General features: G+C 32.2%; 8 protein-coding genes and 1 pseudogene across 19 annotated transcripts; 3 read left to right on the top strand and 6 right to left on the bottom strand.

Moving 5' to 3' along the window:
* Positions 1-1,768: 1,768 nt before the first annotated feature.
* On the bottom strand, positions 1,769-10,833 carry LOC114399005 (annotated as a pseudogene).
* A 2,592-nt stretch (positions 10,834-13,425) lies between these two features.
* On the top strand, positions 13,426-15,545 carry LOC114398297. Its single transcript, XM_028360480.1, has 2 exons — positions 13,426-14,109; positions 15,197-15,545. Exons 1-2 carry the CDS (start codon positions 13,527-13,529, stop codon positions 15,394-15,396), a joined length of 783 nt encoding a protein of 260 aa, XP_028216281.1. The 5' UTR covers positions 13,426-13,526; the 3' UTR covers positions 15,397-15,545.
* A 3,391-nt stretch (positions 15,546-18,936) lies between these two features.
* On the bottom strand, positions 18,937-27,346 carry LOC114399363. The gene is made up of 9 exons (XM_028361551.1): positions 27,164-27,346; positions 26,862-27,052; positions 25,358-25,726; positions 25,022-25,281; positions 22,756-22,897; positions 22,227-22,598; positions 21,986-22,117; positions 21,778-21,906; positions 18,937-21,667 (listed from the first exon to the last, which is right to left on the bottom strand). Exons 2-9 carry the CDS (start codon positions 26,985-26,987, stop codon positions 19,373-19,375), a joined length of 3,825 nt encoding a protein of 1,274 aa, XP_028217352.1. The 5' UTR covers positions 26,988-27,052; positions 27,164-27,346; the 3' UTR covers positions 18,937-19,372.
* A 6,971-nt stretch (positions 27,347-34,317) lies between these two features.
* Positions 34,318-37,685, bottom strand: LOC114398108 (probable protein kinase At2g41970). 2 transcript variants are annotated; one of them, XM_028360252.1, is made up of 7 exons: positions 37,115-37,685; positions 36,457-36,710; positions 36,237-36,363; positions 35,883-36,156; positions 34,948-35,080; positions 34,745-34,831; positions 34,318-34,647 (listed from the first exon to the last, which is right to left on the bottom strand). In XM_028360252.1, the coding sequence occupies exons 1-7, from the start codon at positions 37,209-37,211 to the stop codon at positions 34,522-34,524; spliced, it is 1,098 nt and encodes a 365-aa protein (XP_028216053.1). In that variant the 5' UTR covers positions 37,212-37,685; the 3' UTR covers positions 34,318-34,521. The 2 variants fall into 2 exon arrangements, with proteins under 2 accessions (XP_028216053.1, XP_028216055.1); XM_028360254.1 differs by lacking the exon at positions 37,115-37,685 and having other exon boundaries at positions 36,237-36,346; positions 36,457-36,530.
* Positions 37,686-40,079: 2,394 nt separating this feature from the next.
* Positions 40,080-44,626, bottom strand: LOC114397937 (E3 ubiquitin-protein ligase SINAT2-like). 7 transcript variants are annotated; one of them, XM_028360013.1, is made up of 4 exons: positions 44,494-44,626; positions 42,489-42,784; positions 41,122-41,508; positions 40,080-40,654 (listed from the first exon to the last, which is right to left on the bottom strand). In XM_028360013.1, the coding sequence occupies exons 2-4, from the start codon at positions 42,708-42,710 to the stop codon at positions 40,334-40,336; spliced, it is 930 nt and encodes a 309-aa protein (XP_028215814.1). In that variant the 5' UTR covers positions 42,711-42,784; positions 44,494-44,626; the 3' UTR covers positions 40,080-40,333. The 7 variants fall into 7 exon arrangements, with proteins under 7 accessions (XP_028215814.1, XP_028215816.1, XP_028215812.1 ...); XM_028360015.1 differs by having other exon boundaries at positions 44,490-44,617; XM_028360011.1 differs by having other exon boundaries at positions 44,407-44,592.
* A 2,629-nt stretch (positions 44,627-47,255) lies between these two features.
* On the top strand, positions 47,256-51,799 carry LOC114400620 (gamma-tubulin complex component 3-like). 4 transcript variants are annotated; one of them, XM_028363157.1, is made up of 5 exons: positions 47,256-49,579; positions 49,671-50,140; positions 50,261-50,310; positions 50,517-50,591; positions 51,264-51,799. In XM_028363157.1, exons 1-2 carry the CDS (start codon positions 47,352-47,354, stop codon positions 49,969-49,971), a joined length of 2,529 nt encoding a protein of 842 aa, XP_028218958.1. In that variant the 5' UTR covers positions 47,256-47,351; the 3' UTR covers positions 49,972-50,140; positions 50,261-50,310; positions 50,517-50,591; positions 51,264-51,799. The 4 variants fall into 4 exon arrangements, with proteins under 4 accessions (XP_028218958.1, XP_028218956.1, XP_028218955.1 ...); XM_028363155.1 differs by having other exon boundaries at positions 50,222-50,310; XM_028363154.1 differs by lacking the exon at positions 51,264-51,799 and having other exon boundaries at positions 50,222-50,623.
* A 2,473-nt stretch (positions 51,800-54,272) lies between these two features.
* On the bottom strand, positions 54,273-57,774 carry LOC114399087 (DNA-3-methyladenine glycosylase). Of its 2 annotated transcripts, none has more exons than XM_028361192.1 (6): positions 57,357-57,774; positions 57,214-57,285; positions 56,937-57,060; positions 56,108-56,178; positions 54,711-54,797; positions 54,273-54,619 (listed from the first exon to the last, which is right to left on the bottom strand). In XM_028361192.1, the coding sequence occupies exons 1-6, from the start codon at positions 57,696-57,698 to the stop codon at positions 54,602-54,604; spliced, it is 714 nt and encodes a 237-aa protein (XP_028216993.1). In that variant the 5' UTR covers positions 57,699-57,774; the 3' UTR covers positions 54,273-54,601. The 2 variants fall into 2 exon arrangements, with proteins under 2 accessions (XP_028216993.1, XP_028216992.1); XM_028361191.1 differs by having other exon boundaries at positions 54,711-54,768; positions 57,357-57,772.
* Positions 57,775-59,844: 2,070 nt separating this feature from the next.
* On the top strand, positions 59,845-61,344 carry LOC114400141 (activator of 90 kDa heat shock protein ATPase homolog). The gene is made up of 3 exons (XM_028362439.1): positions 59,845-60,845; positions 60,955-61,034; positions 61,125-61,344. The coding sequence occupies exons 1-3, from the start codon at positions 59,937-59,939 to the stop codon at positions 61,216-61,218; spliced, it is 1,083 nt and encodes a 360-aa protein (XP_028218240.1). The 5' UTR covers positions 59,845-59,936; the 3' UTR covers positions 61,219-61,344.
* A 3,134-nt stretch (positions 61,345-64,478) lies between these two features.
* LOC114400142 (thioredoxin-like 3-1, chloroplastic) lies at positions 64,479-67,349 on the bottom strand. The gene is made up of 5 exons (XM_028362440.1): positions 66,777-67,349; positions 65,361-65,435; positions 65,041-65,107; positions 64,915-64,932; positions 64,479-64,789 (listed from the first exon to the last, which is right to left on the bottom strand). Exons 1-5 carry the CDS (start codon positions 67,082-67,084, stop codon positions 64,691-64,693), a joined length of 567 nt encoding a protein of 188 aa, XP_028218241.1. The 5' UTR covers positions 67,085-67,349; the 3' UTR covers positions 64,479-64,690.
* Between the last annotated feature and the right edge of the window lie 2,770 nt (positions 67,350-70,119).

Below are 70,119 nucleotides of genomic sequence, written 5' to 3'. Positions count from 1 at the left end.
GGTTTGTTATTTGATGTGCACCAAACATATGACTAAAACTTATTCTATTCTTACTATATGTTCTTATCCTATTCTAATCCTATTTTTTATTCTAGCATGTCATATTCTGACTACTAACCAGTCTTAAATGTGGGCAAATTTTCTAATGGAGAATTTGAATATTAATTTGTCACGTTGCAAAATACTATAATCTTTTATTAGACTCAACCTCATTGGTTATTTTAACATTAACTATGAAATGAAAAATTTAATAGATAATTATAAAAAATAGCAAACATACCAATGATAATAAACCAATTACTTAATTTCTTGAAGTTTTAAAATATTAATATAAAATAATTTAACATATATGAAAAATGCAATGAATAATAAAATAAAATCAATCACAAAATAATTAGTTCTGAATTAATTATTTTATTACACTTTATAATTTTGAATTTCATTGCTTAGCATTAAATATTATTTAAATATTATGATTAAACTCTTATTTTAGTTCTTAAATTTTTAAGTCATTGTCATATATCGGTTTCTTTTTTCTTATTTGACCTAACTTTTTTATTTTATTTTGGGCCTTCAATCCTTTTTGGTCAATCTCTGTTTTGGGCCGGGGATTGGCTTTCAAGACTTCCCTTGAATATAAATTGTAATATCATACTTCCGGTTTCGATTATAATAATAAAAAAAATTCACACTTATTAAAAAATTAATTAATTTTATTAAATTGTATCATTTTTAATTGAAAAATAAATATTTTGCTAAATTATCCTTTATTTAAACTTAATATCAAATATAAAAAATATTTTTGGTCTTAAATAAATAATATTTTAGAAAGAATCTCATTAAATAAGACATAAATAATTTAGATCTTTTTATAATTGAGACAAAAAAAAATAAGAATTTATTATTTATATTTGAAATCGAAGAAAGTATTAGAATTTATAGTCAGACTCTCCTGAAATTTGGATGATTATCCACTTTTGAGTTAGTTTTGGAAGTTAAGCTCAATTTATTTCTAATATAATTAATATAAGAGTTTATTTAATATTATAAAAAATTCTAGCTCAGTTTATTAAACTTTGTGCATGAATTATTGTAAATCTTTGATACATGAATTTGATTTCTACAAATGAAAACATAAAAAGCTTATCCAATATTACAAACTTCATACTTTTGAGTCTTAAGAATAAAAGAGACATTTTAGAATGAGAAAAAAAGCTATGTATTAACCTTGTAAAATAGTTTTATATCGTCATTTAATCAAAATCTATTGTTTATGGTGAGTTTGTTGATTTTTATAAATTTATCTTAAAGGTTATATCAATAATGATTTATGATTAGACGACGATATAAAATTATTTTATACTATTAATGTATCCGTACAAAACTCATTTAGGATATATATGATAGTTAAAAACTTTTTATTAGAGTGCATCCTCTACTCTTAAGCTAAATTTTGGAGTGAATAAGTGGTCCAATCTTTACAATATATTCAAATGTGCCTAAAGCGCCAAATATTATTAGTATTTGACCTTTTTGAAATACAATTTACCTATTGGTTATTGGTTTGATCATACAATGAAATAAATTTGCATGATGAAATCCATCGAGTAAATAAATCTTCCAACGTTGCACTTTTTTAACATGTAGAGGATCACTGAAAAGAGTAATTGAATCCCGAGGATTATCGAGCTACTAGAACAAGCAAGACAAAGATAATTTGAAGTTCACACAGAAGAGGCCTACATTGATTTATTAGATAATAACTAAGCCCATATTTATAATATCACATTGGAAGCTTAATGTTATATCTGGCTGCTGGGAAGAGTGCTAAGAACAGAGTGCTCTGGCTTATGCTCGCATTCAGTGTCAAGATGAACAAAGGCTCTCTCAACTTCAGGGAGTTCTTCGATCCTTATCTGCAAAGATTCTCCAATTGCATGTGCTTCTTTCAGTGGAAGATCCTCCGGTAGTTCTATGTCCACCTGTTTGTCCAACATGGATATGAACATCAAATTAGTTTATATCAAATTCCCTTTGTTAATATCAAATATGTTTTATGTTAATACATATCACATGGAGATTGATCGAATCATATAATCCTACATCATATAAAAAGTTTCTTTTTTATTAAATAGATTTAAATATATTTTTAATTTCTTGATATATACTCATTTTTTATATTCGGTTCCTAATAAATTTTTCCTTTACATCAGATCTCTAATATTTAAAAAATTTTATTTGAGATTTCTGTCTTTAATCTGAATCTGTTATCTGCTTAAATGTCTGTTAACTGATCACACAGACATGTCATGTATAATCTTTATTTACTGAGTGGAATTGTACGTAAAATTTTTTTATAAAAAAAATGACATCGTGTGATTCCTCCAACTCCATTCTTCAGACTAAGTGGAAATGATAATTTCTGGAATTGACGACACAAAATCAACTTACCTCAACAAAGTATAAAACTCCACAAGTGTAGGCACGGACTGTGTCAATACGTGTGATTTGAGGATGGTATCTTAAAACAAGGTACGTCAATTTCTGCAATACTTCAGGTGGAGCTGATTGTCCAACCAAGGAAACTAAACAAAGAGGTAACCATCATTTAAATAGAGTACGTAATTGAATAAAGCATAAGACACAAAATAAGAAGAGAGAAAGAGAGAACCAACATTTTCAAGCACAGTTTTAGACCAATTTGAAATTGTATAGAGTGCAAGCAAAATAGCGCCAATAGGGTCAATCCACCAACTAAATTTATCACCAAGGACAGCAGCAACCAAACCAACTATGTTGGTTATGACATCAAAATAGTGATCCTAGTAATCATCATAACAAGAAGCAATCAGACTCCAAAACCTAACATTGTTCAGTGGTGATCCATGCAATACATTGATTTTATAAGTTGTAAAAACAGAAAATGTTATATATACGTCTGCATAGGCACGGCTATTTTATTTCCTGAACTTCTACAATACAACCAGGGCAAAAGCTTTACGCCAGTGGCAATCAGCATGATTATATACAACCAAAACAATTGATCTGAAGTCATCTTCAAGGTTGGTTTTCCTTTAATCAATTGTTGAACGGCCTCAACCAGCACTTGAAAACCTTAATAAAAGTTGTAAAAAAAAATGTCATTTTAGTATTTATAGCATATAATTTAGACTAGTTTAAGAAACGCTATATAGAGATAAGTTACAATGGATTAATAAATAACCTAATCCTGAACCACACCAACGTAATTAACATACCCAATGTAGCCATGATAGCGGCAAAGATGGTAATGCCGACCGGTTGCATTCTCAATTTTCCAATGGGATACTTATATATATATATTTGTGCGCTTCATTGAGAGGTGTGTAAACCAAAGTACCTCACCAGCCATAAGATCTAGCAGAGAATCCAGTGTTGATGCAGCAATAGCTATGGAACCACTCTTAACTGTTGCAAATACCAGTAAGGTGTGATTCTTGGTCAAAGTAGAGCAAACTACAAAGAAAGGGAACACTAAATGCTCACTACTTCATGAACTTGAAAGAAAATATATGCAAATAAATGTTAATAACACAATCTTGAACCGAGAGGGTTTCAACAAACAAGGATGTGGAAATTAGGCACCCAAGAGCTAGGGCTTGGAGAAACACGGTTTGGAACAATTTCTTTGGATTCATCTCCAGTTTCTTGAAGATGGCTAAGGAGTTCTCCCTTTCAATTATTGTTAATTTCTTGAAGATGTGGTGTAATTGACTTCTTTTCTCCATTTTAATCTTTTATCCATGCCTTTGAAATCTTTACTTAAAGTTTTGTGTGCAGTATCTAATCATATGATTGGAAAATGGAAAATGGATCGTGAGTTGTGCTTATTAATTTATTGCCATATTAATTCTATTATTATCTAGGAATAGAACTCAAGGTACATAATTTTTTTAAGTGTTTTTTTTTCTTATTTTCTTGTGTTTTGATTTAAAGAATTAATCAAATTGCGTGGGTTTAAAGGTAAATAGGGTTCGTGCACCAAGGGACTAGGTTTAAGCTAACTAAGTAGAGATCGATCAATTAAACCATGAATGATTTTACTTGAAATAGGTAGAAGTTGATGTCATGTGAACATTTAGTGATGTTTAACTCCAACCATTGTTGCCTATATATTTAAGAAACTTATCGAAATTAAAAATTAATCTCTTTATAATTTTGTTTCTAATTTCATTACTTGAAAATTTAAATTCTCACTTGTTTTCAATTGTTTTCCATAAAAAATATAATAATATAAAGTCTCCTTCAATCCAATAATTGTGTCCAAATAGTTTGCTTTTGCAAACCAATATGTGTTAATACAATTTCTCATGACAACACACTATATATGCTTATACAAATCAGTGGACTTGCTGAAGGCATATCAACAATCATTATAGAAGGCAGCACTGAAGCCATGGAGTTTTTGGATGAAATGCTGTCAAGAGGGCGCGTTTCAAATTGATACGTACACTTACAATGTCAATTTCAAGGTTATGCGCAATTTGTTGGAAATTTTTCCATAATTAATGGAGCCGCTACATTCAAATAATCTTGTTAATGCACAAGAATGGCAATAATGTGATGAGTTGTGAGGAGGTAGCTGCCACATTCAAGTAAGCATGTTAATAAATCGAAGTTTCAAAGATGTAAGGAGTGACAACTTATCAAGAATTGTCACCCATTACTCACTCTTAAAAGAAGTTGCATCCCTCGTTACAATGGGTCTTGTGTGGAGTAAAATGATCCATCCCATCCGAGATAACAAAGTGGTTAGTGGAAGTTACTGTAATCCTCTTCAAGAGAGAGAAATCGAGAGAGAGTTATGTTTTATTGGACGATTGGTAAAATAATTGAGAAATATTTCTGGGAGATGATTGAGAGATCCTTTTCTATCAAGAGAAAAAGTTTGTAATCTTACGTTTTTTTTTTTTTTTTTTACGTTTAATACTGGAACATGCATGAACCCTAAGATGATTCACAAGAGTTAAACAACTATCAAATAGTTAATTCCCAGGTGAAGATGTTAACCTTATTAGTAATAGGAAACCTCAAAGTTTTAAGGAAGCTATTGACATGGACGATAAGGAGAAATAAAAGCAAACCATAGAAAAGGAAACTCGATCCTTAAAGAAGAAATAAAAATAAGATTTGGTGAAATTACTAAAAAGAAATAAAACTTCTGAGGGAGAATATTGGATTTTCAAAAATCCAATCCATATCCATTCCAAATCCAATTAAATGGATTAGATTTAAAATTCATATCCGCTTAATTGGATAAAAGTGATTTGGATTTTTATGATTTTAAAACTGGTTTATAGTTCAAAATCATTTTGGTTTTAAATCTAGTTTTAAACCATAAATTTAATTTCAACCTACTTCAACTAGAGTTGTTTTTAGTTGATTTCGGTCATGACTATTTTTTGTCGACTTCTACTAGGGTGGTTGGGTTTTTTCATGCAGTGTTGGTTGATAGTTTTTTCTATCGATATTGACAGACTATTTTCAACCAAGGTCGAGTAGGATTATTTTTTGGTTGACATAGGCTAGGATTTTTTTAATCAAAATCGGTTGTAGCTATTTCTCAATCGACATCGACCGAGACTATTTTTTGGCTAATGTCGGCTAGATATTTTTAGGTTGACGTTAGCCAGTGATTTTTTTTTTTTACCGACATCGAATGGTCATATTTTTTTTCTGATATCGACCAGGGTTATTTTTGGCTGACATTGGCTAGGATATTTTTCAATCAATGTCAATCGGTAATATTTTTTTATCGACATTAACTAAAGCTATTTTTCGAGCAACATCAATTAGGGCTAGTTTTTTGTCGATGTCAGCTAGAGTCATTAACGCTAGTAAAGAAATTGCATCAACCAAAGTCAACTAAAAAAATCATAGTCGATGTCGGCCAAAAAATAACCACAATCAATGTCAGCCAAAAAACATCATTGATCAACGTCAACCAAAAATACCTATACCTAACATTAGTTAAAATGGTCTTGGCTGAAAAATAATCTTGACTGATGTCAATCACAAAATACCTTAATCGACGTCAACCGAAAAATAGCCTCGATCGAAAAATCATCAATCAACATCAGCTGAAAAAACTCTAGTTGACATCAATTGAAAAACAACCTTGGTTGAGGTCGACCAAAAAACATCATCAATCGATGCTGGTCAAAAAAACTCTGAACGACATTGGCCAAAAAATAACCTTGACTAATGTCCGCTTAAAAAAAATCCTAGCTGATATCTTTGGAAAAATAGTCTTAATTGAGGTCAACTGAGAAACATTATCAACCAATGTTGTCAAGAAAACTTTGGCTAACGTCTATAAAAAAATAACCTTAATTAACATCGATCAAAAAATAATCTCAGCAGATATAAACTAAAAAAAATGCTTTCAGCCGGTCTCAACCAAGGTTGTTTTGGAGGAATGCTATAAAATTTAAAAATCCAATAAAATATTCAAATAATTGGATTGGGTTTAACATAAAAAAAAAAAAGCTGAATTTGAATGTAAAACCAATGCATTAAAATGAATTTAAAATGGTTTGGATATAAATAATTATGGATTGATTTTATGTAATCGGATTTTTTGAACACCATTACTGGGGGAGATTATTAGATAGGCAAGTGTGGGTGAAGAACCAACTAAAATGAGTATTGAAACATTGAAGTTGGTGGTACATCTATGTATTAAAAGTCTTCTGAGGATGTGAAAATCAAACAGTGTCTCGTTGATGGTAGTGAATATCAATTAGTAATGTTACCATCAAATAATCTTGGTGGATGAAAAATGAAGTTAGAGAAATTATACCTACAGTGAATCACCATATAATATAACGCTAAGATTATATTAATTAAGAAAGTTAAATATTGGTGTATTGATATAATTATGCCCAATAATTATGTCGGGAGATGAGAAATTTTGTTAGAGATTCTTTTATAATCAATGAAACAAACATATTCCATTTAGATACAAGATGTGATGAAAATGGGGAAAGTTAATTTGGTACCACACATTCATGTTCTTGGATCATATGATCTGTGATGGTTGCTTAATTGCTTGATATTATCAACTACAGCACAATTGAAATTAGTTCATTGACACGACTTACGTCTAGTTATTATTGTTATTATTACCATAGAACATATGTTATATATTAGCGAGAATATACATGTGATGCTGTAGCGTAAAATATACATGTAACTCCCTTCAGCTGTATAACAGATGGAGATAACAAAGACTACTCTTATTTTATTTTATTTTACTTTCTTCTTTTCTTTACGTTCTTTATTTACTTCCCTTAGTTGCGAATCAGGCTCTTCAACCAAAAAAATCAGTCTCCTCATAACACAAATTGGCAAACAAAAGTTCCAAATGACTAATGAACAAGGGAATGTAATTATAGCTGTATTAAAAATGAAAGAAACATACGGTACCTTAAAAGCGAGTAAAAAAACGTTTGCCCAATTGGATATTTTCATTGCCCTTTCAGACTGCACTTGTTCCGCATCCACTGACCCATCCTCAATGACATTTGAAGATTCAGTTGAATCAACCTCCTCAAAAGACCTTAGGGTGGCAAACTGCCTTTCGTAATACTCTTTCTCCCCTAGCACACGAAGAAAGAAAATGAAAATTGAGCATGATGACAAAAAACTCTTATATTTTTATACCAGATAGGTGTTCGAATACCCTAGCAAAACACCTATTTGGTCTTCTGAAAGGCAAAAGTGACCTTAATCAAAGGTATCAAATTAAAGATTAGACACCCTAAATCATACTTAGAGATTGATTGCCTAAGCGGTAATCTGATGGTAAAAGTCTTAAGTTCAACGTCCAAAAATGCTTGTATATATAGAATTAAGATCGTGAAGGACTAAATGTTAGGACCACTATTCAATTTTCATTTACTATCCTATTGATTGCTTAAAACTGAGACCTTACTTAACATCTTTTGTAAGTATATTTTTCGAAAAAACATCATATCAAACACTGGAGTAAGACGCATAGGAACAAGGAGCACGACTAAAGGAATATAGTGTCCGGCCATCGTTGGGCACTGGAGTAATAATTTTATCCTTTTATATTGTAAGTGAAAAATATATTAAAAAAAATCTTCTTGTATAAAAGAGAGTTATTCTAAATATATATTTTTTTATCAAAAACATTCATTATTATATCTTATTTCTTATGACTATTTTATATCATCACATATATATGCCTCTCTTTTTTTATACTTTCTATACAACTAAATAAGAGAAAAGAAAAGTTTAAACTTTTGATTCTTTTCTTTTAACTTTTCTTACCAAACAACTCAAAAAATCATCTCTCTTGATAATATTTTTTTTTCTTTTTGTTCACTTCCTCAACCAATCATCTCTCTTTATAATATTTTTTTCTTTTTGTTCACCTTTTTCCTCAGCCAATCATCTCCCTTTTCCCCATAAATGTAGCTTAGTTGGTAACACATTGAATTTGTGGGGAAGAATTTGAATTTGATCCCACAAAATACACTTTTAAGAAAAAATAGAGAGCTTTGAGTGTGATTAAGTCTCATAAAAAATTAGTCTTATAATCAGTCGAAATGACTAAAATTTATAAAAATATCTCAAAATTTCATCGGATGCCAAAGATTATGGTGATTGAATCTCATGACTTATGATCAGTTGATGTTGTGGCTTGTTACCATCGACAATTTTTTTTTAATTGGCAAAAGATATTTATATTCCAACCCATTTGCATATAGTTTCCTATAATAAAACGTACCCCTGCCAATACTTGAAACAAAAAGAGTTGCATTAACCAGAACATGTGTGGTCAAGTTGAGATCTTGGGCATGGATAAAAGCAAAAGTGCAGTGGTGTTTTTCAAGCTCTTTTAATAATTGGATGCAACCAAGATTGGCATTGCATCAAGCCTAATAATTATGTATGCTGGCTTATGAAGGAAGAGTTAGGTATGTTTGCTCTACTGGAATCAGACTTCAAATGAATCATTATTGGTAATATGGCAGGCAGTGCTGGCTTGTGAAGGAAATATTGTGAATCTACAGGAGGGGAATGAAGTTATCATATTGGAATGAAGTCATCAAGTTTGGCATTGATATAGATTTGTTACTGTGTATGTTGGTTATTTTTGAATGCACCAACGACAACTGTTATGCTGATTCTATTCTCAGATGTGAAATCATATTGTTATCGAACCAAAAAGAGCTCGGGCATGCAAACTGAGTTTTGGTAGAGAATGTTATTGACTATACTGTAGCTGCAATATACGCTATGGAGCTGGGCAGTGTGCGAGGGAGTATCTTTGGGTTGAAGATTCTCACATGGTTCATACACGTTGAGATCTTCTTCCTTTTCATGCTCTGCAATAGAAGCCATCAGAGTTTGCTTTTGGTGGGAGAATAATAAGAACATATAAGAATATCCATCCGGAAACAAGGTAGTGTAAATAGTTTCCAGAATTTATTTTCTGAAATGAGGGTATTTTGAGAAAACAAATTTAAAAGGAGAGTGCATTAGAAAAAAGGGGGAGCGATAATAACAAGTGCAAATTAAAAGAAATAATCTCTCTTTTCCCTTTTTTTTCTTTTCTCTTGTATTTTTTATTCCACTTCGTCTTCCTCATACCAACATAGCTTTTAAAGTGTATATATTCTAAAAAAATGAGATAAATATTTTCTGTTTGCATATCAGAGTGAAAAAAAAAATACTCAAACTTATATAGACATGAATAATAATTTGAATATATGTCTTGAGACCTAAAAGGTATTTATATACACCCTTTACGATGAAACTTGGAATAAAGAGAAAGTTATTAAAAATAACATATGTAATAAGTAATAAGATGAGAAAGCAAAATGGAGATAAAGAGCTCTTTAGATAAATATAAAAACTAGAGTGTGAAAATAAAATCAGAATTATGATATTTTTAGTAACATTATTTATAAATAATGGGTAATTACATATTTAATTTTTTTTTCATTCATTTTAGTTAAATAAATATACATAATTTTAAAAAATTTACTTGAAAAATTAATAAAATAAAAATATTATTCTAAAAATTAATTGTGAAGAAATAAAAAAATAGTAAACACATAATAATTAATTGAATTAAAATTTTATAGTGTTTTTAATTTAAATTATAAAACTTAATAAACAAATTAAGTTATCTAAATTTAGATCCAAAATAATAAATATATAACATAAGAAAATTACCGGCAAAGCAACTATTTTTTTTTAAAAAAAAATGAAAATCAAAGGCCAAACATATCCTCTAGAAACTATTATTTCCCAGTAGCTCTAAATAGAATTCTTTTCATTTTAGAAGACTCAAATCTAAAAAATATTGGAGAAGAATTACACTCTTATTAACACTTTTGAATATTAATATTAAAGTTGGATTTGTCTTCTGTAAATTGTGTAAATTACTTAGAGGATAAAATAAGAACCCAATTGTTGATGAAAACATCAATTATTGATATTTGAATACACACATAATTTTATGGAAGAATATAACCACAGTTAAACTATATATGTGTAGACTTGGAGAAAGAAATAATAAAGTATATATAGTGACTTCTAAATTGTATGTTAAATTTAAAACTCGACAATACCTTTTGTTAAGCCAGTTGCCTTTGAGTAGTCAATGTGAAAAGAGAGCTCAGGATCGAGACCACACCGAACCTTATCAGGCAATTTGGAGAAAAAATCGCATTTGAGACGAGTGACTTCACTGAGCTCACCATTATTATTGCTTGACAAAAACGGTGCCTTTAAATGATCCAAACCACCTTCCATATTCACTGTCCAAGTGCAACCCAGAAACTCAAGTAAGAAAATAAAAAGATGAAAATTCCACCAAATTCCAATGCCAAAAAACAACAACCCACCACCTAACAAAACGAAAGAAGATGTTGACCCTCAACTCAACGGCTGAACTAATTAATGCTTTTATACATGCAGGAAACATGCCTTTCAGTATTATTCTTATTCCCTAAAACTTCAATCATATGTATAATGTGTACAACGTTTTCTTCTGTCACGTATACATCTTATACTTCTAGGAAACATAAAACTGGAATCTTTGGATATGTTTGAGTTTGACAAGGAATATTGGAGGCTTCAACCCTTGATGGGTTTTTGCCATTTGCACTGATATGGTTAAGCCACAGCTTAACTATGTCAAAGTATGCAATGGACGTTACCTATTTGGACTCACGGGAAGATAATGCAAGCACAGCAGCAGCAATATTCAGACGTGACTTGAGTTTGGACAAATTGGGCATTGGGAAAAGGGATATTCCTTGTGTGGATCATGATTCCACCAGAGTTAAAAAATAATTAAATAAACCGTTCACATTTAATTTCACACCCCTTTGTACTGTAACTTCAATTTTAATTTTTTTAAATTTCATAAACGTATAACAACAACAACAAAACGTGTATAATTTTTTTATGGATATTTAATAAATAGTAAACCTTCAAAGTATCAGCTTGATGACTTTATCTATGATAACACTGTGCTTCATGAAAATACCAACTTGGACTCATTCATCAGCATAAGTGCATACTATACTAGTGGCGACTCCAATAAAATGTAGGCCATTCCCATGAGTGACATGACACTGCGTGTTCAGTAATGAATTTGAGGAGAAAGAAATTAATGTAATTTTTATGTTCAAACTCTGCTAGCTCTGAAGTTTGAACATTAAGTGAAGGGTGAAGATTTGACGAAAGCGATAAGAGAGCCTATGAATAGTTGGCAAATAAATCATCCAATTACAGAAGCTTTATCACTAGTTGAAATTGTGAAGAAGGAATAACATATGCTGCTATCATTTTAGTGTCAGCAGAAGAGAAGAGAAGTAAGGTTTGTACACGGACATGGTTTTCCAAAAAGGTTTCTTTATATTTAGGCATGAAAAATCTAGGAAGACAAACTTTTATTTTTCCTACATGTTTCCTCTAAATCATGTTGAGGTAACGTCAAACACCCCAAGTAAGGATTCCAAATTTATTCACTGCGTTGGTGTTGTGAGAGATTAATTTCTAATGTGTGAATCATACTCTTTATTTATGTAATTTTTAATAAATTTTAACAAGAGAAATGCTAATTAAAGACACAACTGATCTCATGTATTTTTTTAGATATATTCTCTTTAATTGGTTAAAATTTATTTAAAATTTTAAAAGTTTGTGAGTCACATACACATCTTATTTAATAATTATGTTTCCTAATTATATAGTTTTTAATAATTTTTTACTAATAAAAAAATGTGTACAAAAAATGTGTATTTGCAAGCACTCCTATTTAAACAAATAGTTAAAAAAAGTGTGTTGTTAGTAATTTCTTTTAAACATTAAATATATGATACAATATTCGATATTGTATGTAATTATTTTCATCTCTTATTTATTTTTTATTTTCATATACATCTCAAAAATATTTTTCAAATTTTCTGTACTAATAATGCATAAGGAGTGTCAATATATATTTCAAAAATAAAGGGAACTAATGTAGAAGTACATAAAAAATAGATTTTTTTGTAATTTTACAAAATTTTAGGAGTAGTTAATGCAATTTACTTTAAGTTACATGTGGAGTTTTTTATTTTCTTATAAATATCTTGTTTAGAAAATGTAAAAGAAAAATATTCAACTTAATTTAATTATATAACATAATTATTTAAATTAAAGAGTTGAATGGTTATATAGTATGAGTGTAAAGCTTCTTAGGTGTGACATAAAATAGTCAGGATAAGATTTGATTGGTTGGTAATACAAATTTAATTATATTTTTTTATTTCTCTCATTATTTCACTTCTCATATATGATCCAAACAAACAAATAATAAAGATTTAAGACAAGCTTGAAAGATGATCTGTTTTAAGAAATTTGGAAGGTGATTATTAAGAAGGAAAAATATTTTATTCAGATTAATTTTATTTTCACTGAGAAAGAAAAAAGGGTTATGTGTGTAAAAAGTTTTACACGATTAAGATATCATTATTATAATCATAAGTGAGTTTGTTAATTTTTAAAAAATAATTATTTTATGATAATTTAAATGATGATTTATAATTGAAAGAGAAAGTAAATTTATTTTACACATATGTATGAACATCAAACTCATAAATTACATAGTGATTTACTAATAAAAATTAGTAAATACATTATACACAAGTTAGGTTATGTTTGATTATGTTTGATTTGTTGGTGAAAGAGTATCAAAGTCAATTTAAAAATAAATAAATTTAATATAATGTTTAATTTTTACTTAAAAGTATGTTTGAGGCTAGAATTTAGCCTAAAAATTATTAGAATACTTTTGCCCAAAAGTTTAAGAGAAATAACTATTTAAATGCTTTTGCAAACTTGGTTTTACAGATTGCAAGTCAAAGGTGCACTTACTAGTTCAATAGTCCACTCCTGTTGTCTATTGCATTGAGTTGAAATCACTCTTCAACTTACAAAACTCTGTTCTTTCCTCCATGAATTCAATTTCTTTAGGTACCTTCGTCTTCACTCCCCCTCCAGCATGCAAGTTCCGCCCCCTTCTTCAAACCAAACACCAACCCATCTTCCACAGCCTCTGCAGCAGTGGTCTCACTCTCTCCCGAATTTCTCTGACCCAAAAACCCACTTTTCTACGAGCCACGGACTCAAACACCGACGCCCCCATTTCCCTCCCCGAGGGCGCGTCCTTCGTTTCCATCCCAGAAATCATCGAGAAGGACTGGTCCGTGCTCGATTGCGCCGAACACCGAAACATTGACCGCATTATAGCTTCCGGCAACGTCGGACAGAATTCGAGGGTTTTGGTCTCAACTGGGTCCGAAGACTTTGTTGATACCTTAGTGGGTTTAACTCCCTCTGTGTTTGTTGTTCATGACTCGCTTCTCACGCTGGCTTGTATCAAAGAAAAATATGACAGGGTCAAGTGTTGGCAAGGGGAGATTATTTATGTTCCGGAAAAGTGGGCTCCTTTTGATGCTGTGTTTCTTTATTTTCTACCTGCGTTGGCCTTCAAACTTGACCAAATTTTGGGCTCTTTGGCTGGGAAATGTGCAACGGGTGAGTTTTCTCTTCACTTTCAAGAACTTTGTAATTGCTAATTAGTTATTATTTCATGTGTTATTGTCTGGTTTATTGCGTGTTGTATGGTAGGAAACCCAACAAAGATGCTTCGGTTGTTTACGGTTTGAGAGATAGTACTCTACTCCTTGCCACATCACTTTAAAAACACTCTTATTATTTGGTGAAATTTATTAAAAATCACAAATTTGTGTGGGTTTTAAATCCCAATTTGGATGGGTTTCTCAATAAGCATCTATATGGGAAGAGAATAACTAGGTAAAAGAAATTAAGCTTAGTTAAAATTAGCTTATACAAATATTAATATCAGCTTCTAGAGAAGTTAAATGAGAGAACTTCTATAAATTAACTTATATATAAGCTAATTTTAACTTATGGAAGAAGCGTAATTCATTTTACCTTCTTATTTTCTTCTCCTGTATAAAAAGTTATGGAGAAGGAGTGTATTAGAACTCTGTAGTTAGGCCCTGTTTAGATAAACTCCTTATTTAATGAGACTACACTCATAGTCAATTTTTAAGTTTTCAGTGAATTTTAACTAATAATAGAAATTGTAGTAGAAGCAGTGTGTTAGATAGTGTTCGCCAGCACTCCTATAGTTTTATATTGTATATGTGAACTTCATTCATTATGAGCAGTCATTCTATTTAGTCCTGAGACACTAACAAGACACATGTTGTGTCTCAAGTTTGCCTTTCATGAAGCATTGAGTAATTTTTTCTTGTAACTGTTTTCATGAAGATTTGAGTAATTTTGCATCTCAGCAGTAAAGACAAGAAATTGCTTCAAAAGAAACACTCCTGAAACGCTGGACTTTTTACACCTATCTTACTCAGCTATTGATTTGTATATGGCTATGTTTTAATTACATGATAATTTATAAGTGTGTCATTTTTTTTATTTTACAAGTTGTGTATACTTGACTGTATTGCACAGTAAACTTGATGGATTTTCTTAGTGCTCCATGTTATTTTTCTTGTTCTTTGCTCAATATTCTTGCCTTGTGAAGTTTAGGCCAGTGCTCCCAAGTTGTTTTCTTGCATTTAATTTTGGATTTGACCTGTAGGTGGAAGGGTGATTATCAGTCATCCCAAAGGGAGAGAAGTATTAGAACAGCAACGAAAACAGTACCCAGATGTTGTAGTTTCTGACCTACCTGATAAAACATATTTACAAAGTGTTGCAGCTGCCCATTCTTTTGATGTGGCTGAATTTGTGGATGAACCTGGCCTTTATTTAGCCATTTTGATCTGCTCAAGGGCTTAAAAACTAGAGTGTATACATTTGAATACACAATTTGATTGAACTTTTTATATGGTGTTTTCTTTTTTTGACTGTTAGCTTGAATTTTGGGATGGAAAATTATAGAATAATTTGATTGATATGTGAGCCTTCCCCTCACTTGGCTTCTGGAATGTTTTTTGTGTCAAAATCAAATTCCTCCATCTCTTAAAATGCCTCACTTCCAATATTTCATTAGTTTCACAAGCTCAACCAAGACCACCTTTCTCCATTCAATCCAAATCAAACCAAAGTTTCATTGTCAAGTGTCACAATCACCAATGACAAAGACCAAACATCAGAAGTTGCTGGCTCTACTATCAACATTCACCAAGATGTGGTGGCTTGCTAGACCTTGGGTAGGGTTGCAATACTAATGAGGTCAACTAGTTCTAGTGGTTGAAGGCTAGATGATGCAGAGACTGGTTTTGTGTTATAGTTTTTTCTAGTAATCTAGTTTGACAGTAGATCAAGTCTTGTGGTTTGATTTGGGGCTCTGAAGATGGTGGGTGTCTAATGAGCTTTCTTGTATTAGAGAATGATGGTTCTAATTTTATGGTTGGGATGGTGCTAAGGTTCTCAATTCTATTTCTAGCTTGATAAGTGGTTCACAGTGAAGCCAAATGAGATGGTGTTGCTTTGCCTATTTCTGGGAAATATGCTTCAGAGGTGAGGTGTGAATGCTGCATCTAGGTGTGGTCAATTACAGATACCCTTGAAGATGCAATTCAGTGCCGCAGCCAATGCCACTTATGCTTGCTTCCGTTGTGAATAAAAACATGAATGCGAGTTTATATTTTTTCTTCTTTTGGTATAGCTGTGAACAAAATGTGTTTAAGACCTTTTCTGTGAGGAACTCTTTGGATGACAATCTATCTGGCTTGGGGAGGACCGTGGTTTCCAGTTTTTTTTCTAGTTTTTGTGTGACTCTTGGAGTATAGTTTTAGGATGAATTGTGTTTTAGTTGAGGTTTTGATGGAAGGAAATGTAGTGGTGAGTTTGTTTGATTATGAACTTTTTTATGGGTTTATTTGCAAGTGAGCCTGAGGCTTGTGGAGATTATAAGTTAAATTGACGAGGTGGTTAGGCTTAGAGAGATGGAAACTTGAAATTGATGAGATCATTAAGCTAGAGATGTGATGGAGAACTTGAAATTGATGAGGTCATTAGGCGTAGGCTTATTGAAAAACTGAAAAGGCCAATTTGGGAAGATGAATCAAGGGAAGAATAAGGAAATGTTAGAACATGGAAGAAGTGTTAACAGATTTTAGGTTTAAATACAAATTTTTTAATTTTTCCCCCAAATAATACAAAAACAATAAATATTTATCCAAATAATACAACCTATAAAATATTTACTCCAATGATACAAAATATTGTTCTCGTTACTAAATCAATTTATGGAAAATCGATTTCTTAACGTGAAAAGTATTTTATATCATTGGATTAAATATTTTTTGGGTTGTATTATTTAGGTAAATATTTATTTTTTTTATTATTGGGGTAAAAAAATCTATTTTTTCGTCCTTGTAATTTAGTGTTTTTTATTTTATTTTCATCCCTCTGAAAAAAATATTTTAGTCCATGCAAAATGTTTTTACTCTGTTTGTTGTCTTTAGAACACTTTAAATAGTATTTTTTTTCATTGTTCAAGGTAGTATCTAAAGTGTTTTAAGAAAAAAAAAATTATAAAGACTAAAACAAAACAAAAAAGTAAAAATAAAAATTTACAAAGATGAAAATAAAAAATTATAAAAATTAAAAAATATATTTAAGCCTAGAGTTTATACTTCCCTCCAAAACATCGTTTTCGTAATAGGGGGAGGTAATTTAGAACCAACTAGAAAATATAATTAAACATAAAAAGTGGAAAATATAATTTAAGTTACGAAATTTTATTTTGCATTATTAATTTAGCATGCCATGTTTTCACCAATAATAATAATAATAATAACATGCCATGTATTCTGTTGGGTTTATCCTAGACACATGCACGAGTGATGAGGAACTTGAGTAATTTTCATGAGGTCGAGTTTTCATGTTACTGTCATTAAAAAAGAAAAGAAACTTAACCAGTGAGTGTGGCTGACATTTGTAATTTGTTAAAACCTCGAATGTAATTTTAATTGCTGAAAAGCTAGTGTGTCAATCACTCATGAATTTGGAAGTTTATTCAAATTATTCGTATAAAATTGGGGATGAGATTTCAATCAAAGCGATCATTTAAGTGTTTCAATAATAGAAATTAATCAATCGTTGTATATTTCATACTTCATACCCATGAAAAAAAAAGTATTATATAATTTGAGAATTAGGAGTGTTCATATATGAGATCAGGGGAAAGTATTGTCTCCAATGACATTTTCACTAAATAAGATCCTAACTTTTAAATATTTTTTTACCAAAATATATTTTATTATAAAGTAAAAGTTTTAGGAAATCAATGGTGGGACTATTCCACTTGATAGGCTAATGGTTTTTTTTTCCACACGAGAGGATCATTTTTGGTTGGATTACTTTTGAAGGAAAAATTTAATCACTTTGATTTTCTTAATTATTTATTTAATCAATTTGGTTTAAAATTTGAATTCAATTCAATTCCAAACAGTGTAGATTATATTGATTTTCACTCTCTGGTCTTAGTCTTTTTTTCTTAGAAAAATATTAAATAAATAATAAAATATACAATAAATATAATGAAAAAATAATTTAAAATATCAAATATCTTATCTAAGTTGTTATATAACAAATAGTATAACCCTTCAATATACAGTGCTGAGAATAAATTTATACAATTTAATAATTATATTTATATATTTTTAGTCAAATAGTTACTAATATATAAGAAATAAAAACGTAAACATAAGTGATATTAAAAAAACTATGAATGAAAATATTTATGCATGTATAAGTTCAGTATGGATTATATCAATTTTCAAAATTAAATTTAAAATCCAATGCAATCCAATTTTTTTGTTCGATTTTTAATTTTTTTATCAATTTTTTTTTTCAAATTTTGTTGAATTATATCGATTTATGAACACTTCTACCGAAAATACTATACTCAACACATTAAAAACAGAAAAGGAGAATGAAATTATATGCAAGACGAGGGAATAAATTTAAAATAATATTTAATAATTAATTTAATTTAAATGTACTAAAATTTTAGATAAATTTTATATTATCATTTAAATACAAATCATCTCGTATAATAAATTTATTAACTTTTAAAAATAACTTGTAAAAATCATACTTAATGTGATTTATTACACTAGTAAACTTTCGATTAAAAAGTTTCAAATCAAACTTCAATTCTCACAAATATTACTTTAAGAATATTTCGGAATTTTCGCCTCAAAAAGGCGAAAGCACCAAAGAAAGTAGAATAGAGCAAATATGGCCGAACAAGACTTGGATCATTCTGAAAGGTGTTTATGCCACTTCCAATCAATCTACACATCAGACCCCCATTAAAAACTAGGAACACTTAAATCTTTTGCAAGTCTCTACACGACAAAATTGTGAGATTCGCATGAAAGGATCTAAATTTGAATTCATACAGTTATCCATCGGAGGGAAAAAAAAAATCAACATCAGACAAGCAAATGCTTTATAATCATAATGACAATGTCAGCTCAAAAACTCCAATACAGCTTTCACTATAAAGACTGTTTTGGTTTCAGTATAACAAAAAGAATTATGAAGAACAAATGCTTCATTGAAACTTTTGGGTGACTATGACCTCACACACACAAAAAAAAAATACCAACACTTTCAATCTTTCTCTGCACCAAAAAAAATAATAGAGACAGTTGGGCAATAATTAGCTAATCAAGCTATAGGCTAAACTGGAGATTGCTGAAAGGAAGCTTATTGTTCACCAAATTACAAGGTACTCAAACCTCAATTACCACATGTGAAGATAGGGACTGGATTCGACAACAGCCACCTTATCATTTTAGAAAATTGAAAACCTTAGGTTATTACTTGTTGCAAACAAGTTGTATTCCTCCATGGCGGGAGTCTCTTTCTTATTGCAATTATGAACCTTTTCGACATGATCTGCAGAGCTTTTTGAGGAAAAATCACCAACAGTATCACCATTCAAAGATGTGAATGCCGATTTACATCCAGTTGAAAGGGCTACAGGTCCACCAAAATGAAACAAGGAAAAATCATTGTTATTCTCAAGTGACTTGGCAGAATTATCATGCCTAACTTCTCCATGTGATGCTGGTTTTTTGGAAATAGGTCCAGCTGGAAAGACCCTTTCTGCAAAAGATCCATTAAGATGCTCTGGCAAAGAAGCTGTCTTGGAAACTCGAGTCCGCTCCTCTGCATTTAAGACATTAGCGCTGGCAACTGGCTGATAAACTGGAACACCAGGGTTGAATAAGGAGGTTGGTTGCTGTAAGGCTCCATACTGCAAGCAGAAGCGATGGTCCTCATTTAAGCCATATCCAAGAGGGCCGGCATATAAATAGGGATTTGAGTGTGGGAAGGGTATCAACCCATTTGTGGGAGCTGCTGGCCATGAAACTGGATTTTGATGGAAATAACCCATTGCTGAAGGAGCTTGAAACACTGGAAAATGTATATTTTGGTTTGACACCGGTGGAAGCATACTTTGAGATTGAGAACACACATTAGTGGTGGAAAAACAATTGTCAAAATTTTGGGCAGTTTCCACAATAGGATTCCCCAATGCATAATTTCTTGTACCATCCAAGGATGAACTAATTAGTGAGCTTGGATTTCTTGTCAAACCCTCACCATTTGCATTCTGGCTATTCACTATAGAAACATCATGACAATGAGACAAGACAGTTTCGACGCAATCCAAATTATTTCTTAATTCGGATTGCCGGCTAGCATCTTCTGAATCTGATGTGATTGAGGATTCTGTATTTTCATGGCTTGATGAGGTTGTATTATTATCACCCTCACTTAGGCATGATGAGCAGTTATCAGAACTAAAAGTGCTACTTTGAGTTGAATCAGAAGAATTATTTAAGGCAAAGCCTCCAGTTGGACATATTCCAGATTCCTCCAAAGCAATTTCCGTAGAGCTACAAGAACCTTTAGCTTCTACGTGAAAATCATCTTGACAGCGTTCATCCACTCCACTAAATCTTTTTGAATTACATTCCTCGTCATCATTTTCACCTGAATCAACAGCTTCTCCAATAGACAACTTGATCAGATCAGACTGAGCTCCTTGAACTTTAGTGGCCCTCAAAATAACATCAGAGTCAGAATTACTGCGCAGATATTTCTTTTGAGATTCTGTAGGCTCCCAAACTTTCTTCGATTGAAACAAATCCCTGCTGGGGTAGTTCCCCGAGATGATTTTGCTTTTGGCTCTTCCATTACTCTCATGCATATAGTCTACTTGATTATTCTTATTACCACGACAAAATTGCTTGGATGTATCTCCTGCAGATTCAGACTGACTGATAGGTTTTGTCTCCCGACTAACTCTAGTCATAGGAGAATGTTGCTCAACCCTAGTCTTATATTCACTATTCAAGCTACAACTGCAAGAATGAATATCACATCTGTCATTCGTCCGATTCTTGGAACTATAAAACTTCTCATTATACTTGGGAGGACCAACATTTCGACAATTGGATTTTGTTGGGACATTTATTCTTGATTGCCTACTCAACCCATTCATTACCCTGGATGATATCACAAAACTCTCTCCATAATGTCTTGGCTCAGATCTGCCAACCATCACACTATTTTCTGAAACAACTGCATATCGCCGTCTGTCAGACCACTTCATAGGCATATCAAGTTGAAATTCTTTCCTACATCTTAGTCTTCGATGAGAGAGCATTGATTGTTCAATTGTAGACTGACCCATCTCATCTTTTGTATTTGAAATTTCTTCCCCGCAATCATCATGAGAGAGGTCATGTGGTTTCAAAGTATTACACTCACTAGAGAATTCTTCATCTTCGATGTTAGGAGAATCATCCCCCAATAGATTAGTTTCATTTGCTTCAATAACTAAACTCCTGCAGCTAATAGGATTATTTTGCTCCATATCAGCAACTGCAGACAATTCTTCCTTTGAGATTTCAGGAGAACCAAGAGCATCATTTGATTCCGAACACTTCTTTTCTTTTTCTTTTCCTTTTAGTCTTTCCTTCCTTCTAAGCTTTTTCTCCCTTTCCTTTGTCCTTCTCCTCTCCTTGCGTTCTTCTTCTTCACGTTTTTCCTTTTCTTCTTCTTCAAGAAGCTTCATCTGTAGACAAAATCATGCAATTGGGATTTAGAAGTGCATTTTAAAAATAGAAACAAGAGCTTTTTTTCCTGTCCCCAACAGCTTTTTTCCTAAAAGCAAAAAACTAAGACCTGCTTTTCCAACGTAATGATTTCTTTGCATGCTACATGCACTCGATCCTCCAGCAGTTTTAGTGCAAGACAAACGAATATGCTATGTGCATTTTGGCGTGCTGTCCCTTCTCTGAAAGCCTTTTCAACCTGAAAGGATAGTACACAGTCAGTGGTAGTCTGGTTGAACACAAACAAGCACAGAAAACAATACTAGTGCTAAACATGCCTGTTCTTTGAAAATAACAGTGGCAGCATCTAGCAGAAATTCTCGAGCAAGTTCAGGGCTTTTTGCATGCTTTTGGGGACGGGAGCATTCTCCATCAAGCTCATTTCCATCCTTGTCAACTGAATCATCATCCTAAGAGCATACATTTTATAACATGAAGCTTACCTCATAACTAATTATCAAAATCAAATGAATGATGGATAATTAACAAGGCTTATTTTCTCAGGGAAACTTGGATTACCTCTTCTTCCTCGGCCTCTTCAGCATGCTCAAAGAACCTTCTGATACTTTCCCCTTTTGTGATTGTAACATAACCATCTCCTACAATTAACCTGCAATGTACACACTGTTGACCCTTCAACGAATGAGCTTTAACAGAAAGTTCAGTACAGCGTCCATCTAATCTCCAAGCTCGGAGGGTAACAAAACATGCACTCAAACCACCAAGATCCAGGCCACTGGCTCGAACACATCCATTCAATCCAACATTTTCAAATTCCAAAATGTCAGATTTTCCTTCAGTTGTCCCCACAGCCCACTCAAAGTGATGATAGGTTCCCGCTGCATCAGCAAATGTCTGACGCCAATCAGCTTGAACTGAGTCATCAGATACCTAATAAAAGCAAATGGATAGATGTTGTGTTAGGTAGAACTTCTATTCTAGTTGCCAATAGCTTGATAAAACAATCTTTAAATAGATACTTTGTAGACTCTTCCACTAAAATCTCAATCACCATAGGTTTTACACGATAGAAATGTGAAAGTCACACCTCATATTGAAAGGCAGAGTCAGCAACACAAAACCAGCTGGTGCAACGAGGTTCTCTGCGAATGCGCTTCAGTTCTTTTAGTTCCTTGTATTCTCGAATAACATTTCTTCTACAATCTCTGCAAAATCTCTTGCTATCAAACCTAATAGGCATGGTCACTCATTAGTAAAAACCAAAAGCAGAGAACATCCTTATTCTTAAAAACATACAATTATGTATATGTATATGCATATAGGGCAAAAGTGATCTCACCAAATACTATAAAGCTTTGAAGCAAAGCTTCAAAAATAGTTTCTAATGATGACAAAATAGATTAAATCATGCTAGGAATGAACAAGTAGGCATTGCTTTTATGTATTCAAATGAGCATTAGTACAAAATGTTCAAAAGAAATGACTAAAAAATTTATAAAAAAAATCCATTCTATAGTTAATAACACAAAAGACCCACTTGATAATAGAAAGCAGCAAGTTCTTTGACCCAGTACAACGAGACAGCACCAGACACAATGTTGGAAATTTTAAATAAACAGTATGGAACATAAGTCTTCACTTAATATTTTTTTGCTGACAGAGACATAAACACTCAAAAGTTAAATAAACCAGTAATAACATGCAAAAAGAAAATAGTGCAGTGAATCTATAATAGATAGTTTTCCACTATATATCAGAAAGATAAAGTTAACATTCCAATCTACCAAGGTTCCTTTGTCAAAATCACTCTGAAGGGGCAGAAGCTGACTTGTCCATAATTTATAACTAATAGGCTATTCTTCAAATTCTTTTCTTGTTTGTTTTTTTTTTTTTGCTCAGCAAAAAATATTTAATATATTTATAGGCTAGTACCAGTGGTACTGAAAGTACATAGGAATAAATGTGAATCCTGCTTTTCAGAATATTGGGAAAGAGCTGGAGACACAATGAAGTGTTACAAGAATTCACCCACACCTGCCCCCCTAATTACAGAACCCTTCTTTTCTTGTTTGTTTGTCTTTCTTAACTCAAGTTCCATTAATTAAGGATCTCATAATACTCACTCCACTTGTGTTACCTTTTAACAAATCTCCAAACAAAAATTATCACCAACACAAAAGGTCAGTGGACATTAATGTTTTAGCTAAATTGTTGCCAAAACCTTAATGAAAATCAGTAATCACCACACCATTTGAGTAGAGAATGATGTCAGTTTCAATCCTAACAACGGCTTATCTGTTGATTTATCTTCTCAATAATTGCATGAAAACAACTATTACATAGCATAATCAATTTTTACCTAATAATCCATATCTGCAGTCCACAAAGTCCCAAAGTATCTAACTGTCTCCAACAAAATTATCATTTTTTACCGAAACTACTTGTGTATACAATTCACAAGTTCCAAGTAATCAAATTGCCTAAACCTTGCGATGTCATAAATGATGGCTGTCCTATAACATCCTGAATCATTCTGCTTCTGCGGGATTTTATGTTATAATAATTCTAGCAAGAGTCTGGGTAATAGTTTTTAATCATGCAATGTCTAATCTAAAATATCATAAGCAAGAATCAGGGCAAAACCTTCAAAATATCAGACAGGCTATGCCAAGAAATGCAATTAATAGATTCATCCTTTAGTTGACCCTGGGTAAGAGAGCTCCAGGGCAATATGAAAGCAGACAGAAGATACACATACTCAACAAAAAACTGAAGAACATCACATTACTAACAGACATCTAATAAGAAGCTCTCCCCCATACAGCCTATCCTAGATAAAAGTTCTAATTTTCAACCTAAAAATCCATGAATCACTACAGTATTTCCCATTACATGACAAAATTATGTAACACAAACTTTTTTTCTATTTATATGGCACTTTTTCATCATCATTTACTGCATTGCTGGAGAATTTTTTAACTCCATGCCTATGATAGAGTTCACTGTTCACCTTTTTAACCATCAAACCGGCAGCTCAATTGTCCTAGAATCCAACAGATAGTAGTTGAATACAACAAATCACTTGTATATAATGGGTAAGAATATCGAACCCCCAAAATCTTTAGTTTTTCTCATTATTCCACCTAACACTTTTTTGAGGTGATCCTAACAAAGATGGTCATATTCAGGAAATTTATTTTAAACTTTCAGAGGCATTTTCCACATTCTCATTCTTTGTATGTCAATTTCAACTGTATGACTGCTTCTAGTATTAAATTTATATTATTGTTAGTAACAATTCTCACTTATCTAAGGCTTAGGACAGTGTAAGGAATGAAAAAATCGATAGACACCTGTACATAAGTCTCTCAATAAAATCTTCCTCCTTCATTCTTAGAAGAGAAAGCCGCATCTCGTCTCCCAGTGCTGACCAAAAATCCACAAGTGTATCACATGAAAGTCTGGCAGTATGCAGGGCACAAGTTTCTCTTGTCCCATGTCCTCTGCCATAACTAACTATTCCTTGGCTTATCCAACCACGGCCTCCCCCGCCACAGGCATCAGGATAAAGCAGTTCCCTTTCCCGCTCCCTAGCACGTGCCTCATCAAATACCTAACACGGACAAAATTTTAGCTACCAACAAGGAAAAGAATGGGATAAGAATCTAATATAAATGAGACGCACTTACAATCTGCAGTCCTTTCAAAGACTTTGAATACAAGTAGCAGCTCATAAGTGTTAATGAGCCATCACGTGCTGTAGTCAGACCTCCCCAAGGATGGATAGATGGATCTTGAATTTCATCTTGGCATCCATTGATAATGCTTGATCTGTCATTATTTAGCTTTCTCAAACCTCCAGATCTGTTGCAAGGAAAGTGAGCATCCAGCCCTTCCTGTTGCAAAGATTTACCATACATAGCAATCTGCAGAAAACCTTCAAGAAGCAAACCATTGCACCTGGAACAGTACATATTTTTACGAGCTTGCTCAAACAGGGATTGTTTGTCTATCCTCAAGAGTTTTTGCCGAGCTTGCAGCGACAGCTCACTCCAGAACTGTATGGCAAAAATGTAATGCACCAATAAGAGACAAAGTAAACATGTCACAAGTTGCATTTTTATCAAGAGAACAAGGTAAGCATGACCTAGGTCAGAGCTTAATCTATGTGAAATATGGTTTTAACGTGGCTGCAATATTTCTGTTTCTAAGGTCTTTGCAACCACATTGAATGCATTTACCCACAATTCCCTTCAATATTGCTAATCACAACACAACTGCACTACGACCTGAACCACAATTTTCAAACCACTAGTGTGAATTAACATCAATTTAAAACCACTAGTAGGAAGCATGGATATGAAACAGACACAAATACGATACAAAATAAACCAAAGTTTCAAATTGCAGTGGCAAATGTGGTTTTGTTGTGGTCCTTGATATGGTTGATGCAGCCACAATTGTGGTCGTGATGCAATCACAAAAGCCTTAATATTGCAACCACAATAGCGGCAGCAGATGTATTTTAAAACCTTGAAATAAACAAGGGAATAAGACGAATTTTTAAAATCACATGAGACGACACGTAGCAAGGGTATAACATACAAAAATAATATTAACACATAATTAAATACTAAAAGTAGAGACATTAATGTTTCAAAAGCAACATTTTAATCGTTGTACACACAATAAAATAATAGTATCTGTCTCATTATTGTGGCAGTGTACCATCCGTATTGTTACAAAATTAAAAAATAAATGAAAGTTAAAAATGGTAGGACACAAGTAGAAGTATCTGTTAGTGTCCGACTCTGATGCATGTACTTTTAAATCCATTTTGAGGTTTGTGTGATTCACTGTTGATAATTCATTGCCCCAGCTAGAAAAGTATCATCCATGTTAACCTTGAGTTCAAAAAGATGGCAAATATTGTTCAATGGACAACAAATGAACAAGTAACAAGAAATATCAGAAACCATCACTGAATGGCATTTATCAATCAGAAAAACACTTAAATTATAAATCCAAAACCTGCAAAAGTAATTAAACAAGTGTTCCCACTGTAAGATCCAATATAAACCCAATCAAACCATCACTATTAACACAACAATCAATACAAAACAGTGATCCAGCAACAATCCAAAATCCAATACGAAAAAACAATTAACTAAAATAAAGAGAATTATTTGGTACCTTCTGGAGCTGATTGTAGCTAACGTCGTCCGAATTCTTCGACCAGAATCCATTTGCAGAAAGCGAACACGTCGGTGTGGATGAGCCATTAGTGAGATGTTCATTCCTTTGCGCTAATCCCGGCATTTTCAAAACTCAGCGAGATTCATTCACCAATGCTTCCACCGTTCATGTCAAAATTTTAATCGATTCTGAAATCCAAACCAATCGGATGCAAAACAAAATAAGCGAGAATTGATGAAAACACAGCCAGAAACAACAGATAGATCGAAATGAACATCGATATCAAATTGAAACCGAACCGAGTAAATAATTAGCCAAATGAAGACGCAAACGCGATCGAAGATGTGCGAGAATTGAGAGTGTGTGTGTGAGAGAAGCGATGTGAGGGTTTCTTATCGAAGAGGATTGAGACGAACACGATGAGATTTGGAGGTGTGAACGACTGCGTGTCTGAACGAATGAATGAATATATTTTTTTTGTGGAGAAAAAGAAAGAAAATAGGATTTGGTTTTTACTTAAGGCGCGGTAAAAACTCAAAAACAACAATAAAGCCCATTTGTTTGTTACTTATCACCAAGGATTTAGCACCCAACCAAACAAAATAAAAATAAAAAGTTTGGATTAATTAAGAAGTAATATCAAATTAATATAATTTAATGTGGTGATTGTAATTCGTAATTTTTCTAAAGTAACTCATAAAGCAGAAAAAATAACTCAATATTTAAATATGAGGATTTTCTTCTATTCTATTGAGTAAATAAAAATTATATGGTTATATTAATGTGTTTCTTTGTACACCAAAAAATAATTCATTTGTTTCTTCTTCAACGTGGATATAATATATTAATGATATTGATTCATCATCAATGACACCAATATATTATATATAAAAAAATCTAACCTGATTGATTAAATAAGATATGCAAATTATTATAAATTTTTTAACATTATTTTTTATTCTTATTAATAAAAAAATATTAATGATATCGATTAGGTTGTATTTATTTTTAAATATGGTGTTGTATTTTTTTATAATAAAATATACGAAAATGATAAATTTTAAAAATAATCTTATTAAAAACACATCATGTCATTATCGAGTAAGCAAATCTACTAACATATAATTATTTCAGTTTAATTAATAATTTTAAGTTTGAATCATATATGTTGCATTTAATACGTAATAAAAAGGAAAAACCCAATGATCCATAGTAATTTTATTTAACTTAAGTAAATAGTTTTGAATTTGAATCTAGATATATAATAGCGTTAAATACTTAAAAAAAATGTAACTACACATAATAATTTCACTTAATTCCGAAAGAATGTTTCCTATAAAAGATATTTATAGTCTCGTATGAAAAAAAAACATAATATCAATATTTGATATTATATATTATATATTATTTGATAATCTGTTCTAAAAAATATTAATATTTAATTATGGTACAAAATGTTTTAAAAAAAATATTTTTTCTTCCTTTGTTATGTTATTTTTTGACAGGATAATACTTATCTAATTTCATTAATCATCAATCTCTCCACACAACACAAGGAATTACATATATGATCAAAAACATAAAAGACTAAGATATAATGGAGCTATCTTTGTTCACTCCTTAGCTTGTCTCTTGACAAATCTGATAACAAAGGATGAATTTTGAGCCAATATCTCATTAATTAAAAACCCTCCTCTGATAAATCAGCATTGGAAGATCTGATTTTATCAACCACAAGCTTACAATATTATTCAACTCCATATCCGCTGCATACTTCAACGTTGTCAGCAAGCTCAAGATTCTCCTTCCTGGATGCTTAAACAAGGCGCCCCCCATGTTGTCCTTGCCACTATAAAGCTCCCTTGATCATCAGGAATGATCATGTCAGCTCCTGTTCGATTTTGATGTTCAAAGAAGCTTGCATGCATCCACATTGCACTTCCAAAGACCCATTGTTGGCTTTTTCCACTTCAAATCGTCACTCCCATAAGGCTCGACAATTTGCATGTGATCATACCTCTGAACACTTATCCAGCTCTGATAAAAGTCATCACTCCTCCTCACCACCGAGTCATCTGAATATTGGATATTGTTCCAAACTTTATCATTGCGCCTCCTCCAAATTTCCCACATCAGCATGCATGGCCTTACGATTTCGTTGCACAGCTTGCAAGCATGAGAGAAGGTTAAAAATAAGATGTGAGCACGACTCACCATTCACAATCATGCTCTCCAGAATTTGTCTCAACTGGACTCGATCCCAGCACCCAACAATAGCATCACACGTGAAGAAGATGTGCAAAGAAGTTTCCACCTTTCGGTCACAAAGAGGGTACAAGAGGGCAATTGTTAAGGTTTGCTCGAGTAGCTAGGGTTACACTCTCTACAAATCCTCCAATGTAAGTTCCTCACTCTAGGAGGGTATTGGCATTCCAAATCAAGTTCCTTTGTTATGATATCTACTACTCATTTTGTAGGAATTTAATTATTATATAGAATTGATTTAATGCATTAGCTCGTCTCACATAAATGAATTAGTGAAAATAGTGTTCAAAATATATTTATGCTTCAAAAAAAGTGAGAATAGTGTTCAAAATGTATTTATGCTTCGAAAAAAAGTGAGAATAATGTTCAAAATATATATTTAAATACAATGTTGTATAAAAAATAAAACTTGAAACAAGCATAAATATATTTATTATAATTTTAATTAAAATGTAATTTATCTATTCAAATATATTTATGCATTATAAATTTTTTAGTTGTATAAAAAGAAAATATTTATGTTGTGTAATGCATAAGCTAAGGTGCCTTTTAAGAAAACGCATATTTGACCAATATGTTTTGGGTTTAGCAAAATGGTTGATTTAATCATCTCCCACAATGTGAAAAACCAAAGTTCAAATTTTATTGGAGAGACACTCATATTTAGTGTCTATTATTCCTTGAACAATATTACTTATTTACTTTCAAATAAAGATATTTGTGAGGAACAAAAAAAAATATAAGCATTGTGGTAACTCTTTGATGTCTTGTTTGGAAGAAATGAGAGAAATAAGGTAGGTGAAAATAAAATGAGTGAGTGAAAATAAGCTACAAATAAAGAAGAAATGAAATGTGCATTTGGTTGTAAAAAAAAATAGAGAAGAGATGAAAAGAGAAATAAAGAGATAAGCGGATATAGGATAGAAGGTCCCGTAAATTTTAAAATTATTTCTAATTCAATCTTAAGCAAATTACATAATTTTCATCTCTCTGTCACCTCCTAATTTTTTTATCTACCTGCAGAGGCTAAAAATATTAGAACAAGAGGATGTATTGCAAAAAAAAAAAAACATTTCTTTTAAGTTTATTAAATTTTTTTCTTGTTATATTAAAACTTCACCATATAATCTTTGACCTATTTTTGTTACTTGAATTAATTTCCGATGGCTTCAAAATCGAAGATAAAAATAAAAGGAAATATCCTTTGGCTTGAATTCTAAAGTTTGGAAATCTACTACTATAAGACACACAAAACACAAGGAGGGTTGGATTGTGTTAGAAAAAAAATTGCAAATCATTTTAAAAGATGCAATTTTCATCTAATTGACAGACGATATACTAAAATGATTTTCAACAAGAACAGATGCAATAGAATTTTGTTATAAAATTTTCAAAAACAAGACAACAACATATTTTGAAACATAAGGTTAAATAACAAAAAGCAAAAAAAAAAAAAAAATAAAAGAGAACAATTAAATTTTGATGCTAATTTGTCTTTATCATTGAGAATATGTCAAGTTCTTGATTAATCACCAAGTTCCATTATATCATCACAAGATATAAATATTATTTTCAAAATCACTTATGGCTTTTCAACCTAAGTAGTTTAACATATCTCTTCAAGGAAACACCTTAAGTATTCTTTAACCAATCACAAAGACTTGGTTTAAGGGTAAGGTCACAATCTTAAGCATCTTAACAAACCGATGTACAAAATTAGGCTTAGAATTTTTTAAAGAAACTAAGACTACAAAAGCATTTCCGAAGCATAAATACAAGTATTGTTCATTAAGTTCTCTAAATTGTGTTTCATTAACTTTTGGCATAAATACAAGCATTTTTGAAGCACAAATACCAGCACGAGACCAATTATATTCATTTTGTAGGAACATCTATAATAAACGTCAAATTTACTAGATTTTTATATATATTTTATGACGTTTATTTGATCTTTTAGATAACTTTAGATCTTGTTTTCAATCAAATTAGCTTTAAATTCAGTTTTTACTTTGTCTTGGTAGAATTTTATGTTTTAGTTATTTTTAATGAATTTTTTAATAGTTTTTCAGTAAAAATAAGTCATTCTGATAGAGCTCTAGAGGTTCAAAATAAGCAGAAAGTTATGGAAGAAGAAATTACGGAAATTGAAGATAACAGCTAGGAAAGTCAAGAGTAAGATATTTTTCAAGGATAAATCAGTTGAAGAAGAAGATAATTATTTGAATTAATTAGATATATTATTTGTTTATAATTTCTTGTGATTGTCTCCTTAATTAAACCTAGTTACAATTCTATAATTGAGCCTTGTTGAAACTCAAACATGAATCAAGTACTTAATTGAGATTATCTCTAGGGATATAATAATCTTGGTTAAGTCTCGCTAATTCTCAACCATTAATAATGATTAATTGTGTTGGTATGTCCAAGGGATTGGGTATCAGGCAAGTAGTTTAGAATCTACGAACATGCAAGAGTTGGGGTAGAATACATTAGTGAACTGACTATGAGCAAGAAAAATGAGTAAAGAATTGTGAAGTTACAATGGATCGAGCGAATTCCAAGTTTAAACTTAGACATTCATTCATCAAGATCGACGTCACCATCTAAGTCTAGTACTTATATCTTTACTTAATTATTTTATTGTCATTTAATTTTTATTGTAGTTTTTTATGCAATTTATTTTGTGAAAATCACAAAACAAAAATACAAAAAACCTAGTTCTTAGTTAAATAATTACATGACATCTCTCCTTTATTCCTTTGGGAGACGACTTGGACGATAATTCAGTTATTACATCATGATTGAGTTACACTTGGTCTATAAGTTGAATCTAACATAAAATAAAATCCTAACAATCTCCTTTAGCCAATTGCCTTTCATGAATTGTGTAGGATTTTTTTGGTTGAACCATGACATCTCTTGGCATAAACTTAAAGATTAATCTCCTAAGATATTGATATTTTCATTTAAGGGTTGACCTCTCATAATTGTCTTAAGAACTTTATTTTAATGACCATTTTGTAGGTAATTATCTTAATATTTCAATATATCTAAGCATGTTTGGTCTTATTTATAATTAAGTTTTGAATAAACTAGAATAACTTTAAAATAGTTTCAATATTTGATTTTTCATCTAATTTTAGTTCATTTTGGTGTAGAAATAAATGAAAAAAGAAGACAGATGGTGTTGAGACCCAATTTAAGACTCTTTCAAAGGAAATTTTTCATGCTACAAGGGTTAGACATGTTAGGCTTAGTGCATACTTCAAGCTAAGCAAATTTTTTCTCCTGCAAAGTAATTAGACTCAACACACAGTCATTTACAACAGTTTTATTTTGCATGCAGGCTTAGCACACGGTCACTTAGACAAGTGTTATTTTTGTATGCGCACTTAGTGTGAAAGCTGAGCTTAGCATGCAAACCATTATACAAAAACAACGGTGCAATTTGCTTAGCCCTATTTAAGCTACAAGGTTGCAAATTTAAGGCAGATTTGGTTGGGGAGTTGTTTAGGGTTGAGGGGAAGGCTGGGAAGCTCTCTCTCCCTTACTCTCCATGGCCTCCCTACCATTTTTCATCATCTATTTTCTTCTTGTGGTTATGTAGCTATGTAGTTAGATTTAGTCATTTTGGGGGTTGATGTAATTGAACCTATCCTTATGTTTACATTTTGATTATTAATCTATGTTTATTGTTCATTATTAAATATTCTCTTCTATGCATTAATGCTTATTGTGGCTTGATCACCCTTGGCTTGATGTTGTGGTTTGAATTGTCATTGGAAAATGCTTTTGAACTTAGATATGGAGAGGAACATCTAATGGGTTTTGTGTCTAGGGATAGAGAAAGGCTTGTTAGTCATCTTTTAACTCTTGTTCTCAAAACAAGTCACTTGGTTAGATTAGTCCACGGATTGATAGTTTGGTCAAGGGGTTTAAATTTTTTTCATCCGAGGGATCGCAGTTTTAGTATTTTAGTGAATTGATGATAATAATTGAGCTTTGAACTATATGAGTGGCCTTTGTTTGAATGAAGAGGTGATTTAGTGAAATTAACCCCAATTATTTTATTCTTGTTATTTTACTTCATTTTATCGCACTCCAAGTGTTTATAAAATTTACCCAAAAAGAGTTTATTGTTCTTTTGCTCTTGAACTTTATGTTTGTTTAATTTATTGTTATTCACATCATTGCAATCAAATTATAAACATTGTTTCTGAAAGTCATAGTTAGTGAACATTGTTATTTTTTCTAGTATTACGCGAGTCCCTGTGAATACGACACTCAATCTTACCTTGTATGTATTACTTGTGCAATTTGGTGAACTTATTAATTGGTTAACGACCTCTTCCAACACATGTTTTTCTATACACAATTTAAAAATTGAACTCATAATCACATGTTTAAAGAATAAGATTATTTACAAACCATGTCACATCATGTTAATTGAATTGTGTACGATTTATTATAGTGAGAATGATTTCTTTTTTAGATTTAGTTCTTTCACTTTTTTATCATGATTTCCATTTTCTTTTGTTACTGTCACATAAATTTTATATACAGTTGGTGAAACCACATTGATACTAAATAACAATATTAAATAGGCTTAATTGCAAATTTAGCCCCCTATTTGTCTCAATTTTCAAATTTGGTCCCCATATAATTTAATTCACTAATTGAGTCTCCTATTTTTTTGCAATCGGATAATTTTAGTCCCCAACTCCGAATTTAGACGTTGACAGTTAATTTTTTACATTGACCACCACATGCCGTACTCTTATTGGAGACTAAATTTCGTGCACCTAATCAACATTCAATAAAAACACAACACATGACGGTCAACATAAAAAAATCAACTGTCAACGTCCAAATTCGAAGTCGGAGACTAAATTTATTGGATTAAAAAAAATGAGAGACTCAATTGGTGAATTAAATTACAAGGGACCAAATTCATGAGTTGAGATAAACAAGGAACCAAATTTGCAATTAACCCTATTAAATAAATAGTTATTCAAAAATCATATAAAATTAACAAGTACTAAATTATGGGATAGGCAATACAATAGAGTTTAAAATAAGTATTTATACCATAGCAGCAGTCAGTAGTCAATTACTAGCATAAAAAGGATGAAAGAATTCTTCAACTAACATAAGGTTTTTGAATTTTCTTTTTCTTACCTTTGATTCTCATAGGCCAAATTTTGGTCTCCATCATTCATTCCTTACGTGTACAAACATATGTTTCCAACTAAAAAGGAGAGCAAGCAAACCAAATCATCTTTGGCATAGCATAATACAATCTATACGACAATGAAACCAAATCAACTTCCATCATTGTGTTACAAATTGCACAAAAATCTAATAATCCTCATGATTAAATGAGATCACAATGTCAAGCATGAGAGTCGGGACCAGCTGGTTTTGCATTGAGAAGTGGCTGGAGAGCTTTGACAACAATGGTCATGTTTGGTCTGAAGTCAGCTTCATACTGAACACAAAGTGCTGCCACAGCACCCAACTACGTATATCCACGTCAAATAATCAGTCACTAGCCTCAAAAGTATATTGTATATTACATAGTCCAACTGTAGTGAAAGAAGAATAAAGGAACAAACCTTAGCAATAGCCTTTGGAGGATAGTCATTGTTTAGCTTAGGATCCACACATTGTTTCACTTTGTCCTCACTAAGCCTTGGAGTTGCCTGAAATAGTTAAAAATAACCAATTATCAAAATAGTAGACTATAATGGAAAAGTAAACCAATTAAGGTCAAATATACTTTAGAAAAAAAAAACTATTAAGGTCATCAAACACATACCCAAGTTACAAGACTTTGTTGTCCTTTGGGCATTGTGTGATCTACTGGCTTTCTTCCTGTCAAGAGTTCTAAAAGCACAACCCCAAAACTGTAAACATCACTTTTCTGGGTTATCTGCCCTGTCATGGCATACCTGAAGATGAAAGTAGTCATTTTTAAAACAAAATCAAAAGTTGCATTAACATGAAATTATTTCTGACGCTCAATGGATAGTGTTTACATAGGATAGATAGTGGTTATTTCTAACATGAAATTATTTCTAATACCTGAAGATATGCTTATTCATGTTATGTCTACGTACAAATATTTTTCAATTTTCATATAAGGTTATGGCTATTATTAGTCATATGACAGTTATTAAGCCTGCTCCATGTTAATGAAAAACAGTATAAGCTATAAATTATATAACAACTGATTCATGGAAGAACTTATTTATTATAGTTGGTGGTAATGTTCACTGTAAATATAGAAGAGAATTAGTAAAGAAACACAATACATGAAGAGAGAGTGTGAGAAGAGAGATTGTAAAATAAAGTCACTTTGTTGAGAGAGAAATATCTTTGTGTGAGAGTGTTATCATTTCTTCTAACCATTGAGTGAGATACTCGGGTTTGTAGAGTGATACATTATTTGGAGTGAGTTACAATCTTGTAATCATTTTTGTGATAGTGAAATATTTTTTGAAACGATGACGTGGATGTAGGCAAGAGGTGTGAAACCGCATTAAATTCTTGTGTTTGCTATTATTTTTCTGCAATGTAATCTTTATTGTGTTCTTACAATCTTTTTTGGGTGTAAGTAATTTTATTTGTAAGACTATTGATTTCCCAACATTATATAACAACCGATTCAACTCAAGTTTTTTTTTCAATCAAGCAGAGTTGACATTAATTGTATCTCAAATTAAACTGAGGAATGTTTCTTTAAGGACATACTCTGGGGCATGATAGCCAAATGTTCCCAAGACTCTTGTTGAATGTAGCCTGGCGGCTGTGTCAGAAGACTGATTTGTTAAGCTGAAATCAGCTATCTTGGCCTCATAGTCGTTGAACAGTAAGACATTGCTAGATCTAACATCGCGATGAACAATAGAAGGCTGAACCTTTTCGTGAAGAAACTCTAGACCTTTAGCTGCACCAAATGCAATTTTTGCTCTCTGGCTCCAACTTAATACTGGACCAGGTTCAGCCCCTTGTACACCCTTCCTTCCTGACAAAAGCAAAAAACTAGTGTTCAAACAAAGAACCAGCACTATTTCCTCAACTGAATAGGGACAATGTTGGACCTACCATGTAACACATCATGCAAAGAACCAAGACTTGCATATTGATAAACCAAAAGTCTGTTATCTGCCTCTAGACAATATCCAATCAACTCCACAAAATTGTCATGCTTCAGTCTTGAAACAATCGATAACTGCATGATCCATAGTGACACGTGCAACAATATCATGAATGATGAAACACAGTATTGCTTCAATGGTTTTACAATCGCAAATCAAAATCTTACCTGAGCCGCAAAATCTGAGTCAGGTTCTGCGGAAGAACTGGTATCCAGCTTCTTAATTGCAGCATCAGTACCATCACTCAATTTTGCATAGTAAACTCGTCCATAAGAACCTTCGCCAATAAAAGCCTTTGTACCAAAGTTTCCTGTTAACCTGTTTAATTCATCCAATGGCATAGAGGGTATCTCAATCGGCAATACTTTCTGCGGGGCACCACTCTTCGCAACATTTCCCCTAGGCTCTCCTCTATCATTACCTACATTCATAGAGGGTTACTGCAAATTATTACCCATAACCTTGCCGAGGAAAGGTGTCATAGAGTATGTAGTTAATTTCAAGAAGAAAAAGAGTTTGTCAATGATTGGATTCCAGTTCACTATTATAATGTATGACATAATAATGGGAGTGACAAAAATAATGAAATTTTAAGACATGTTAGCTTTTGTCACAAAGGTATTTGAGGGACAATGTGGTGATTTAGAATACCATATTCATATATCCAATTATATTTTTGCTTTCAATTGTTCAGTGAGTGTCCAAGAGCACGAAAAACTTCTAACAATAAGAACAAAAACTGTAGATACACCTATCAATGTTGAAGCAAAATACAAAGAAAAAGAAGCATACATACATATATATATACAAGAATGAAGATGTTACCTCCTCCGTATGTGCTACCCCCTCTAGGTGGTGCAGTTGGGTATTGGTTTGCCGGGGGCCCGCTGCTCTCCTCCTCTGCACCTCCGCAGCACAACATAACTTCAAGTAGTCCTAGCTCTAGCTGCACTCTCAATAAGCCATTCACAGTAAACGAATGAATCACCTGAAAGTATTTCAAGGCTCAAAAATTTTTCCAACACAAGTGTTGGTGATGGGGAAACTACCTTCAACATTCAATTTCACTGCCCCCCAACCAATTTTTCTTTTTAACTGGCTTATTAGACAATGTGAAAATATGACAAAAGTCCAATCACAAACACACAAAAAGATATGGACAAAGAATCTCAATTGTGAAATTGCAGAAGACTAATATTCGTGACATCTGAAACGAGATTGAAAAAAAAATCGTGGGGTGGACTCTATGCTACTTCTTTCTTTGGTCATGCGTATCAGCTATACCAAGTCTCAAGAACTTGTCTCCAATTCTATATATTTTTTGATAGAGGAGATGAGCATAATCAATAGAAAGTTAACCGTTTGTTCCTATAGGATCAAGACGCAAAAATAATAGCAACATGTATTGATTCTCTCTTATTCTTCAAGATTTGAAAGAGTAATAAATTTATTGTTGATGGACTGCGCTAATAAGATCTAAAAGATGCAGGATTATGAATGTGTTTTGGCGTTGTTGACAGGACAAAATCATCAACCCTGCGTAAAAACAATATATTGACACGGAACAAACATATGAAAGACATTATCTCTATATATGTTGTTACCTCAGGAAAGTTGTGATGAAGAATTACGTTCTATAATGGCAGAGACGATAAGAGGGCGACAAAGAAGAATATTAGAAAGAGAAAATAATAATAAATAAAAAAACAAAGACTCAGGGAATGGGAAATGCATAAGGAGGCAAATTTGGATATTATTTTAGTTTCTAAGTTTCGTGTAAGGAAGCTTGGTTTGGGAAGAAAGGCACATGTTATTGTGTTTCGCGGGAATGTCGGGTATGTGAAGAAGAAACTTAACCGAAAAACTAGAAGCTAACCGATTGCGGTGTTGTGTTGTGTTGTATGTACGAACGTACGTGCCCCCACGATGCATGCACGTCCTTCGTTCGTTACCTACTATTTTAGTGTTGTCTTTATTATATGGTTATTGCTATTCTTATTCTCTTCTCTTCTGACAGCAAACACACAACGAAAGTAAAATCAAAATGCTGGTAATTTTGTACCGATGTAGCACCCTGCTCGTACGAGGTCCCTTGGCTTGCATTTCGTTTTCATGCAAGGATTGGATTTAGTAGTACCTGTCTGGCTATAACTCTGTTATCATTGTTGCCCAAAACTTATGAAATTGTTTAGTTAAAAATAATGATTAATTTTCATTAAAAATCGTGAGTACACGTAATATAATATGAGTATTTTATTTCCAATAAGATTATTTCATATCCAAGGACTCATCCGTATATACTATTCACACACAAAAATTAAATACTTTATATAATAAAGTTTTAAGACATTAAAAATATGTTATTTTTCAAAACATGTGGCACTTTAATTTTATTATGAGTTTAATAGTTACATACTTTTAGTGTAAAAATTCTGTATACGGTTAATTAATTAAAAATAATGATTATATCACTTTTAAGATGGTTGTTATAAAATTCAATAAATTTATTATACATGTAAAATTATTTTTAAAACTTTGAGTTTAGTATCTATGCTTTGTCAATGTAAAAAAAACTTACTCTTTTATCATATTAGAAATCAATATAAGAATGAATTTTTAGGTGATTATGATAAAATTCAACCAACTTATCACACACGACAACTTATTATTAAATGACTATTTAAAAAGTCTTTACAATGTTAGTGTAAATATTATTTATTCAAAAACTTTTATACTAAGTAATAACAGTATATGTTAGGTTTTATTTGAATAAATTTTTCTATAACTACTTGTGAGAGAAAAAATAATGATAGGTTTTTCCAATAAGTTAAAATTAGTTTATACACAAGTTAATGTCCAAAAATTCTTTCATATTAATTTCTTCCAAAGTTAATTTGGACTTATACATCAACTATTTTTAACTTATGAAAATATTTTTTTTCAATTTTTTTCATTTTCTTCTCTTATAAATGTTGATTAAAAAGTTTATTCAAGCATTAACTTATTAGACTTTTGTTTTATTACCATGGACTAGGGGCCTTGGGCTATGTCTGAACGGGCGGCCTTACAAGCCCAGAACTAGAGGGACCTAAAGATTTATTAAAAAAAAGTATATAGTTGTGTACTATTATTTTATAAATAGATTGAAATTATTATCTCATTTTATATTATTTTTTATTCAAATTAAAATGTGATATGTGAATAAAAAATATTAATTTATTAGTTAATTTTTTTCTAATGTGTTACATTCATAAAATCCATGTTGAATGGATTTCAGCTCACTGTAAAGTATTCCTTTCATAAACAAGATAAAAAAAAAATACAAACCAAAACTCAAATTAAAAAATTAAAACTAAAAGTAACTATCTTAATAAAGAATAAAAATATATGTAAATTTTAATATGAAATAATTATTTTTGTTGGTGATATACGATGGTGTCATAGCTAAAACATTTTTTTAGGACACAAATACATAAATTAATTTAAATTATATTTTTAATTAATATATTAAATTTAACCAATAACTAAAACAATATAATAATTTATCACATATCACGAAAACCAAAATTCTATAAATTAAACCAACGAAAATCAATGGGTCACCACCTCACATTTTTTGTTTCAGGAACCATACATGTAGAATTTATTAAAACAACAAAAAGTCAAAAACAAAACAAAAAAAAGTGAAAAACAAGTCCTTGATACTTTCCTGTAAGGTTGGCTTTTACGTTTGAAAGTTATTATATTAGTCTGTGAGTATTAACTAGAGAATATCTTTAGTGCACCAAAGTTAAAAAAATAAAAAAATAAAAACTTGACTGTGTAAGTTTGATTTCCAATATTCAGAAGCACATAGTTTTGTCCAAAAAGGAAAGATGGCTGAGCCAAATTGAAAGTAACCCTCACCACTAAGACACAAGGTATACGGAATGAAAGACAAATCTATGGAGAGATAAGTTAAGCAGACATAGTGCTTCATTCTTTGCCAGAGACCAAAATCTTAAAACAATGGTTACATCTCTAATAATATTATATTTACATGTCTCATTCTTCTCTCCATATACGACCAGTGATTCTTAACTTCAACTCTTGTCTTTCTCCACCAGAAAAATAAAGGGCTAGGTTCCTCTGAATTATAAGCCCATCTTGACTATCTCGAACTTTTCTATGACTGTCCCGAATGCTCCTTGGAATTCCTTGCCATATAAGCTTGCGCCCATTTGCACCAACCTCCAAGCTGTAGCTGAATTTCTTTGCTTCATTGTCATCACCCATGAATCGCAAAAATGCCATATACACTGGAGCTGAGCCAAGCTGGAACGCCTCAAAGTGCAAGCAGAAATGCCTTCCAAAACTATTAAAAACCTGCAAGCAAGAAACTTCAACATGTCAAGTGGGGATCTTTATATTAGGCTTTAGGATCATGAGGTCACAAGAACATTTGTGATAACATGTATTCAGAAAATGAAAGGTGGATCCATAAAGAAATGTTTAGAAACAAATCAAGGAGGAAAAAATTCCACCGTGCAAGTACATTCCATGTGTTCAAATTATTCATCAAAAGTCGAAAGACTATGCCTACATATATGCCATGTGACCCATGACAATTCTGAATATTACTTTCAGAGAATTAAAAATAGTCAGGAAGTAGATATTTTTAAAAAACAAACGAGCAAGGCCATGTGCACATGCACACTGCACACATTAGGGGATATGGCATCAGACTACACTGATTAAATAACAAAAATAACATGTAAAAAACACCAATCCATGAGAAATAGCACATAAAATCATCAAACAGTCCGGCCAATATAATTCATTAAATAACTTACAGTTAGCATCCATGTGGCATTTTCAACTTCATGTGGATTTGCTTTGACATATCGGTGATTGAAGGTACATCCATCATGCATGTCAACCTTGTGATCATCCTTGAGATGAGCAACAAGAGTAGGGATGTCACCCATCACAGAGCACTCAGATCCAGCATAGGGACAATTGTATGGACGAAATCCGCAATTTTGCTCATGCTTCAGCTTAGTATAGTACGGGAATATATCATGACAACCAAGACTCTGATATCTGCAAGGAAGCTCCAATGATTCTGCCACTTTCTCCAAAGCTAAACACCTTATATTCCCAAGATCATGATGGCAGGATGGGCAGATATTATGGACTTCAACTTTACAATGGGAACATAATGTATGGCCATTTGGGCACTGAAACACACAATGCAACCATGTGCGAAATATTAAAAATTAATAAGAAAGTTACAAGACAGGATAAATTCACAGTAATCAAGTGAAGTGAAAATAATGATTAAAGAGTTTCAGAATTTCAGCGGGTTTTAATAACCATATACCATAATCCAACAGTCCTCTCAGACAGTAGAATAGGCTCCGCAATACATGTGGATTATATGTACATAGCCTTCATTGAAAAGGTCCAACAATAACAATACTAAATTAGCAACACTAAAGTCAATTTTTATATAATTGTCTTCTTGCTTCTCCTTCCTACCCACTTGAGGGTAAATCTCAATTAAAATCCACCACCCTTAGCATAAGCCATTCAACCATAATATTTATAAATATAGGCTTAGAATCAGCAAGTCTCATTCCTGAACTTCCTTTTGCAGGATGGGCAGGGTATCCAATTCAAATTAAAATAGAAAGTGACTATAAAAGGCAATAAACTTATTAAGATTTTTACCTATTAGCTATTGCTCGGTATACTCCAAAATATCCACTTATGTTAAATAAATGATAAAATGAATGACAAGTGATGAGGAGCAAATTTGGATGGATAACTATCATGCAACTCACATTACAAAAAAATTGAATAGATAGCTATGACAATTTCATCAAACCCCAAAGATTCATCCTGATCACTACATCTCTCCATGTTTCATTCAAGATCAATGACTAAACTTATCCCACATTGTCCAGGAAATTAAGGTTATGAAAATTAAGTTTAATATGCACCAGCACTAAGCTGCATGATGCAGCCTTTGCAATGAAGGATAAGTACCCAAGTGATATTATCTTCAAATGGAGCCATCCTACAAGGACTATGGAGATAAAAACTCATAATGCCACTATTCATATGCCTCTATCTATTTCATGAGTGCAACTTGCATTTCAAGAAAAAGTTTTTCAAACATACAGACCCCCAAAATAAGAAATTACAAGCACTGCACCTGGTGAATTGGGGGATACATCAAATTCTTGCAAACAGGGCATCCAAGTAATTCATACACCCCATTGTTTGAACTAATTCCACTCTTTCCACTCAACCCAACGCTAGATTTTGTGGATGTAATGTTACTCTTGGCCTCAGATTTAGCTTTCCCCGTTTCGTAATCTGAAGACATCAGGTGAGATTCAAGAACTTCTTTGAAAACACTGCTTCCAGGAGCCATTGCTAACCCAGATCTACAGTATTTCTTTCCGGATGACAAGGAACCAGAGCTCCTGCTTTTATGGCATGCTACATCTGTTATACAGTCAAAAGGTAAATGCATAAGAACTTGCATAGTAGATGCTATTATAGTCAAATTTTGATATTCTTTACAATAAAATAGGGGGGGAAGAGAAAAAAAGAAACATGCAAGACCAATTAAGACGTGATTTTTCAGTCAGAATGAAGACCTGATAGAGTTTAAGTAGGATAATTTAAGAAAGTTAACCTACATTCACATGCAATAGTAACTAGATTAACTGCAAATTTGACTGCTTTAGCATTTCTGGAAAACTTCAAGTAAACAAAAAAGTTTCTTTTAGCAGTATTGACCATGATTTCTGGAATCAAGAAAAGAAAAATGTCTGGAACATGAAAAGAACATCATATTACATAGTTACCCCAAAAATGCATATCAGCAAACTGGACCTTCACTGTCAATGCATGCTAACATGGATCAATTAATAAATGACAATTTTCACAACAACAGCAAAGTCTTCTCCCACTAGGTGAGGAATAAATGACAATTTTCGCATAATATAGAAATTAAAATAAGTCAGTATTTGTAGTCATTGAAGCATGGCAGAAACATAATTTTCTTTTGCAAATATCAAGCAAATAATATGCCGGTCTATAAGCAAAGTCACTTAAGTGTTTATAGAAAGACAAGTAGAACATATATATTTTACCAAACAATGTCATTCCAACTGCTAAACTAATATGAAACTGTTAAGTTATATGTTCAAAGCTTCAAACTGCTTGAGCTTTGAGAAGGGTGAATAGAACAAGAAACATACACAGACCAAAAATCATAAGTGTAAACAGTAATTTCTTACTGGACCCCCCTAGGCCACGGGAGGCTCATTTTACTGGGAAAATCCAAAACCCAAATATATTTTCAAACACGTTGCTGAATAGGACATCTCTTCCTATTCACTAACATTGACCCTCATCTTAGCTCTTTGTATTCTAATGCAACGATGCTAATGCAAACAAATTCTATTGCTTAATGGCATCTTGCAATTCCTGAACCTTAAATTTAATACAAAACTGAATCTAGATATGGATCACCATCCCTTACCTCTTCCCTCATTCAAATTATCCATCAAAGAGATCAAGAAGAGACAGAAAATCACAGATATAAAAGAATAACCCAAAACTTCAATTAGGCAGCATAAGCATTCTGGTAGGCTTTGCCAAAAATACTACCTTCTCGTACTCAATCCAACCAATCAAAAACCAGAACAAAAAGAAGGAAAAAAAATACTAAGAGCAATATTTCAAACAACAACCATTTAAAAATTTATTATCTGAAAGAACCAATCCCATATATGAAATCACAGAGCAACAAAAATCAATCACATGACAGCCAAATGCAGACGAATCTTGAACACATACGTTCAAAACCATCACCAATCAGAGGGAAGAAACAAAAAACCACAGATGTGAAATTTTCAAAAACACATAAAAAAACAAACAAACAAATAAATAAATAAATAAACAACAAAATACCCAGTTGAGAACTCCGAGCCTTATCTGCGTGCGTGTGTCAAAAACAAAACAACTGGGGGAAAAATTATGAAAAAATCATAATGCAAATGAAACAAGCGACGAGAAAAAAGCATCGAAGGAAGAGCTCCGGGAGTTACGGAAATTACCCCCCGCTATGGAGATTGAACGAAAAAGCGTGTCTTGTTGGTATGCATATGGATATTGAAGAATTGAATAATAATAATAATACCAACGTTTTTTGTTCTTGTCCTTCTTTCTTCTGCTTCGAAATCGCTGGATTGATGATTTCCCTGTATGGTGCTCTCTTTCTTTCCCTTGATTTATTTACTTATTATTTATTTATGTCTCTATTATCACAGTATTGTTTTTTCTGTTTTTTTTATTTTACATTTAGTTTTTGAGTTTTGGGAAAAATAATGTTTTTGGGGGCTTCGTCTCTGTTGTCTGGTCTCGTTCCTAACGATACGTTGCCAAGACAACAAGGTGGTCCAAGTGACCCTTCCCGCACGCGACGTTTAAAAAGTAAAACGCTTTTTTTTTTTCATTTTTGGGTTTTTTTAAGGAAAAAAATAAACTGATTGAATGTTTAGTGTATGAATATTAAATTCTTTTTTTATCTTTTCTCATATTTTAACTGCTTCCCCTAATTGAAAGGATAACCTTTGGAAATGTGTTTTTTTTTTTTCTCCTCATTTTTTCTTGCATTGTATTGTAGTAACTGTTTCCCTTAACTGAAAGGGTAAATTGGTGAGATGACACATCAGAGTCCACCCAAATGTCATGATTTGGGGAGTTATTAATCCACCCAAAAAGTTAATTCGGGGAGTTATTTTGCCTTTAATTTCGTTCTCTTTTTTTGACCAATGGTTCACTTACTACATATTTAATTTCTTTCAAATAAATAAATTTCAACTTTTTTGTATGGAAAAAATATGTTGAAATTTATTTTCACTATATTATAAATGTTTGTTTTAAACAAAAATGTCCCCCATATAAAATAAAAAAATACAGTCGTTTCTTCTTTTTTTTTGTGTCAATTGAATCATGTGATAGGAGAGATAAATTATGTGAATTTATATAATTTACACTTCTTTGTTTTTTACTTTTTTATATTTTAATTATTATAAATCACTCATTTTTTTAAATGTCAATTTTTTATTTACTTATGTTATTTACTCATTTTAATAATACTCTTTTATTTGGTGTTATGAAAATTAAAAAAAAAATATCTTTATTTTAAATAAATAATTTAAAATAAATTAGAACCTAACAATAAATAAATATAACTTAAAGTAAACTAAAAATGTCATAATTATTTAAGGGGGAAGTTGGTGAAGTACTTGAAATGAGAGGTCAACGATTTTATTTATTTTTAAATGATGTTTTAGGATGGATTGGCATTCAGAAAAGGGATTGAGTACACAAACTGCATATATTATAATTGTGAAAAAGTATCCCTACAAACTTAATTAAAACCTTTTTTCTTTTTAAAATTTTGTTATATTAAAAAGTTACTCATTTTTAAGAGTTTTATATGAATTTTTTTTGTGTGTGTGACTTGTACGTTTTAAAGAAAAGATAATGTTAAAAAAATGAATGAAACACACTCTAATATACTATTTTTTATGCTATCAATGTATGTATGTAAAACAAATTTTTGTCATAACATGCAATTGGCATGGAGAAGTTTTCTTAATGAGATTAATCTCAATCATAAAATCTAGGATGGTATTTAATAGAGAGAAATTTTTACTTTTCATAAATTCTAATTTGAAAACCTAATTTCTCCATGTTTGGTACGTATTTTTAATAAACGTATTTTTTGAAAGCTATAATTCTTGATAATCATTTTTAATTCACATTCCCACAAAAATATAATTGTGGAAGGGAGTGAGAATCATAATTTCTCAAGCTTAATTTTTTTTTACTATAATAAAAATAATTAAATGTAATTTTGGTTCTCCTATTTTTTAAAATTCACAAGTTTGGTCTCTTTAATTTAAAATAGAGATATTTAACCTTTCTAATTTTCAAATTCCATAATTTTAGTCTCCCAATTTAAAATAGAGATATTTAATCTTCATTTTAGTAAAATCCGTGGTTTTGGTTATTCCATCAAATTTAAAATGTTGATAGGTTATGGGATATATTTGTTTAATTAACATCATAGTCAATAATAATTTCTTAATAACTATTGATTTGAGTTTGTCAAAAAAATATTAAAATCATAGATTTTACATATTTTATAAAACAAGAGCCTAAATGTCCAAACTTAAAAATATGAGAATCAAAAGTACTGATTTTAAAAATATAGAGTCAAAATGTTTTTATTTTAAAATAGTAAAATCAAAATTAAAGATTTAAAAAAATAAAAGAACCAAAATTACATTTAATTCTAATAAAGATATCATGTTACTTTTACTAAATTATTGAATGTGATAAATAATCAAAGTCATTAGTGAATATATCATGAAATTTTTTTATTTTTAAAAAATTTAGTTAAAGATTCGGGCAAGAAAAAAAAATTCTACTACCAAATGCTCCCTTAAATCAAACTCTTTAATTAAAAGATCATGTTAATTAGTGTCTTAAAAGTATTGGTTAAAGAATTAAAAAGAAAAAAAATGTAAATCATAGAAAAATGAAAAAAAAAGCACTAAAAAAACTTTATACTTTTAACTTCTTAATTAGTGCATTTGTCTTGATTAAATTCATATATAATTACATACTAACCAAACAGTATAAAAAAAAAAGGCTTCCATAACAATCAATCAAAATTGAATCACAAGTTTTCTTTTAGATGTCAATAAGTTGAACCCAAGTTAATTCATGGTTTACTGAATCCCAGAGAAAAATGTTAATGAAAGCAGAAAATGTACCTACCAAAAGTAAAAACAAGACACAAGAAAGAAAAGAAAAATCACGTGAAGACGGCATTGAGGCATTGAATTGGACATTTGCAATTCCATAGGCCTTTTCAAAAAAAAAAAAAGATTTCCCCGCCCACACCAAATCAAAAAAGTATTCTCTCTGAGATTTGAAAATTAACAGAAATAAAAAAGGAACGAAAAAGAAAAAGGTTTCTCCTACGATGGAGGAAGAAGAAGACCAGCAGAAGCTTCCAGATCTGGTGAAGGCACTCGTCCACCACCTACTCTCCCTAAATCTCCCCCCAAATTCCCCTCCCCTCAACCCTAACTCCCCCGAATTCCGCAACTCCCTCCGCTACGCCCTCCGCATCCTCTCCAGCCGCCTCACCCCCTCCGTTGCCCCCGACGCCGCCGCCATCGCCGACTCCATCAAGCGCCGCCTCGCCTCCTACGGCCACTCCTCCCAAGCCCTCTCCTTCGCCGACCTCTTCTCCAAATTCGCCTCCAAAGCCCAAAGTGTCGACAAAAAATGGGCCCTCATCTACCTCCTCAAAATCATCTCCGAAGATCGCCACAACAACACCACCGCCACCACTCTCCTCCCCAACCTCAATTTCTCCGAACCAGCAACCTCCAACAAACCCTCCAACAACGGCGGCGTCCTATTAGTCTCCAAGGACCCCGAGAATCGCCGCGACATCGCGTTTCTCGAGTTCGTCAAATTAGTCCGGGAAGAAAACGAGGTGTCGGAAGAGGTTCTCGTCCAAGACGTGCTCTATGCTTGCCAAGGAGTGGATGGTAAGTTTGTGAAACTTGACAGCGAGAGTAAGCGTTATGTGATACCCGTTTCAATTAGGGTTCCCAGAGCCCCTAGGAGTATGGTTTACAACCTCTGTGAGTTGGGGGTTTTGTTTAGGAAGGTTAGCGGTTACATTTCGCGGAGTATGGATCGGTTCCCCAATGAAGATGTGGGAACTGTGGGCCAAGCTTTTTGCTCCGCTTTGCAGGATGAGCTTAGTGAGTATTATAAGTTGCTGGCGGTTCTTGAGGCGCAGGCTTCAAACCCTATTCCTTTGGTTTCGGAATCTGCGAGCTCCAGGAACTATCTATCGCTGAGGAGGCTGGCGGTTTGGCTGGCTGAGCCCTTGGTGAAGATGAGGCTGATGGCTGATTTGGTTGAGAAGTGTAGGGTTTTGCGCGGTGGGGCAATGGTGGGGGCGATTCATTTGCATGCGCAGCATGGTGATCCGTTGGTCCATGAATTCATGAGGCGGTTGCTGCAGAGGGTGTGTTCTTCGCTGTTTGAGATGGTGAGGAGGTGGGTTTTGGAAGGGGAGTTGGAGGATATCTTTGCTGAGTTTTTCATTGTTGGGCGGCCTGTGAAGGTTGAGTCCCTCTGGAGAGAAGGGTATAGGCTTCATGATGCCATGCTTCCTTTGTTCATTTCGCCTTCTCTTGCGCAGAGGATATTGAGGACCGGCAAGTCGATTAATTTTCTTCGCGTTTGTTGTGAAGATCGTGGTTGGGCTGATGCTGCGACTGAGGTTGTTGCTGATCACGGAACAATGGCGAGAAGAGGTGGTTTTGGATATGGGGAAACGGATACCCTTGAGTTTTTGGTGGATGAAGCTTCAAAGAGGATTGATAAGCATTTGTTGGATGTGATTTTCAAGAGGTACAAGTTCAAAGAACATTGTCTTGCAATTAAGCAGTATTTGTTGCTTGGGCAAGGTGATTTTGTGCAGTATCTGATGGATATTGTTGGGCCTGAGCTTTCTGAGCCGGCTAACACTATAAGCTCTTTTAAACTTTCAGGACTGCTGGAAACTGCAATTCGGGCTTCTAATGCTCAGTATGATGATCCTGACATTTTGGATAGGCTCAGGGTTAAAATGATGCCACATGAAAGTGGTGATAGGGGCTGGGATGTATTTTCATTAGAATATGATGCTAGAGTTCCACTGGATACGGTGTTCACGGAATCTGTGATGACAAGGTATTTAAGAATTTTTAATTTTCTGTGGAAGCTTAGACGAGTGGAACATGCGCTTACTGGAGCCTGGAAGACCATGAAACCAAACTGCATTACCTCTAATTCCTTCACCAGATTGCAACATGCAGTAAAGATGCAGTTAGTTTCGACATTGAGGCGCTGTCAGGTTCTTTGGGTTGAAATCAATCACTTCATTTCAAACTTGCAATATTATATAATGTTTGAAGTGTTGGAGGTATCATGGTCAAATTTTTTGGCTGAGATGGAACTAGCCAAGGACCTTGATGATCTACTTGCTGCTCATGAAAAATATCTGCATTCTATTGTAGAGAAATCTCTCCTTGGAGAGCTTTCCCAGTCTCTTTACAAGTCACTATTTGTAATTTTTGATCTTATATTACGTTTTCGGAGCTGTGCAGATCGGTTGTATGAAGGTATTCATGAGTTGCAAGCTAGGTATTGATCTTACTTTTTCGTTTGTATACCTATCCACCCCTAGAAAACATAAATGTATGCCACATCTGACATGATCATGTGTTTGTTTCAGAATCACAGAATCTTCCATATCCTCTCGAGACCAGAATAAATCACGATCTCAAAAGCAACTAAGTGAAAAATCTGCAGAACAAGGATCCTGGATTGCTGATGGGAGGAAAGCCCTGACTCAACGAGCTGGTGAATTTCTACGAAATATGGAGCAAGATCTGGATGCAATTGCTAAGGAGTATTCGTCATTGCAAGAGGGATTCATTTCTCAGTTGCCTGTACAGCAGCATGTTGATCTAAAGTTTCTCTTTTTCCGTCTTGACTTCAACGAATTTTATAGGCGGTTGTGTCCTAGCATGTAGGAAATTTGTGAATAAGGCAGAGAGTCAGGCTGAAGCATTGTTTCTTCAAAAAGACAAGGCATTAAAAGCTTTGCAACCAGCTAACTTCCATTGTGTGTTGAGTGGAACAACTGTATTGTTAGTAACTTCCTTTGGATCAACCATTCCATGGGTCATTAATCGACCATAGGTAAGTTGGATACCTTGACTTCCTCAATTTCTTTTTTCCTTGTGCTTTCTATGGAGAATGTGACCACCTCCTTCTCTACAGGTAGTCACATTTTGTGATTTGCAAGATTGTTTGTTGCAGATATGAAGCTATTAATATTCAATTGGATGCATGATGTGAGTAGTACAGATGTAAGTATCTGAATATCTAATGATTTAGTTATTGTTTTTGGCAACTTTTGCAAGCTGTGCTTTCAGAGATTGTTCATATGTATCCTAGGTTTTGGTTGAATGAAAATGGGTGTCATCTGAAAATCTAGTTCCTCTTGTGTATTTTTTCTGGTTTACTATCTCTTCTCACTCTGCAGAGTGCTTGATTTTTTTTTGCCTTGTGGCAGTTAATATAAAGCCACAGGTGCATCAAGTAGCAAGATGCTTGCCATGCAATTCAATATACTTTATACATGTCTAAGGTAATATGAAGAAGCTTCTTTTTGATTTTCAACCTTATTTTGTTATTTTAATGGCACTTACCGATAAATGATAGAGCTTATTAGTCGAGTAATTGCTTTGACTCATGCTGAAGTATTAACAGTAGTCATATTTCAAATTGGAAAACTGGGTGATGGAAACTTTGTTACATTGCTTTTAAAAGGAGTTCTTTATTCTAGAGGTTTATAACATATCCGTATATATTAGAATTTTTGAATGTATAGTAGGAAATTGCTGGTTTGGCTGAAATGTTGGAGGGGTTCAGGCAACTTTAGGATTTTGGAAATGTTGTGAGAAGGTACAATGTACAGGGTAATGAATTATTTCAGAGTTTCAGGAATAGACGGCACTTGATGCAAAATGATATTATTCTTAGGCCACAGTTTTCCAATTTTCGTATCATCAATCTGCTGGCTGTTAACCCAACAATATATTTTGTCAACCAGTAATATTCTTTATATCATAGTTATTGGTAACAGAATTTCACAAGACTTCTCCAATTTAACCAAAACATAACATTGTTAACAAATTTCATGAGACTTCTCCAATTTTATCAACTAGTCAATTGCTTTAACTGGAGTTTTGGCTGAAAATTTGATAAAAGTAAATTGTTTTGTTCAAGTCTGAGTTAGCTCAATCTGTTGCATCTGCAGGAGGTGGTGATACAGGTTGAATTCTTAACTAAGGTTCAATCAAGCTTATATAATTCGTGATTCAGATGTTGTAATTTCTGATTCCTTACCTGATATAGATAGATGGGGATGAGGGCAATCCCTTTATCCCCCTCTATTAGTATTGTAGTAAATTAGTTGTCTGAACTTCGGTGAGAACTAGAACCAACTTGGCTAGTAATAATCTTGCTGTGTTGCATATGCACCACCAAAACACCTATAATCACTGTATAAGATTGACAGCTGGCTCTTTGTCGATTCAATAAATAATACAAAGAGAGCATATGATAAGCTGATAAGTTGTAAAGATGGATATTGGGGAAGACCTTAAAAGAATAAAGGAGTGTAAATTGCATATATTCAAGCATCAAATCAAGGATATGTATAAGCCTGAGGAAGTCACAAACAGTATGAGAACTTAAGGTGGGGTTATAGCAAAATTTTCTAATGACTGTAGGACTGTATCAATGTGTTTTGGATGTGTTTACTATGCATATCTAAGAATCAATGTTATGATGCATGCTCTTTGTGGATGATATAATTTTTAGTTGGAGAGGTGGTGATGAGTTTTAGAGGCACATGTCTTTTTATTCAAGTGGTGGAAGTAAGGCAGAGTATGTAGAATGTAAGTCAAAGCAATAGGCACATCTACCCAGTGTTATCAATGGCAGAAGGCCAAATTTCTACCATATAAACATGCCATTGCAACCTGTGGCACCACAAATTGCCTATGGCAGTTGGCAAAAAGTCCGCCATGCCATTTTGCCCCGCAGCCTTGGTGCTGCCATTTAACAAAAATGCATCAATCCTAGCTTAGAGATGAAAATTAGAGACCGTATTTTTTTCACAAGTCAGAAAGTTTTAAGTATCTTGGATTTGTCATGCAAAATGACAGAACAAATAGAAGGGGGTGAAAAACTATATATTCAGTTGGGACGAATGAAATGGAGAAGTGCCCACCGCGCACTGTTTGATCCATGTAGACAAGCAACCTCATAATTAAAAGATTTTGTTGTTCTTGTCGAGATAATGCAGATATGATTGACAGAAACCTATTGGCAAAAATGTCGTTGTTGTACCTTTTCAGTTTTCTTGTCTTCCGTATTTTACTTGGGTAAAGCATAATCTTTTACATCACAGTCGATTGCTAAATAATATCATTCTTAATTGTTTAAGCGAAAGGAATAACTATTGACTGCCACCAGTAGATAGAGAATTGAGAAACCCCATGAAATGCTGAAAATATCATATCTTGGATGGAATATTTATAGTACGGAAAAGATAGATTTTGCATTTGGAATTTGAGGATGTTTTGGGATGTTTATCTCACTCAGATCCTAATGAGCCTTTGAAGAGTGCAAAAAAGAAAAAAAGAAAAGAAGAAAAACCGCAAGTGGCGTTCAATAAAAATAACACTACAGGGATTCACATGTTATTAATGGCTCTGCATGTCGGTTGTCTCTTTGTTTCTTTTATAGTACTTTTTTGTTGTTTTTTTTTGTTGATGATGATATTGTCGGAAAAGAATATGAATACAAAAACTGCAAATCTGAAAATATTATATCTTGGCTGAAGTGTTGAAGCTTCGTTTTATATTTTTACCTGCTATTACTAATAGTCGTATGTTCCTTCGTCGCGACAACTGTTTTTGATTTTAGTAAGTTTATTTAAACTTAAAAAAAGTAATTGTGAAAAAATGCCTATTAAAAAAATGTTTTTTAATAAGCAGATAAACATCGCTTCTTAAAAAATGCAATATTTTGCACTTTTTTTTTTAACAAATGTTATGTGGTATGATGAGAGATTGTATTTTTATTTTTAAAATTCATCAAAGTAAAATAAATGGTATATATAATGTTTCGTCGTGTCATTGTAATGCATGTACTAAATGGAAAGCAAAGAATAATCTTAGAAGAAAAAAAAAACTAAGATGCTAGAAGTGATACAGACAAGCAAAGAGGGCTAAGAAGCTAAGTAAATATTTTTCTTAAAGAAAAAAAGCTACAAGTGATAGAATTGGTTCTGTTTAAAATGCAACGAACAATTATTTTAGCGTTGCCTTTTCTTAGGATATATTTGGGAGTTAGGTTCTGAAGAAGATAGGAAATGCTATTTTTTAATAAGTATTTTTTTAATTTGATTATTTATGAAAAAGAGAAAAATAAAATAAAATTTAAAGTTGATTTTTTTATAATATTATATAGTTCTTTTAAAGCTTTAATTTAAAAATAAAATATTAATAATCTCCTTTATTTTTTTAAACTTAACTTCTAAACATATTTTTATAGTTCCACCATAGACTTGCTTGCCTTATCTACAATTTCTAAAACTTACTTATAAGAATTTGTAAAACCAATAACAGACATGACATCTCTATTATGTATTTTCAAAGGTATTCTTTTTCATTTGATTTTTTAACTTTAACAAATTATTGGACTGAATGAAACTAAACTTGATTTCTTTAAATAAAGTCTTAAGATCAAATCTTATGAATAAAAAAAAAAATTCAATCAAAATCTAACCAAATTTTCTAACAAAATTAGTCATTGATTCAATCAATGAATAACCACATACTTGTCCCTACCCCATGTCTAGGTGTAGTTTACTCTTAAATTTACGGACACTTTAATTAACTTACTTTAAGTTACATGCTAAAACTAAAAATAAATAAATAAAAATGTTCTCTAATCTTCATCTCTTTAAAGATAGAATTTCTCCAATATCTTATATTTTATGATTAATTTATACTTCAACTCATGCACTTTACTAACATGTCAATTTGATTATTTTGGAGTTGTTTTACTGTGCATATTTAAACAATTGTATTAGGTTTTGATGTAGCAATTATTCATCAAATATAACTAATTTATTTATTAAAAATGTAAATTTTGAAAATTATAAAACTCTTATATAATATAACTAAAATCAATTTATGTTAGTTTTATAATTTTTACCATACCTTAAAGTTGATTTTTCTTATGGTACTGGTCATTACTAAGAAAATAGCAGCATTGATGCAGTAATAAAACAGCTGTACACGCATATGCTCGTAAATTAAAAAGGTGATACAGATACGGGACACATTTCTAATCTTTTCTCTAAGGCGAATATAAATTGGATCTGTTAATCATCACCAAACCATTTTTCTCCCTTAAGTTTCCTACAAGTACACTACTAGGCCGGCCTGAGAGTGTTTTTTGGAGCACTGATCCAAGGGGTACCTGCAATGGCAAATCTCCACAATGCGTTGATATGCTCTGGCGAAGCGTATTGGATACCAACACGTGGACCTACCAATATGTTTTCTGGCTCTGGACCATCTAAGAGTTCCAAACCACCTGCATCACACACACTAATCACTTTTGAAAAACCATGGATATCCATTTGTCAATTTTACATTTGGTTGGGATGCTTGAATTATAAGCTTACCAGGTGTATAGAGTGGATGGTTGGACCATTCTGTCGAAAGACCCAGCGCCTGACCAACCTAAGATTTGGGAGATCACTCAAGTTAATCTATTTCAAAAAATAAGGTGATATTTTAGATATGCAGGGACATTTGGTAACAAAATTATCATCCCCACCAATATTCTAAGTCCTTAAGTAAAAGCAAGAACCTCACAAATGATCATACTATCCTTCTATCCTCCCTAACTTTCCCTAGCAAGAACCTCACTTGCCACTACGATCATACTAGTACATAATAATTCTATTATGTACCTGCAAGATTATCAAGACTCAAGAGTCTACATAGACTCATGAGAGCTCCATAAAATCGACATGTAGACTCGTGAGAGTCTACTTCATATAAAAATAATAACAAAATACCTATAAATAATATACCAATTAAACATTTCAACAACATAATAAAACAAAATAATAAATCATAAATTTCACAATACTTCAATAGGCAAATTCTAGTAATGCATCACTACTAGATAATAACTTGTAGATGTGATATTAGTGGTAGAACACTCCTATTAATGGTTTGATGTTGTTGGAGAACAACGAATTGATGTTGTTAGAGGTGATGATTTTTTTATTCAGGAATAACACACCAAATGAAGGTGCGCTAAACCCTAAACGCACAAAAAACAACCCAAAACGACTTGCATTTTGATCTAATTTTTTTAATTTGTTGACTCGGTTGTAAACTCGAGAATCTACCGAGTTTTCATAAACTCTACCAAGTCTACCTAGAATCTACTAAAAAGAGAGTTTGCACATGAATAAACTTGCAGAAGGTAAGTAGACTTATAAATTCGTAAGAGTTAGCGAGTTAAGTCGATAATTTGATAACCATGTGTATTAAAATGTGGTGCAAATAGAAATTACATTTCACAAATGATGCAACCCTTTTATATAAACTTAAGCACAATCTTTGAAAATTGTGAATGAACCTATTTCAGACATAGCCAAACTATTAAATTTAATAAAGTGGACAACAAATTATTTCACAGATTGGAAGCATGTAAAATCATAAACCATGGGAACATGCAACGAACAATTTACAAATCCAAGATACAGTGGTATTGGTCTATCTACTGATCATTATTAAGGTGCAATTTAAATCAATTCTTTTTAATCTAAATATTTTTTTTTTTTGCAGCAAAGAAGGTAAGTTTGCAATTGGTTGCAGCTAGTTTGTATTTTATGAACAAACCAACTGCCCATGGCCATATTGACTAATTGATGGTAAAGCATTAGAATGTAGATATCTTTGACCAATCGACCTGACAAGTGAAATGGCAGCGCAAAACTTTAACCGATTATTTTCCTCAAAATCTTCTCAAACATATGGAAAGGAGGGAGGGAAAGGAACTAACCTTCCCAGGACCAGTAAGAAGTATAGGTTTCTCAGTTTTTAGACCTCGGCGCTGTTGAATGACATCCAATCCTGTGATATTGTTGAACATTATAAATAAATTATAAATATTTTTATGCAAGGTTTCTTTACAATGAATACTAGTAAAGAGACTGTAGTTTTTCTGCAAGAGTTCATTTGCTACTGCTCTGAGAAGGAAAAATGAATGACGTGATTGTAATAACAATGCTGGACTTGTACCGAAAGCCTCGTCTTTCCTATTATTCAGCCTACTGGCTTGCTGCTTCGGATTAGCAACAAGAGTAATGGTTACACATACATTTTATTCACACACTTCTATGGATAGCCACTATATGACACTCAAATAGTCTTCAGTCTTTTGGTACACACTACTCAGCCAAAATAAGCTGAAACATACAAGATTGTGATGATTTAATGCATGTTTGGATTGAAGTTTGCAAACTAAGTTTGACAACCCGAGTCTTACTTATGTGAAACTGAGTTTCCAGGCAAAATTTGCAAAGATACTTTTGGGAATAACCAAACATGACAAAAAAAACGAGTTTACTAGCAAACCTAACAGCCTAATCATATCTCGAAAATTTTGTTTTCTTTTCTTTTTTAAGAGAATATGAATAACGTGTTCACTTTAAGAAGTCACTAGAAGGACCTATAATATCTAATAATCATTTATCCCTTTATTCATCCATAAACTGAATCACTAACACACAAAAAAATCTAAATGGCCATGGAGGTACGTAGAAACAAACAACAAAGTGGTTTATTTCATAGTAAGTATGAATGTGCTATCTATAAATATCGAGCAATACCACTAACGGGAGAACAAGAGCGTATCAAAACAGCAGCTCCAGCTCCTTCCTTGTCAGCAACAACATTCAGCATCATGTGGAGACCATAGCAAAGGTAAACATACGCATGCCCACCTGGCCCAAACTTTAAAATAGATACAAACACATGGCAATGTTACTTCATTCAAGACAACCTTAATTAGCATTTAAAGATGCAGGGTGAACAAAATCATGGGAATAAAGGTACCATCTTTTTAATATGTAATAATAGAAAAAAAATAAAAAGTTAGCATCTTACAACAGGGGCAGTTCTTGAAGTAACGCCAAAGCGACCGTGACAAGCGGAGTCGTTTGGTCTATACGCTTCAACCTGTCTGGCGTTAAATCATTAATGCAAAGAAAAACGACAAAATCGAAAGCGTCGTAATGGGAAAAGAATACCTCGGTGATCCGAAGAACGACGTCGTCTCGGCGAAGAAACTTTCCGAGCAAGCGAGGGGCGAGGTCCAGCGCGTCGATTTGGAAGAAATCGAGGGTCAAGGTTTTCATTTTGCCGGGAGATATGTCCGGTTGCGGTGAGGGATTGGGTTTGGTTCTGAGGGAACGACGAACTGGTTCGGTTGTCTGAACCGGTAATCTGGGTTTGGCGACCCGCTTGAAGCGCTGGTTGCACTTCATTGCGGTGCCGCGGAAACGGAAGGAGGCAAATACGTCAGAGTCGGAGGATTCAGGAGTTGGGTCGCGCTCCAATGCCGTTTTGGTGGGGAAGGAGACATGCCGCATGGTTTCACTTTTGAATCCCTTCCTTCTTTGCCAAAAAACTTGACCAACCACCAAATACTTCCTTCATTAACTGGTTAAACTCTTCTCCCTAATTTTTAAATTTGTACTTTAAAATTTTTAATTATGTAAAAGATTACTTTTTGTATTATATTTCTTTTCTTAAATATCAATTTGATGCTCAAATTAAATATAGGTTTTTAGAACTCAGAAGGATGCTTCTTGAAATTTGGGGTGTTAAGGTGTTTATCATATTAGATTGAAATCATATATCCCACAATCCAAATTACATCAATTAAGAGTCATATTCAAGTAAGATTTTAAATGATTTTAAAATATAATTTCTTTTATAAAAAAATATATTGTGATATTCAATCAATATTACCATAATATTAAAAAAAATTAATAATTTATGAACAATTAAAATAAATATTGTGATATTTAATCAATATTATTAGAATTTTTCTTAAAGAGTGTAATAAAATTTATTGATATTCAATTAAATTTTGTTTACAACTTTAAAAAAATTATTAAAAATTATATAAATTTCAATGCATCATTTTTAAGACAAATTTTAATAAATTTTATTGAACTTTTTAGTAGAAAATGTAAATATCACATTCATCAAACAATTTAACACAAATTCTTTAACTTTTCTATATTTTCTTTCTTTTTCTACAGACATTTATTTTTCTCATCACACATAATTAGTTCTTTCTTTGTTGAAAATAATATAAACATTTATAAATTTATTTTCTCAGACAATATTGCCATGATGAATTTTTTAGACTTTTCTTCATCTTTGGTATTACTAGAGGAGATGTAAGTGCATGAAGAGCTCATGTAGTTTTAGATATGTTGAAAAATACTATATAAGAAAACATGAAGTTTGAATCAATTAGTTATTAAAAGATTGAAAAATAATAATTATATCACTTTTACTTTTCTCTATCTAAATGTTAACATTTATTTGTTATCTTTTCCATCAAATCTTATAAGTTTGAATGTCTTGATAAATTATTAAAAATCTTGTAAATTCATTTCAAATTTTATGAATTCATATTCATATAATATAAATTCATTAAAATTCAAATCCTAATTATAAAAGTATTTTTTTAAAAATTTAAAATCATTACATTTTGATAAAAATAAAATCTTTTAAAATTTACATAATTTATTATACCAAAATCATCTTTTAAAATCTTAATCCAATAAATCTCCTTACTGTTTTCAATCACAGATCCAGGTTCAATTTGAAGGCTTTTACGTTTTATATGAATTCGACCGAAAAATTAAGTAGTACGTTTGTTCAAAACTTAAGTCCAAACACATGATAAATTAGTTTGGATTGATCCGGTCAATTGGTTCTTTTCACTACAAATAACTAAACTAATAATAAAAGGTTTTGTTCTTGAATTTATCTTCTTTTTTACCAATCTGAACCAACTGATGACCTAATCAACTTTAGATTAATACATTTTAGAATTTGGTACCTAGACTTTTCTTCTATTCTTATCTTTTTTTTTTCCTTCTTCATTCAATTTGATATTTCGATAATTCTACTTGTTGTTACCAAGTTCCTTAATTTAGTTGTATTTTACATGTGAATCAATGATTTTATCTATCAAAAAAATTTATATTTAATTTTTTTTTACCAACAATAATCACAATTTTAAATACTCCTGATTTCTAACTAAGAGAAAAAATAAACAAATTATCAAATGAATCGAACATTGAAACTAAAAAAATCAATGATTTTATCTAACAAGAAAATTTATGTTTTTTTTAGACCAACAATAATCACACATCTTTAGATATCCGTGATCTCTAACTAAAAGAAAAAAAAATATATTAAATGAATCATGGAAATTGACAGTAAAAAAAGTCTTATCCTTAAATAACATTTATCACATCCTCAAAAGACATAAATAACAATGCTATCTTTTGAGTATATTTGATTAAAATCTAATATTCACAAGAATATTTTTTTTAAAAAATTAAATAATAATTATAAGGAAAAAAGTTATAATTAAGTTTTTACATTCTGATGAAAATATCAATTAAAATAAGATACTATACTATTTTATATGAAATAAATAATATATTTTAAGATGGTGTCTAAACCTTGACTCAAGAATCCAAGACAGGCTTTTGGGGCTTTCTTTCATTCTAGACCATTCCACACATATAATAATCATCAGAACCCTTAAACTCGGAAAAAAGAGGGCATTGGCATTGCAAATGGCTCGTTACGGCGAGGGCGACAAGCGGTGGATCGTGGAGGACCGCCCCGACGGCACCAACGTCCACAACTGGCACTGGTCCGAGACCAACTGCCTCGACTGGTCCAAAACCTTCTTCAGCAACCTCCTCTCCAACCTCCCTATCCTCCACGGCGAGGCTAACCTCTTCCTCAAAACGACGTCGCTCCGCTCCCTCGACGGCGAGGCCTACGTCAACGTCCGCAAGGGGAAAATCATCCCCGGCTACGAGATCAGCCTCACACTCAATTGGCAGGGCGAAGCCAAAGATTCCCAGGGAACCTCGCTTCTTAAAGTCGACGGCACCGTCGAGATTCCCTACATCTCCGACGAGAACGCCGACGAAGATCCCGAGGTTAGGGTTACCGTTAACGATGAGGGACCGGTTGGGATGAGGATTAAGGACGCCATGCTTTCCAAGGGGAAGCCCTTAATCTTGGAGAAGGTTAGGGTTTGGGTCCAGAGCATGGCCAAAGGTGGTCCTGTTAAGGAAGAATTGGAACCCAAGAAGGTTGCGCCGTCGTTGTCGCCGTCTCCGCCGACAACGACAACAACAACAACAACGACAACAACAACAACAACGACAACGACTGCTACGAAGAAGGAGGAGAAGAAAGAGAAGGAGAAGGAGAAGGAGAAGAAGGGGAGGAAGAGTATTGGCATGACGGAGAGGTTCAATTGCAGGGCCAAGGATTTGTATGAAATTTTGATGGATGAGAATAGGTGGAAGGGTTTTACACAGAGCAATGCGAGAATTAGTAAGGAGGTTGGCGGTGAGTTTAGCATTTTTGATGGGTCGGTGACCGGAACTAATTTGGAGTTGCAGGAGGCTAAGTTAATTGTTCAGAGATGGAGGTTTGGGAGCTGGAATGATGGAGTTCAATCCACAGTAAGTGTTCTTTTGGCTTTTGTATTAATTGTTAGAAAAATTGATGATTTTAAGTTTTTAACATGAATGACAGTGTGATAATGTGATAATCTGGGTTGTGTATTTGCAGGTGAGGCTTGTGTTTGAGGAGCCTGAAGCCGGTGTTACGGTTGTTAAGCTGACACATACTGATGTGCCTGAAGAGGATAGGTGAGTGGTTGATTGGTATTGGTTTTGTGGAAGTTTTGTTTTTGTTTTTGTTTGGTTTGTTAAGGTGGGTTTGATTTGTTCTTGATACAGGTATGGGAATGCTACCGTGGTGGAGAACACGGAAAGGGGATGGCGGGATCTTATTTTCCAGAGGATACGTGCGGTTTTTGGTTTTGGAATTTGATATTTTTCTTGTTGTATTTCCTGCGTTGTAGAATTCGCGGATTTTGACATTTATTAGTAAGGAACGATTAATGGATTGTTGACATTATTGGATATTGTGTTTGATCTTCTTTTTAATACTTTATGCATCTGTGTTGTTATTTGGCATGCTTGGTGTGAACGTTGTTTGTGATTAATGGCGGTTGACATACAATGATGAATAAGTTGAATCTTGGAAAGTCACCTTGCTTCAAATCTGCATATTACCCTGAAAATTAAAATTGGATAGCAAAATTTCCCGGCTACATGTTTTTAATTTATATATTGTCCTGGTATGAGACAAAGGGATTGCTAACCTGTTTGTGACTTTGCTACCTACCTTGAACTTGGAATATGAAGTACAATTGTTTTAACTCTGCTGAAAATGATTGTCTGGGTCATTTTAAGAATAGGATTCAGTGCCTTTTTCGGCGGATTATTGGCAGATAGATAGCCGTGATACTTCGTTGATCAAGGAGATTTGATTCTTTAGAGCTATGATTTCGTTTCAATATGATGGTTGCTCTGTTTTCTTGTTGGCATTTGTTCCCAAGTTGAGGCATTGGCTTCACTTCTAAAAATGGGGAGCTTGTTAAGCCAATGTGAGTTCTGTGGCATTTGGATTTGCACTGAGTTTTAGAACTTTCTAGGGACTCTCAAGCTCCAACTTTATATAAGTAGGTTGGAAGCATTCTGCGAGTATTTCTTAGTGAGTATCTGGTGTTTCGTTAGAAACCATTTGACCCATGTCTTTTTGAAGCTACTCAGAGTAGCTTTAACGTTCTTAATGTGAAAATAAATAGAAACGGACGTAATTTATACAAAAAGACCAAACACCCTGTTAATCAGGATCATTCATCAGTGCATGTGGTTTGATGGTAGAAAATCATGGTGAGTTCATTACTAAAGCAACTATTTGTTGCATTTAAAAAATATGGGGAGTTCAATTCATTACTAATTCAAACACTTAGTAATTGACAGGAGGGTGTGTAAGTGGACTGGTCTGTTCTGCGTAAGGTTTGTCTGCATAAGTTTCCATTGGCAGCGGATTGGGTCAGTCCATCTCGCATTTTTATGACCAAATAAATTGGTCTGTTCCCGTCCCGCGGATCAAATGGGTCGGTCTGCGGGCCTAATTTTAAAAGAATTTTAATTTTAATAAAAATACAACACAATCAAATTAAGTTTAATATAAATATAAATAAAATCTTTAACAATTAGTCAATTATATCAATAAAATAAATAATGTTTTAACAAAAGAAAATTTAAGTAATAAATTTAAAATATGAAATTTAAACATCTCCAATAACAAATGATTCTGTTTAAAAAAATTGGTCTGTTACCCGCGTGAACCTCGAGTCCCGTGAGCCATTCCATGAACTTGGATCCGTTTATTCACCCTTAATTGAACGCTTAAAAATGTATTGTTGTCGATAGTATATTAGTACGGTACTAATGTAGCAGAAGCAGACATTGTGGATTGTGGCTTTTTGCCTGGTGATAAAATGTGGTGGCCCTTTTATGTCAATGTTGTAGTTGGAATGTCTGTGCTTCACGGTGTTGTAGCATCTGCGAAGCAAAGCATTTAAATCTTATGGTCTAGTCTTAGGTACAATTAGTTTTAGGTTTCGATGCGTTATGACTGCTAGTGTCTGCCTCAGCTTGTTTCAATATCAAACTATTGGCTACTTTTTCTATCTTACTTTCGGTTTGTTGTGTCGATTCTGTTTATTTCGCTTGTTCTGTTTGTCAATACGAAGCTATGCAGTTTCTGAAGATTCAAATAATCTCAGTGCCTATTTGACAAAACACAGCGACACAGATTAATTTGAAAACATATAATTATATTTGATGGTTAAAAACTAATTTATCAAATGAATCTGTCAGCTTAATATAATTAATTTATACCTCGTTGAAAACGAATACTCAAATCAGTCAACACTATATTACCAACCTAAGATTTTTTTATAATTGAAACTCCTCACAAACTATGTATGTACGTATAACCTTTCGGTATTTGGTTGTGGTAAAATTGTATTTCTTTTTACATGAGAATTTCAAAATTCGATTTGGACAAGTTATTTCTTGACTGCATGAAAATGCGCACATCTTTTTGGTAAGGTTATCTTCTTTTTAAGGTAAAAATAAATGCGTACATCAATCTAATGCATAACAATTTTCTTTTGCTGTGTTTTTCTATTTCCCCAATCATAAAAAAAAAGAAGATATTCGTTAATGAGAAATGCAAAGGTAACTTGACGCACTACAACGAAAGCCAAAAAATGTATAGCAAAAAAACATGCACGTTGCCTCAGAGATTCGAACTCTCGTGGAGTAACCCCATGTATCTAACAGACACACACCTTAAGCACTCGGCAAAAGCGAAGTTGTTGATAGAATATTCGTTACTTTCTTTATTATACTAAAATAACATATATACATACATGAGGCTTGTAGATATACCCACTAACGCTCTACACGTGATTTTTCATCCAAAAGCTTATTCAGCTCCCTTTGGTTTATCTTTACTTCTTTTGAGGTTGCAGTTCCTTTTGAGAATCATAAAAAAAAATTATGTTGTAGTTTAAAATATATCACAAAATACTAAATTCCACATTGTTTGGAATAATTTTGACTCGTGTTTGTATACAATTGTGATATGTGCTATGCAAAGTTTTATGCTTTTGGTTAAATAAATTCCTTTTGAGAAAATAGCTTACCCTAATGAGATATAAATCGATTTGGCATCAGTGCATAAATCATGAGATTCTCTTACCGTTTTAATATGTGATTTTATTACCAAATTAATTACTGCATTAATTTCGGATTATATTACTTTTTTTTAATGTCGATTTAATTCTTTGATTTCATTTTTCTTTTCGGTGCCCTTCTCACAATAGATACACCGCACTTCAAACATTGTCTAAAATACATCACAATAATATTCTCTTTCTTATTTCACGTTTTCTTTCTTTGTTACTGGGGTTTGAATTTTTTACCTCAGCGAGTCTCAACTTGAGTGAGAGATTTCTGTTGTATTCTGAGAGATTACTGATAAATTCTTTAGGACAATGTTATCACACATCTCATGAAGATATAGTTTGTGACCTGTAGCACCTTCAATTCTTTTAAAGTGAATGACAGCTATTATTAAGAAATTAATGGTTAAAAATTATCATAAAATCAAGTTCTTGTGTCTTGTGTGATGCAGTTGTTAGTGTGCTATCCTCCAAACTCCAACTGTAATAATCTCTTTGTGTGATTGAGCGAAAACAATTGTTATCTGGTATGAAAATCTTGTTCCTCTAATGGTTGAGAGGGAGGGAGAAACAGTGAGCATCTTCCTTTTCCACTTAAATTTCTTTCAGCTATTGTACACAGTTCCATATATATGATACACAGCTAAATGCGGTCGCCAATATGAAAAAGTTGAAGAAAAAAAAAATACTTTTGGATCATAAATACTTTTGGATCATTTCTCTGACTTCTTCCATAACTAGCCAGGCCTTATGGCCTCCAATGACTTCTGCTTTCATCTCTCCATCTTTCCACAGCTGTAAAGAATTCACATTTTGGTTTTATTTTCCCATACTAAGATATCAACCAAACTTTGTAACGGCAAGAATTATTTCCTTTTGATGTTATTGTATAGAAAAAGGTAGTTTAATGGGAGACACACCTGAATTGTTGGCATTTTCTGGAATGAAGAACAACAAAATAAATAACAGTCAAAAAGAGCACACGAAATTATGTAACATAAACACATAGTTACCAGAAATAATTAAGAATGAAAATTCATACTTACAGATATGTTGCCACGCTTGACTAGAGTCTGAGGTACTTTATTCACATCCACGAAATAAAATTTGGCTCTGAAACAGTGCCAAATTAAGAAAAACAAATAAATTAGTAACATTAGTTTGTTTAGGATTAACAGAGGCATTGTATTTCATATTCACAGTACTGGTTAATCTTATAGTTGAAGGCTTGAAGCACATCTTTAAATATGTAGCAAGGCAGAATTGACTTTAGTTTAAATTAGTTTTGAAAGAATATCTGTTTAAATAAATTAAAATCTTAAGAGCTATCTAATTGAAGAAGACACAATGAGTATGACTAGTTTACTTGTTGTGATATTCAGGGGCTAATTTTTCCAACTTGGGCTTCAAATAGATGCATTTCCGGCACCAAGTAGCCATCCTGCATTTACAAAAAATAAAACAAAGTAATCGAATGAGCAAGTCTACCCGCAAAATTCCATAGCACTCTAATTAAAATTTAAAATAATCTTATTGTAGTCTTGTAAAGGTAAAAGTGTTATAATTCTAGTTCTTCAAAGCATTTTGATATTACTTTATATGATTGAATTACAAAATTGGTGTTGATTTTATTAGTAGGATCAAAATTGGTATTACGTTTTTCTTATAGATAAATTGGTATTACGTTTTAGAAGCTAAAAGTTGTGTTTATTCTTTAATTTGTGACAAGTAAAAACTAAAGTAAACCACCAATTTGGTCCCAAACAAACACTTACAAACTAAATAGTTAGTTATTGTTCAACCTTCAACTTAATTATTTATCACTCTCTACAATCTATAATAAAAGAAAGTTCTTATTCATAATAGTGATTACCTCTCCTATTATATTCTGTTTTTTAAAATGTATTATTTTACCATTGTTTAAAAAAAAAAACTTATTAGTTATTTTCAAGTTTTCTTTTAAGTTGAAATTTGGTTTTTTCCCTCCCAAAAATCTGCTTTGTTAAAACAATTACTTTTAAACATGAATTTTACTTTAAAATCTATTTCTTTTTATTTTTTTCCCTCAAATGTCAACTACTTATATTTTAAAATTAAATATTTTTACTTTATAAAATCTGAATTATTTACATTTTCTACTTTATTCATTTGAATTAATTATATACACTATTTTATAATAAAAAAATAGACAACATGTATTTAATTGGCAAACACATCCTTGGCCTTGTGCCAAGAGGCTCGCCCAAGACATTAAGATAGTCGAGTTCCCAAAATGTGCCATCCCAGCACCAATGATATCTTTAAAATATCCAGTGTCTAATATTTAGAGCCAGCCAGCCAGGAATAAGATCAAAGAAAAGAAAAATGAAAATGGTACATCACCTCATATTTTAACTTTAGAATTACTAATTAGAGTTAATATGCACATAATGCTAGGTGAAATTAAGTGCAAAATGGTACGATGAAAATTAAACAAATCTAAAATTGAATTCAACAAGAATGCATGCAGAGTGTAATTTTTTATATTATTATTTAATTAAAGTAATTATAAAAGGTAACTAGTGTTCTTCAGAAATTGATTAACAATCTAAAAAAAAAATAAAAAAATATTGAGATGTTAAAATTTGTTCTATATGACTTTTTTTTATACTTTCATTTTTACATAAAATATTTTTTGTCAATTAACCAATATCTAATGTCCCAAACCAATGCTCAACACTGACTAATAAGACCCAAAGAAAAAATGCTGCACGATTGGAGAGAGAGAGAGAGAAGTACAAACCAATCAATGAGGATAGGCTGTGAGTTCTGTTGGGCATGAACAAGAATTTGATCAAGCTGCTCAGAATCACTAATCTCTTCCATCTCTAACTCATTCGGTCTTGACAAATCAGGCCACATAGCTTCCACACGCAAATTCCTCCTTTTAATTTTACCTTCACTCTTTCTGCTTCCAACCCATATGCTCCCACAACTACTCTTGTGAGAAAACAAATATCCCCTCCCACTCACCAAGTACTGTGGGCACTGTTGATCCTTCTGATAAACCTCTCCGTAGAGAAAATGTGAATACGCCCCTATCACAGACATACCCTTTTGCACAACAAGCTTCAATCTTTCAATGACAGCGCACAACAAAGTGGTGACGAAAATGGTTTGTCTCTAATGAGTTCTAAGGAAAAAGGAATAGAATCATTCTCGGTGGTTTGTTAAGTTTAGGGGACAAGGCCTGGAGTTAGTTTTTTGGTGTGATATTCTATGAAGCAGGTTAGGGGGACTAGAAGAATAAATGAATAAAATGAAAAGAAAATAATATGTTGATTGTTTAAAAGCCTAGGAAACATGGCTCAAGCCCAAGGCTTATCCGCAAGGTGTGCACAGCCACAGCTTAGGAAGGATAGGGGAGGAAATGTATTCATCAGAAGGGTAAAGAATCATGGGCCCACATATATTAAGGATAAAGCTCCATTACCTTGTTATTTTATAATTCAGACACTGACTGTATTTGTTTAGGAAAACTATGCATGCTTCATGCTATTTCACATATATATTTTGTTAGAATTTGAGTTTGGCTTGACTCAACCTTAGAAAGGTAACAAATACTTCTCTTTTATAACAGGTAAGAATTGTTTTCACTTGTATATTTCAATTTCATTGTATTATTAGTTGATGTAAAATTTCTTAACATATTTCCTCACACAAAAAAATGGATATTGGGCACATGAAGCTTGTAGAATTAGACATCTAGTGTGAAGTTTGTAGGATTAGATATCTAGTGTGATTTGATAATGATCTATAGCATATGATCTCATATGCCCAAGAACAATGATAAATTTTGATATCATTTTAGAATTTGAGTTTAATCTTTACTTAATCCAAGTAAATGTCTAGAGAAAAATGAAGTGTGGATATTTCTATGTTATTTGATATTTAATTATATTTTTAAAAAAGTATTTTAGTAAGTTATAATTTTTTTATTAAAATATTTATTCTAGAAAAATAACGTGACATACAATAGCAAATACTTTTAGGGTTTGTTAATGCATACTTGTTTGTTTTTTAGAATGAGTATTTTAATAAGTTATAAATTCAATTTTCTTAAAAATATATCCAAGGAGTAACTTAATAAATATTATTTCTAAAAATTAGTGAGTATAAATTAGCAAATACCTATAATTAATTTTTTATTTTTAAAAAGAAAAAGGCGGGCCTTCATTCATGCCATCGTTGAAACTAACTAATAAACACGGCCCATGTTTCAAACAAGACTAACAAATGGGCCTCTATTGCAGAGCAGTTTCCCACAAATAACAGAGGAAATTTAACGAGAACAATTTGGTACATAATTTATCTTCTTCTTCATGTTAATCCTTAAATTGATTACCTCAAGACTGCATATTTATATACACGGATAATTAGCCAACTAAAATTCCATAATATATTAAAATAATAATGATTTTTTTTTTATATTCATACATTTTTTTTAAATATTATCTTACAAATTTAGCAAGCTGTGCTATAAATATGAATACTGGGCCGATGGAAGAATCACTTTAAATTGTTGTTTTCTTATAGAAAAAAAATAATTTTATAAGAAGACGAAATATGTTATATAAAAGGCCTCGTAAATTTTTGTTAGATTCTATATATTGAGCGAAAATAAGAAAATTCAAATGCTAACATTGTTAAAATCTTAAAAATATACAGCTAATATTCGTAAATCTAAATGATAAGAACAATATTCTTATCTTTATCTCGATAATATCGTAAAGATTAATATATACTAAATATTATTAGTAATGACTTCTGAATCATTAATCATATAAAAATAAACTTAAAGCCCATTTGAACTTGGCAACATATATCAGTGGTCCTGATCTGCCTGTTATTAGATTGCAATTCAATCATTATAATAAGCTTAATCGGATCTAAAGATTTCGAATCTCGTAGTATGTGAAAGAGGAAAATAAATATATATATATATATATATATATATATATATATATATATATATATATTGTTTCAGCGGAATCTAAGTACTAAAGTATGTAGAAATAATTGTTCACAAGAAAAAGTATGTAGAAACCAAAGGAAGTAAAGAAAAAAGTTAAAGACATCGCCACCTCACTCCTGATCTTCAGGTGTTTCCAATGATATGTGGAAAACGAATATTCTAATAATAGGCTCCTTTTTCAACTTTTTATAAGTCTTTTCCTTGTTAAAACCATAGGCCTTCTGTAACTTTTTCACTATTTATATATCCGGAGGAGATGGAAAAGAAGTGTGGGTGTTCTGGAAATTATACTTATCTCCCATTCCCTTAGGCAACATTATCCGTATACCTGTCCATAAAATATTTTATTTACTGTGAGAGTATCATGGTTGTTCTAGTTACCCTAACCTTTTTCTCTTGCTATAATAAGTGAGAACTTTTATTTGTAGTCTCATGATACTCTCTTGGGTGTGCAAATTAGGCCAAATTTATTTCATATAAATTTAATGTTTGTTTCAACTAGCTATATATGAATTGTAGTGTAATTAAGTTGTCCATTAATTAACTTATATATATATATATATATATATATATATATATATATATATATATATTTCAAATTTTCATTTTTAAAGTATGAAATATTAACTACTGATAATTTATTTAATTGATTAGTATAAAGAGACTTAAATTAACTGTATTAAAAAATCCTAAATCATTAATTTAAATAAATATGTTCTTATGTTTTAAAATGACAGTTCAGTACAGTAGTATACTTTATAAATAAATATTTTAATAATTCTAAACTAAATTTACTGTTAGTTTAGACACTTTTAAATTGTGGACTTTTTTCTTGGTCCAATTAAATTGTGGACTGGGTTGACTCCATGTGAACTGAATAGGGCCGAGCCCAACTAATTCAAACAATAATTTTACTAGTCAAATTTGTAAAGTTATTTTGACCATATGTTAGGCTTATCGTATATGATAACAATCTTGATAGTTATTACATGGGTGTTGCTAGGTACACCCAGTATTTTTTAAAATGTCAAAATTGTTCCTATATTTTCTTCGCATTTGTGATGGGTGTGTATGAGGATGGTCCGTAAATCGTATAGATCAAGTTGATTCA

The sequence above is a fragment of the Glycine soja genome, chromosome 19 (assembly GCF_004193775.1).
Source record: "Glycine soja cultivar W05 chromosome 19, ASM419377v2, whole genome shotgun sequence".
Taxonomy (NCBI): Eukaryota; Viridiplantae; Streptophyta; class Magnoliopsida; order Fabales; family Fabaceae; genus Glycine; species Glycine soja.
Note: the sequence above shows the minus strand (reverse complement) of the source record. Positions and strands in the feature narration are given on the sequence as shown.

Bases quoted from the DNA above. Each gene is read 5' to 3' on its own strand.
- LOC114398297 (XM_028360480.1), top strand. From the start codon at position 13,527: ATGAATTCAATTTCTTTAGGTACCTTCGTCTTCACTCCCCCTCCAGCA. The intron at 14,110-15,196 runs GTGAGTTTTCTC...TTTGACCTGTAG, and splicing joins GGCTGGGAAATGTGCAACGG to GTGGAAGGGTGATTATCAGT.
- LOC114399363 (XM_028361551.1), bottom strand. From the start codon at position 26,987: ATGCCGGGATTAGCGCAAAGGAATGAACATCTCACTAATGGCTCATCC. The intron at 25,727-26,861 runs GTACCAAATAAT...TTTGCCATACAG, and splicing joins GCTACAATCAGCTCCAGAAG to TTCTGGAGTGAGCTGTCGCT. The intron at 22,898-25,021 runs GTGTCTATCGAT...CATGCCTATTAG, and splicing joins ATTGAGAGACTTATGTACAG to GTTTGATAGCAAGAGATTTT.
- LOC114398108 (XM_028360252.1), bottom strand. From the start codon at position 37,211: ATGTTGTGCTGCGGAGGTGCAGAGGAGGAGAGCAGCGGGCCCCCGGCA. The intron at 36,364-36,456 runs GTAAGATTTTGA...TGGATCATGCAG, and splicing joins ACTCAGATTTTGCGGCTCAG to TTATCGATTGTTTCAAGACT. The intron at 34,648-34,744 runs GTTTGTTCCTTT...GGATATACGTAG, and splicing joins CTCCAAAGGCTATTGCTAAG to TTGGGTGCTGTGGCAGCACT.
- LOC114397937 (XM_028360008.1), bottom strand. From the start codon at position 43,084: ATGGTCAATACTGCTAAAAGAAACTTTTTTGTTTACTTGAAGTTTTCC. The intron at 42,785-42,981 runs GTAGGTTAACTT...ACTGTATAACAG, and splicing joins AGTTACTATTGCATGTGAAT to ATGTAGCATGCCATAAAAGC. The intron at 41,509-42,488 runs GTGCAGTGCTTG...TGTGTGTTTCAG, and splicing joins TGTATCCCCCAATTCACCAG to TGCCCAAATGGCCATACATT.
- LOC114400620 (XM_028363157.1), top strand. From the start codon at position 47,352: ATGGAGGAAGAAGAAGACCAGCAGAAGCTTCCAGATCTGGTGAAGGCA. The intron at 49,580-49,670 runs GTATTGATCTTA...TGTTTGTTTCAG, and splicing joins ATTCATGAGTTGCAAGCTAG to AATCACAGAATCTTCCATAT.
- LOC114399087 (XM_028361191.1), bottom strand. From the start codon at position 57,698: ATGCGGCATGTCTCCTTCCCCACCAAAACGGCATTGGAGCGCGACCCA. The intron at 57,061-57,213 runs GTAAGATGCTAA...TCTATTTTAAAG, and splicing joins CTTCAAGAACTGCCCCTGTT to TTTGGGCCAGGTGGGCATGC. The intron at 54,620-54,710 runs GTAAGCTTATAA...TGTGTGATGCAG, and splicing joins CCATCCACTCTATACACCTG to GTGGTTTGGAACTCTTAGAT.
- LOC114400141 (XM_028362439.1), top strand. From the start codon at position 59,937: ATGGCTCGTTACGGCGAGGGCGACAAGCGGTGGATCGTGGAGGACCGC. The intron at 60,846-60,954 runs GTAAGTGTTCTT...GTGTATTTGCAG, and splicing joins ATGATGGAGTTCAATCCACA to GTGAGGCTTGTGTTTGAGGA. The intron at 61,035-61,124 runs GTGAGTGGTTGA...TTCTTGATACAG, and splicing joins GATGTGCCTGAAGAGGATAG to GTATGGGAATGCTACCGTGG.
- LOC114400142 (XM_028362440.1), bottom strand. From the start codon at position 67,084: ATGTCTGTGATAGGGGCGTATTCACATTTTCTCTACGGAGAGGTTTAT. The intron at 65,436-66,776 runs GTTTGTACTTCT...TTGTAAATGCAG, and splicing joins CAGCCTATCCTCATTGATTG to GATGGCTACTTGGTGCCGGA. The intron at 65,108-65,360 runs GTAAACTAGTCA...GCACTGTTTCAG, and splicing joins GCCCCTGAATATCACAACAA to AGCCAAATTTTATTTCGTGG.